Below are 72,089 nucleotides of genomic sequence, written 5' to 3' on the forward strand. Positions count from 1 at the left end.
CCGACACAGAAATGTGACATCACGCATCATATATCTCACAGTCAAACTATGGTTTCCGTAGCTTTCATTCAAAGTTTCAGTCTCATTGGGTCCTTAAAGTACTCTTACCTCTTCGCACTCTGGCCGCAAGTGGTGCTCAGAAGCCAGAAACACTGTTACCGCGACAGCCAAGCAGTCAAACGGTCAATTTACAATGGCGGGGGAATAATTGTGTAGCATAAACACTTATCATATTGAATCTTCTCAAATTTCCACATAAAAATCGGAGAATACTCGCAATAAATGCGATCATGAATGTTGCCTGACACATACTGAGTATTAGTTCGCATTCATCTGCCAGAGGGCGAATGGTTGGGCAACTGTACTCTCGTATCTCGCCTGTCATTTTCTGGAGGCTCAGCGATGGCTCGCAGCCTAAGCCAGAAATGTCCATTCATTCTGGCCACCAGAAATCTCCGCCATATTCCTGGACGCCAAGCAGCGTTGTCTTAGGAAACCAGTCACATATTCATGAATGTAATTACAATTATATTACGATCGCAGATCCACTCTGGTGACATTTGACAATGAGCGAACTATTGGAAACACCTCTTCCTGACGTCTTTGGTTCTGCAAATACTAAGTTCCCCTGTAAACCTATATACTCCTTATGACTGGACACAATTTTCCACGTAAAATCTTTCATACTCCTTACCGCTATGCGCTGAAATCACAGTATTCCACATCAAATCTATACCTCCCATATGACGATGTAGTCGCACCCACATTATTTTCTTTTCACATGTCGAAACAATGAACACAGTAACTGTACAAACGAACACATACATTTTTCCGACAAGTAGGGCTGCTATCGTTTATATGTTTACAGTGTCCGAAAAAAATTATAGTATATCCTCACTCATATGGTTGCTTGTCTCAGTTCTCCCCAGCTCTAAGACGTTATTAACCATTTACGTCTTCCAGCCAATCACATTTGAGAATAGACCGCAGGTACTTTCAGTCAGTACTTCTGGAAGGTGCTGCATCCTGCCTATACTCTCTCAGACACGGGCTGTAAATCACAGGCGTTCAGCAGTATGTGATAATCAACAACGCCCCTGCGGACTAAAGGGTTCGAAAGATATCACTTACTTGAGTTGGTTTTCTGTAATAAACATCGCTGTCGACAGCGCGACAAAGAACATGTGAGGATCTTCTTTGGGGAGCCAGTGATAGGACGTTCTGTGCACCCATGAAGTTACAGCTGTATTGGCTACCCTGTTTGTGCACTGTAGCACTGTTTGTTGATCCCTTGCGTTGCTGTATTATGCAGCTATCTACAAAATCAATCTCTCGCCCCTTAAAGTCGAACATACTCGTCAATGCATTGAAATCACAATTCTGCACGTCAAATCTATTCTTTTCTTATGGTTAGACATACATGAATTTTTACAGGCACAGTAGTTTGTAAGTGTACCACACACGTTTGTTGATATGTCGTACCACTAACCACCGTAACTTTATGTTCCAGCAGCGTAAGTTTCACGACAACTAGCGTAATTATCATTTATAGGGGGCTAGCGTCTGAAAAATTACGATATGTCTACACTCATACCAGCTGGTTGTCGAAACCACACTATCTATCAAATCTTCCCCTCACATGGTCGTTATCACACATTCGTCAAAGAATAAAGGACATAATTAAAATTAAAAACCTCTCATGTCTCATTTATGTTACGTACGTTCTTGCACGATAGTCGGCGTTTACCAGAAGAACTGGTACCCCCAGCCAGGTCACAGACTCCTGCTAATTCTCTCGAAATCCTATCACGTTCCGGTAGCACTTTTACTAGCTGCCTAGTTGTCCACCCGTCGCTGACTAGGTAAAGAGCTATCATAACGAGAAAAATAGCACACTAACTTACAGGAGGAAACTCACAACTATGGAGAGTATACGCAGACTACACAAAGATATTCAGAAGTATAACACTCGAAATTTATCAATATGGAATGACTGTCTATAAATATCCGACTTACATGTCCTAATCTCCTGTATCACGTTCCTTGCTAGAAATCCGACAGTGTAACGGTCACAGAGTTTTCATTGACAGCTCAGTCTCTCTCTCTCTCTCTCTCTCTCTCTCTCTCTCTCCCCCCTCATTATTATTGTAACATCCAATGGAGCAAAACTACAAACTATGGAAACTTAGTTAACGTCATCTGATATAGAGCTCCACAAGATTTTATCGCATCTCTCTCTTCCGACGTATGTGAAACAAATGCTGTCTGCATGTTGACATCGACCATATCTGGTGATCCCATTAAATGCACTTGTATTGTTCCATTGGAGCAGGCGCCCATTGACCATGGACCTACGTAAAGTCTTATCACCCTTACTGGAGGAAGGCCATATCCCACGACTATCAATCACAGGACAGGCTTCTTGTATTGTTGTTTCTCAAGCAGTTTGATAGATTGTTTTTTGCTGTAACATCTACATCTACATTTATACTCCGCAAGCAACCCAACGGTGTGTGGCGGAGGGCACTTTACGTGCCACTGTCATTACCTTCCTTTCCTGTTCCAGTCGCGTATGGTTCGCGGAAAGAACAACTGCCGGAAAGCCTCCGTGCGCGCTCGAATCTCTCTAATTTTACATTCGTGATCTCCTCTGGAGATATAAGTTGGGGGAAGCAGTGTGACTACAGTTAGGTACATAGATATACATTTTGTTTTCCTACCATGACTTTGAAGTCTGTGTCATGTGCTAAACCGACATCAAGACATTTAGATCCAGTGGTTCTTACAGGAATTTGTACTTAGCATGGTGTAAATTAAGCTGCTGCCACAACACACAGGATGGACGAAAGAAAAGGCAGAGGCGGTGTTTCTCATTGAGAAAAACGTGGAAGACTTCACAGGAGCAAGGTCATCAGCCTCATCAGATTAGGGAAGGATGGGGAAGGAAGTCAGCTGTACCCTTTCAAAGGAACCATAGTGGCATTTGTCTGGAGCGATTTAGGGAAATCACCAAAAATCTACATCAGGATGGACGGAGGCAGCTTCGAACTGTCGTCCTCCCGAATGCGAGTCCAGTATGCTAACTACTGCGCCACCTCACTCGGTCCAAACAGCTGTCCAAAGGATGATAACTTCTACATTTACTTTCATCTTCCACAGTGACAGTGTAGCAGATGTCTTGTTTTTATAAGAGACCTAGAGCATTGATTCCTCACATTGGTGACGCTTATTGCACCCAGGTAATATGATCTCACTTTCGGTGTCATAGGCGGCAGTCATCCCGGCCTCCAAATCTTTTGACACAACATTTTTCATTCTTATGACTTAACAATGAATAACCACATGTGGAAGAAGGAGTTATTCTGCAGGACCATCAGTTGTCAATCCCAATTACTTTGACACACCCTAGTGAGCATGTAAGGAACCTCATCCCTCCAAATTTTTGTAGTATTTTCATCAATTTTTACGTATTTCCTATAAATTTTAGTAATTTTATCAGGTTTTCCGTATTTACAACGCAATTTACCCATTTACTCGACGTCGAAACTACCATTCTAGACGAGTAGTTACGTCATTAAAAACATCTCGTCGATCTTGTGATGCTATCAGCAAATGACATTGCAGCATCGTTCTCAGTTTCTGTGTCATTGCTAAACCACCCCCTCCATTAATCTGCTAGGACCATATACATGTCGACATATCGTGAACCCTGTTACATCATATAACACAGACATTGTTTCTTAGTGTAGAAATAGTCATCAGAACCAACAAACTAATCATATCCATTGCAACACTCTGCCTTGTATTTCGAAACAACCTTCCTTTTCGGTCTCCAGATTTTACCATGTGTGCTGCGTCATAAACGATCTCTCAAGGTGTATGCATGATGAAGAGATTAGTACTCCTTACTGGTGTATAGTAGATATGAGTCTGATTAATTCAGAGTGTTGTGGTGATATAACAGACGATTGAGGAGGAGAAGAAACGTATGGTTTATGCAAGATGGAGTTCCAGACGGATGGAGTTTGAAAAGTTTTACGTAAATCACTTGTGCTATCAATTATGTATTAGTGTAGTAGTTTTTGGATCCATACATGCACTAGATAGCTTTCCAGAGGTTTGTAGCGCCCACTATTCATATCCGATTACGGTCCGAAATCATGTTGTGCTCACATCAGTCCTATAAAATGATCGTCAGCATCGGAAAATACATGAGACAACGACGTCTTTTGAGGAAATAGACAAACGCATAGCAGCGGTGTTTGACATGTAAAATTACATACCGTGCTACATAACTCCATGAACCAAACGCAATTTCTTCCACACACAGCCTCTGTCAAGCAAATGTATACACAGGGATTGCAGTCTCTTACAAACCCAGTCACTAACTTAGAGTTACTGAAGTTATGAAACTGAAGACTCGACATATGTCCAAGATGTGGCAGAAAATAGAGTTCTTGTCACGCATTTTGGTCATCTAGTGGAGAGTGCCGAAACAGTTTTTACATGGGTTTGGTGGACATGATTCGTCCCACATACGTTGGTAGTTCTCTGCTGATTGTGGTATGGAGAGGATTGCTGTTAACGATCGTTGGTAGATAGCGCTCCAAGTCACACAAAACACGCAGTCGAAAGCTGGTTATACTGCACAACTGATACAGTCCGAGAGAACAATGGAAAAAGTGATTAAAACTGTAATAAACGACCTGCCACAACACCGCCCTCTGTTTAGAATGCATGATCAACCTACCATTAAATCACACCTCATTACAACCCCTCTCAATCGATTACTCCATCTACTTTCTATCATCCTTTAATGCAGATCCATCTCAATTTAGAGACAGATGTTTCTCTTTTCTAGAAAAGCATCGAATACAGCAGTCAACTTGTATGTATCTCTATTATCACAATGGACATACAGCAGAATGCTGTTAAAAATCATGCAGAAACAGTTATGTAAGGTATGTACACTCCTGGAAATTGAAATAAGAACACCGTGAATTCATTGTCCCAGGAAGGGGAACTTTATTGACACATTCCTGGGGTCAGATACATCACATGATCACACTGACAGAACCACGGGCACATAGACACAGGCAACAGAGCATGCACAATGTCGGCACTAGTACAGTGTATATCCACCTTTCGTAGCAATGCAGGCTGCTATTATCCCATGGAGACGATCGTAGAGATGCTGGATGTAGTCCTGTGGAACGGCTTGCCTTGCCATTTCCACCTGGCGCCTCAGTTGGACCAGCGTTCGTGCTGGACGTGCAGACCGCGTGAGACGACGCTTCATCCAGTCCCAAACATGCTCAATGGGGGACAGATCCGGAGATCTTGCTGGCCAGGGTAGTTGACTTACACCTTCTAGAGCACGTTGGGTGGCACGGGATACATGCGGACGTGCATTGTCCTGTTGGAACAGCAAGTTCCCTTGCCGGTCTAGGAATGGTAGAACGATGGGTTCGATGACGGTTTGGATGTACCGTGCACTATTCAGTGTCCCCTCGACGATCACCAGTGGTGTACGGCCAGTGTAGGAGATCGCTCCCCACACCATGATGCCGGGTGCTGGCATTGTGTGCCTCGGTCGTATGCAGTCCTGATTGTGGCGCTCACCTGCACGGCGCCAAACACGCATACGACCATCATTGGCACCAAGGCAGAGGCGACTCTCATCGCTGAAGACGACACGTTTCCATTCGTCCCTCCATTCACGCCTGTCGCGACACCACTGGAGGCGGGCTGCACGATGTTGGGGCGTGAGCGGAAGACGGCCTAACGGTGTGCGGGACCGTAGCCCAGCTTCATGGAGACGGTTGCGAATGGTCCTCGCCGATACCCCAGGAGCAACAGTGTCCCTAATTTGCTGGGAAGTGGCGGTGCGGTCCCCTACGGCACTGCGTAGGATCCTACGGTCTTGGCGTGCATCCGTGCGTCGCTGCGGTCCGGTCCCAGGTCGACGGACACGTGCACCTTCCGCCGACCACTGGCGACAACACCGATGTACTGTGGAGACCTCACGCCCCACGTGTTGAGCAATTCGGCGGTACGTCCACCCGGCCTCCCGCATGCCCACTATACGCCCTCGCTCAAAGTCCGTCAACTGCGCATACGGTTCACGTCCACGCTGTCGCGGCATGCTACCAGTGTTAAAGACTGCGATGGAGCTCCGTATGCCACGGCAAACTGGCTGACACTGACGGCGGCGGTGCACAAATGCTGCGCAGCTAGCGCCATTCGACGGCCAACACCGCGGTTCCTGGTGTGTCCGCTGTGCCGTGCGTGTGATCATTGCTTGTACAGCCCTCTCGCAGTGTCCGGAGCAAGTATGGTGGGTCTGACACACCGGTGTCAATGTGTTCTTTTTTCCATTTCCAGGAGTGTATGAGCAGACACTGCATGGTTGTGATTGGCGGAGGATACAGAGAAGCATACTGTAAATACAGTTTCTTACAGTTTAAAGCACATAAACAGTCTTGCACAGCGTTGTTGTATGTTGCACTCTCCAAGGTGGTAAAAAAATCCTCGTTAGCTAACGACACTTTATAAAAATTTATAAGGCGGTTGCCGGCAACTTTGGAATCACACCTGAGCTTGTGAGCAAACATATATAAATTTATTACTGTACATTTGGTCTTCATATCCGTTAAACTATCTATTCCAGCCGTCTTATCTTTGTCCAAAAAAAAATTACTGTTTCCCTGATTATCAGTGTTTCCATGTCAACTTTTCCCCGTATTCCTCTTACTATTATACGCTCAACCAGTATACAAGAATTTCGTTGCACCAAGCAGACACATAAGCACTCCCTCATTCAACCTGAAGTTCCCCATATTTTGGCGTATTTTTCCTCGACTTATACGTATCTTCCGTCAAGTTTCGTAATACTACCGATTTGATGTCACACTCATGTGTTCAAGACATTACTTCTTGCCACGTGTTCTGACATTGCTTGTAAATGTAGAACAGTTGTCAACACCTAGCACAGCTGCACTGTTTTTCTGTATGTGTGTGTTTGGGAGGGGGGGGGGAGATTGAGGGAGAGTGAGGGAGAACTTATATGTCTGTTAGATGCTGATGATCATTTTACTGGACTGATGTGAGCACAGCATAATTTCCAAACCGCAGTGGGCGTCAATCACCTCCGGAAAGCTATACAATGCATGTACACAAAGAATCTACGTTTTGGTTATTTTCCACCTTGGTGTAGAAAGTAGTAGTTTTATCATCTTAACGTTTCTCACCATAGTGAGTGGGATAGAAAACTTGCAGCGTGAATGTGTGTCAGGTTTTGCAAATATATTTCCTGCGTTGGAGTACTAACAGTGTTTCATTCCACTCGAATAATTTATCTGAAAATACAGTCCTTTAACATTATAGCATGCTTAAGTGTAAAACTGTGAAGTGTGTGTTTATGTTGTATGATCATTCCTCTCTTCCCAGTACGCTCTCGGTATGGAATCCAAACACTTCAACAATACTACAGTATTGATAGCACAAGTGATTTGTGTAAAACGTTTAAAAAGTCCAACCGTTTTGAACTCCATCCTGCATAAACCATACATTTCTTCTTCTTAATCGTCTGTTATATCACCACAACACTCTGAAATGTATGAAGCTCATATCCACTACACGCCAATAAGGAGTGGTCAGCACTAATGAATCTAGGGAGATCGTCTATGACGAAACCCTCGTGGTGAAATCTGGAGACCAAGGCACCAGTTCATTTCGAAATACATGGCAGAGTGCTGCTATGTATATGATTAATCTGTTGGTGTCGTAATCATCAAATGTGTTGGTGAGGTCTTTCAATCCCCAATTTTATCCTATGAATGCGAGAATACTTTGTGACGCCCATCCACGTAGGGGGTAGGTGGCAAATCGTAATAAAATCTTACCAAATTTATAAAGTGTTTCGGCTAACGATGGTAGTTTCTGCACCTCCTTCCTGTTAGTGGATATTTCCTACACTAAGAAACAGTATCTGTGCCATGTGATGTAGGCAGTGTAACAGGGTTCACGATATGTCCACATCTATACGACCCTCACAAAAAAATAAAAGGGAGGTTTAGCAGTGATACAGATATTGAGAATGATGCTACAATGTCATTGGCTGACCGAATAACGAGATCGACATTATGAGACTTTTGTTGACGTGACAACTCGTCGAGGATGGTGGTTTTGACGTCGGGTAACTGGGAAAAAAGCGTTGTAATTACCGAAAACCTGGTACAGTTACGAAAATTGATAGAAATTACGTAAAACTCATGAAAGTACGGTAAAAATGTAGAGGTATGGGGGTCCTCATATGCTCAACTGGGTGTATCAAACTCACTCCATTCCTCCACCGGTGGGATTGACAACTGTTGGTACATACTGTCCGTGCTCTATGGTCGTACGTCCAGCAGCATAACCCCTTGTCCACATGCGGTTATGCGTTGTAAGTCACAAAAATGAAAGGCGCAGTGTCCAAAGATTTGGAGGTCAGAATGACTACCATTTAGGACATCGACGCAGCGATCACATACCTGGGTGCAATATGCGCCAACAATATGAGGAATCAATGCTTTGGGTCTCTTATAAAACGGAACAAAAAGGCATCTGCTACACCATCACTGTGAACTATGAGATTAAATGTAAAGATCATCATCCTTTGGACAGCTATCTGGAAATGCACCACAACGCCACAAAGTCTGCCAGTTTCCATACGTTGCAAAATCTTCTACATTTTTGTCATGAAGAAACACTGCCTCTCTCTTTTATTTCAATCATTCTGTGTGTTGTGGCAACAGCTTAGTTTACATAATGGTACGTTCAGCTTTCTGTGAGAGCCAGTAGAGTGAAACATGTTATTGTCTATTTAACACCTGACACTGACTTCAAAGTCATGGTAGAAAAACAAAATGTATGGCTGTGTCCACAGCTATAGTCATACACTGCTTTGATACAATACAGCAAAAAAATCAAACTGCTTATGAAAAAATAACATGAGAAGCCTCTGCTGTGATTGATAGTCTGTGGGATATGGTCTCCTATAGTACAGGAGACAAGAGTTCACATAGGTCCATGAAAGTTTCATTGACCACTGTGCGCCTGCTCCAATCGACCAACACAAGTGCATTTAGTGGTATCAATACATATGTCAACAAGCAGACAGTATTTGTTTTTGACATGCCGGAAGAGAGAGTCCCAGAAAAATCTTATTGAGTTCTCTACCGAGTGACGTTAATGAAGTTTCCATAGTTCGTAGTTTTACTCCGTTGGATGTTACAGTAGTAATGCGGAGAGAGAGAGAGAGAGAGAGAGAGAGAGAAAGACACAAAGACACGAGCTGCCAATGAAAACTATGAGACCATTACACGGTCCTATTCCTAGCGCGGTAATCATAGGAATACGATACAGGAGATTAGCACATGTGTGGCGGTGTGTTTATAGGCAGCCTTTCGATATCGATGAATTGTAGGTGTTATGCTTGTTCGGTGCGTGTAGACTCTACATGGTTGGCCCGGACTTCACGGCAACCCGGCCGCACCGCGTGGTCCATCCATGACGGTACCTCGCGGACATCGCGACTGACGGTTTCCCAGCCACCGGTTGTAATTGCTAATTGCTATAATCGCACTATTTCACTCCCATTTACGGAGCTTGTTAGCACTTGATGTTAGGTTGGCGCCATTAAAATGCATTGTAGTAATCACTGCTGCTTGCTGGATCGCTGCTGTGTCTCGATGTTGATGCTGGCTCTAAATCTGGTTGTCTAGGGTTAAAAACATGAGGTCCCGTGTTTTTTATGTGCTTTTGATGATAAAGAATGAACGAAACCAACAAATATGTAAACTTCAAATATTTATTTCTCTGGTGGCCATCTTAATTCCACTGCCCACCAAAGACTATGACACAACACAACTTCCTTTACATGTTCTTTGCATTGTTTATCCACAATAACACACTAACATACTGTACCAAAGTGACATTCCGACTGCCTTTCGACCCTTCTTGTCAAAGAACTACTAAAAAGAGATATAGTTTACAAGTCACATGTACATCTGTTATCATAATTTGTGCAGAAAAGTTATTAATTTGCATCGAGTGACATAATTTAACATGTTATTAAAATGACAGACAGATTTGTTGACTTGACAGAATAATTCTTTGTTACAAAAAGTCCGTTTTCTAGAAGTTTGTCAATTGACTTCTCTAATTTGCATAAATAAGTAATTAACATGAATTATTAAGAAATACATTGGTTTTCGTCTAAAACAGGATTGATTTCGTGAATACTAAGTGAAACCGCTCCTAGTGAACAAATAGGTTTCACTGGGTGAATTTTATTTAAGGAGATCCAAAATACCTAAGTTGTACACTATTTTTCGTACTTCATATTAATTATTTAGGGTGAACTCAGTGTTTTTACATGATGACATTTGCTGTATCAGTGATCAAGTGATATTAACTTTTGTGTGGGTTAGTTATTCAGTATAATTTAATGGGTTGACTGTTTATGGAGACATGTTACGCAATCATTGTTAACATACACAATAACTTTTCTATAATCATAAATACTCGTTAAACTGGTTGAATTTGGAGGGTATCGCATACTTCGGTACAGTAAAGCCTTTAATATGTTCCGTTACACGGTGCAGCAGGCGTCGGCAGCTGACCTCATGGCGACGAGTTCATCTCAACCACAGGGCATCCTAGCTTCAGCGGAGCACTGGTGGCCTGAGGCTCCCGAGTGCGATCAGCGGCGCACATTGCGTGCATTGTCGGAGAATCTTCACAGCAGCAGCCAGGCGGAGGGATCCGCAGTGCTGGGCATGGACGTCGAGGGAGAAATTGTAAAGAAAGTTCAATAAATAATTGTAAAACTCGACGCCGTCTCAGTCTTTGGCGCAGCCACTGTGTCTGCTCCTAACAAGTAGCAAACGGCCGTAACAAGAGGTGCAGAAGTCGTAACAAGTGGCCATCTGTCATAATTGTGGGAATTTAAGGATTTGTTTTTTCCGCGAGGGCCGTTACTAGCAACTCCATTAGTTCAATATAGGATACCAACAGGGAACGAAGCACCTGTTTACCGTAAACCATACACGATACTGAGGTATTTGCAGCAAATTGTGGGGGATTTCATTGATCAGTAGCTTGCGGACGGTATTATAGAGCATAGTAAGATTTGCTGGGGAACAGGCATTATCGTTGTGCCTAAGAAATCTGTGGATGGAACTAAGAAATACAGGTTCTGTTGTGACTACCGATACCTCAATAATAAGATAGTAACGGATGCATACCCCATTCAAAACGTATCAGAGACTTTGGATCAATTAGAACTGTGCCAGTACTTTTCTACAATGGATTTGACAACTGGTTATCATCATTTAGAGGTGGCTCCAGAGGATCGTCCAAAAACTGCTTTTTCTAATCTGGGAGGCCATTACCATCCGGTTTGAAAAACGCTTCAGAACGTTTCGAAGATTGCTAGACAGTGTGCTGAGATGTTTGAAACCACAACAGTTCTTGTCTATTTGGATGAACATTAACATGGCTCTGAGCACTATGGGTCTTAACTTCTTAGGTCATCAGTCCCCTAGAACTTAGAACTACCTAAACCTAACTATCCTAAGGACATCACACACATCCATGCCCGAGGCAGGATTCGAACCTGTGACCAAAGCGGTCGCGCGGTTCCAGACTGTAGCGCCTAGAACCTCTCGGCCACTCCGGCCGGCCTATTTGGATGACATTATAGTATTTCCACGTGGTATGGAGCAGCATAGACAGCGGTTAAGGGAATTCTTTATGAGGTTAAGAGCAGCTCGTTTGACATTGAGCCAGGCGAAGTGTCATTTTGCATTGGAAGAAGTGAAATATTTAAGTCATATCAGCAGTAAGGACGGAGTGTGAACAGATTCGAGGTTGGTACAGGCTGTAAGGGATTTTCTGGAGCTGAAAACAGTTAAGGAAGTGCAATCATTCGTCGGAATTTGCAATTTCTATCGAAAGTTCGTGAAGGGTTTTGCAGAGTTAGCACAGCCATTGACGTGATTGTTACAGAAGGGTGTGAAATTTGAGTGGACAGGAGAGTGTCAGTAAGCGTTTGACAAACTGAAAGATGTGTTAACGTCAAGCCTGGTTCTCGTGTTTCCATATTTTGAAAAGGAATTTATTATAGCATGTGATGCATCGCATCAAGCATAAGGGTGTGTTCTTATTCAGGAAATTGATAGGGAAGAACATCCTGTAGCTCATGTGTCTAGGCAGTTGAATGCAGCAGAGAGGAATTACTGAAAAGCTGAGAGGGAGATGCTTAGAGTAATCTATGGAATCACATATTTTAAATGTTATTTATATGGGAGAAGATTTCGAGTTGTGACAGATTATGCTGCATTGAAGTGGTTGTTGGGGTTAAAGGATCCGTCCACTGACTCGCTAGGTGGGCTGTGAGGGTTAGTGAATTCGATTACAAGGTGGTGCACAAGCCTTGGAAGAAGCTCAGTAATGCAGATGCACTGAGTAGAAAGATGGCAAAAGTAGACGTCATAGGTTGTGACCTAGCAGTATGGCAAGAATTACAGGACGCTGGCAATGATTGTAAGTTGTATCAGACACAGCCACAATTTAATATGTACTACGGTCTTCTGTGCAGGGAAATGAAGTTATGGCCAAGGGTAGTAGTGCCAGCGTAGCTGAGAGATGAGGTTTTAAAAGAAGCACATGATCACGTACTATCTGGTCATGGTGGGTGTTGAGCGACGAATAGGAGAGTGGCGGACAGGTGTTGGTGGAGAGATAGGAAACTGGATGTGGACCAGTATGTCAAGAATTATATACCATGTCAGAGCAGATTTAACTCGGAAACAGATACAGCTACAACGATTGTTGGAAGCGACATGTCCATTCTCTGTGTTGGGGATTGATGTCTTAGGACCTTTCATTTGAACACCAGTGGGGAACAGATTCATTCTGACAATAAAAGACCATTTTTCGAGGTATGTTGAGATGGTGGCTATGCCAAATCAACAGGCAGCAATGGTCGCACAAGCATTAGTAAATAACTCGATTTTGAAGTTTGGTGTACCGCAGACAATAATTACTCATCAAGGGACCAACTACATGTCGGATTTAATGAAGAAACTGTGTAAATTGTGAAATGAGAAGAAGTTGAGAACGAGCACATTGCATCCACAGGCGAATGGAAGGACAGAATGGGTACACAAAACAATCGGAAGATGCTGAATTTTTATGTGGATTCTTATCACCGTCAGTGGGACGAGTATTTGAAGCATAGTGTATGCACACGCAGTGCAAATGTTCATACCGATATTGGTTTGTCTCCGTATGAGGTAGTGTACTGGCGAAAAATGCCGTCACCGTTTGATTTAGTGAAGCTACAGAAAGGAAGAACCGGTGAATCTGTATGTCAGTTCGCAAGAACAATTCAGGATGTACGGAAACGGGTACAAAAGGCGAATACAAAGGCTTTGGAAAGGCAAGAAGACACAGTGAAGTGGAAAGGAAGTTTGCTGCAGTATAGAGTAGGTCAATGGGTAATGCTATCCCGTCCCTATACGCCAAAAGGGAAAACGAAGAAGTTGGTCGCGAGGTATCAAGGGCCACACCAAGTAGTTGAAAGCACATCACTTGTTAATATTAAGCTTCAGCTGACAACTACAACAACGGTGGTACACATTGGGCAGTTGTGGCCATTTAAGGGTTGTCCGGATGTGATTCCAGGCATGTCACAGGAAGGGAAGAGGAACAGAGAGAGAGAGTAAAGACAGGTGTTTAGCGCAGAGAAGACAGAGTACAGCATGATGTAGCGTATGCTTTGCGATCAAGAAAGTAGTGGATTATTTCGAATTTTTTTTTTATTTTCTTGTTATGTATCATTGGGTTTCCATAGATTAATTAGTCATTTATTTTCATATGTTGTATGTGTTTTCGAGTACTATAAGCCTGCTAGGGACAGCATTCTTTTTGAAGAGGGGGGAAGTGTGATGGTGACCCCTGTCTACATCTACATTTATCTGTCCTTAGGTCACTGAAAAGGGGAGCGTTGAGCAAGTTGGTAGAAGTAAAAAACTGAGGAGGTGTTGCTGATCTGGGCAATTAACAGCCGGTACGGCGATGACAAGGGAGGAATTACAGAGTAGGGGGTAGGTAATGGTGTGTCCAGCCAAAGCGATAAGCAGAAATCCAGACACATGCACGGTACAGGTATTTTTACCCAGGAGGGAAGAAACAGACTGTCCAAGGGACATCATGGAACCAAAATGGAGCTTGCAACGGGTCGGGGTGCGCTGGATCTTCTCCACCTACGAAACATTAATAGTAGTAGCGAATTGTTTTGAGCAGGGTGTATTTGCTGAAGCGAAACGTATAGAGCTCAAGTCGAGCGGAATTTTAATCAATGGAACTGCGTGCAACATAATAGGACCAACCTTCCATCTGCCAGCGTCAGCTTCAGGAGTCACGCAATTTAATGTTTCATAGCCATAGCTGCACAAGCCAGAAGCAACTTTAGAGTTTGCCAAGGCAGAATCTGATCTTGTTAAATCAAAATCTGGAGTCAGATCTGTTGATACCCGCAAACCAGTGCTTTTCAGAGCAAGAGGGGCGCATATCAGCCGAACAGTTTGTGCAGCATGTCACTCAATACAGGGAAAGGCAACGACAAGTAACAATCATCTTGAGCACCTCTGTGCCAAGTGCCATCACAGCCTTAACTTTGTTGTGTGTTATTTTCATTCTGATCAGGTGGAGAGCCAATCCCAAGAGGGAACTGACAGTAGTCCAAATCCCAGTGGTTTGGATACTGAGGGCGTAAGACGGGTAGGTAAGGGGTTGATCGAGCATTAAGTGGGGTGATCATCCAGTAAGAAACATTTACGTTTTGTCTCATGTCATGTGGCTTAAGAGGACTTGACCACATCTAAGTTTTCTAATAGTAGTAGTAAATACACTCCTGGAAATTGAAATAAGAACACCGTGAATTCATTGTCACAGGAAGGGGAAACTTTATTGACACATTCCTGGGGTCAGATACATCACATGATCACACTGACAGAACCACAGGCACATAGACACAGGCAACAGAGCATGCACAATGTCGGCACTAGTACAGTGTATATCCACCTTTCGCAGCAATGCAGGCTGCTATTCTCCCATGGAGACGATCGTAGAGATGCTGGATGTAGTCCTGTGGAACGGCTTGCCATGCCATTTCCACCTGGCGCCTCAGTTGGACCAGCGTTCGTGCTGGACGTGCAGACCGCGTTAGACGACGCTTCATCCAGTCCCAAACATGCTCAATGGGGGACAGATCCGGAGATCTTGCTGGCCAGGGTAGTTGATATACACCTTCTAGAGCACGTTGGGTGGCACGGGATACATGCGGACGTGCATTGTCCTGTTGGAACAGCAAGTTCCCTTGCCGGTCTAGGAATGGTAGAACGATGGGTTCGATGACGGTTTGGATGTACCGTGCACTATTCAGTGTCCCCTCGACGATCACCAGTGGTGTACGGCCAGTGTAGGAGATCGCTCCCCACACCATGATGCCGGGTGTTGGCCCTGTGTGCCTCGGTCGTATGCAGTCCTGATTGTGGCCCTCACCTGCACGGCGCCAAACACGCATACGACCATCATTGGCACCAAGGCAGAAGCGACTCTCATCGCTGATGACGACACGTCTCCATTCGTCCCTCCATTCACGCCTGTCGCGACACCACTGGAGGCGGGCTGCACGATGTTGGGGCGTGAGCGGAAGACGGCCTAACGGTGTGCGGGACCGTAGCCCAGCTTCATGGAGACGGTTGCGAATGGTCCTCGCCGATACCCCAGGAGCAACAGTGTCCCTAATTTGCTGGGAAGTGGCGGTGCGGTCCCCTACGGCACTGCGTAGGATCCTACGGTCTTGGCGTGCATCCGTGCGTCGCTGCGGTCCGGTCCCAGGTCGACGGGCACGTGCACCTTCCGCCGACCACTGGCGACAACATCGATGTACTGTGGAGACCTCACGCCCCACGTGTTGAGCAATTCGGCGGTACGTCCACCCGGCTCCCGCATGCCCACTATACGCCCTCGCTCAAAGTCCGTCAACTGCACATACGGTTCACGTCCACGCTGTCGCGGCATGCTACCAGTGTTAAAGACTGCGATGGAGCTCCGTATGCCACGGCAAACTGGCTGACACTGACGGCGGCGGTGCACAAATGCTGCGCAGCTAGCGCCATTCGACGGCCAACACCGCGGTTCCTGGTGTGTCCGCTGTGCCGTGCGTGTGATCATTGCTTGTACAGCCCTCTCGCAGTGTCCGGAGCAAGTATGGTGGGTCTGACACACCGGTGTCAATGTGTTCTTTTTTCCATTTCCAGGAGTGTATATCCTAAGTAAGTGCCGACCCAAGAGTAGTTAAGAATCGACCTGGGGCCAGGTCTTTCCGAAGGGGGGAATAATGTAGTGGCATCACCGTTTAAAATGGGAAAAGATTAGCTTCAGTGCAATATTTCAGAGTGCACAAGCTACAGCCAGGCATGGGCCTGTTGACAGTAAGTTGCACTATCAGCGGTTGGGAAGTAGAATGGAGGCCACAGGGCCGTAGACCCGCTGTAAAGAGTAAATGCAGCGGTTTGCATGGCACGAGTTACAGGCAGTAGGGGCCCACTGGCTCAACCCAGCTTTTATGAGTGCTTTTATGAGCGGCACGTTAGCAAAACAGAGCCGCTTATAAATAGGCACCAGTTCACTAACACGGCATTCAAGTGTGACAGCTCTCCTGGACGGCAGGGCGTGACACACCACAGGCTACACGCAGCAGCAGATGGGGTGCCAGCACTCCAGTCCATGGCAGGTCGCTGGTTCAACTCTCTGAGATCAACGCGGGTTCCGCAGCCAGCCAGCGGTGGGCCACGCCACAGCTCTCTACTGCTGGCAGTCTTGTTGGCCCGCAATAAACACCAGAGGCATCCCGAGGCGAGGGCTGCAGATTCGGACGCTGGATCGCAGGTACTCTTCGTCGCCACTTTCTTAGCCATGCTGGTGAGGAAGTGCGCCACGGGTCTGCTTGCAGCGGGCGGTGCTCAGGCAACAGGGGTGAAGACTGCTGAGCCGACTATCAGCCCAGCCTGACGTCACCACAACTTCGTGGCTGTACAAGGTCGGCACACAGCAGCATGCTGCACGGGTAACTGAGGCATCCATTCCGTGCCAAGCCGTTTTGCAGACAGTGAAGTGGTGTCCTCAGCGTATCAGGACCCAGTGATGCAGACTGAGAGGTACGGGGCACTGTAGCTGGAAATAATGAATCACTTAGGAAACTCGGACGGGTTTTAATATGGCGCATCCTGACAGCCCATCCTCGTCCAACATATCTCTACATAGCTGTAGCGTCATTGAGCTCCAACTGTGGAGGAATGAACCAGCCATTTAGTTAATTGTCCTTATGAGGATTGAGATGGCAGTTTAAAATGCACACTGCTCCAGACATGCGCGTGCATATCGCCATATTCGAAGACTAGGTAGGAGTACATGTTTTCTTGCATAACGAGAAACACAGGGAGATTTTCTGCTGGAAAAATCAGCAAAGGCTTAATTAGTTTTTATGGGAATTTCAGAGGATGAGAGCAGTCATGCAGATGACAGCTCATCGCATCTAAGGTAAATACTGCGAACAGAGGTGTAAACTTGTTGGTTCACCAGCTTGCAGCCACTATAAACTCGAGCGACTTTGGGTAAACTCTTGCTCAACCTGTCACAAAACTAACCATCCTCTGTAGAAGTGATTGTCATCCTAAATAGTACCAAACTTTGAATCAGAATCGGATGATTTATTGTAGTACTAGCCAACACCATGTGGTAACCGTAAGAAGAGTTTTGTAACGAAACTTCTAGTTAAAATTTCCAATGTTGTAACATTGTCACATTGTAAATTGTGTAAATGCGTGTATTTCTGTGATTAGACTGCAACGTTAACCCAAAAATACTTACAGCTTACACAGTTGTCATCCAGTCCTAAAAACCTTACACACTGTGTAAGCACTATTCCATGAAATTTTGCAAATGCAGTAGCAAGACGAAGCATCTCTAACTGCAAAATCGTCCAGTGAAACGAAATCTGGGCGGGGTCGCCAGGTGAAACGTTGTTAATTATTTTTTAAGACTTCTGGAAGTGTGTATTAATTTCTGTCTCTGACAGTAATGGAATTCTGATTGAAAACAAAACGAAACGGAAAATTAATTACTTCTTTTACGAATTATAAAGAAATCAGTTCTCAACTATCTGACTGTAAGTTTTAAAATAATTCTCTAATGTCTCCTAGCTCTGAGATATTATTATGGCGTGTAGTAGAGAGCAAAGAGTTGTCAAGGGGAGTCGGAAGTGATCGGGCGCAGTGTGCGCTGGAGAGAAGCCACACGACATGAGTGGCTGCAGCCCACCGTGATCGTGCTAGTAGCGCCGGAGAAGACTTTGGTATTAATTGAGGATTTTTGCTAAACATAGTTGTTGGTGCTTGTGCACTGGAGGGATTCTGTCAGATTTGTGTGTGCATACATTGAGAGTAATATTCGTACCTTTCGTGTGGCTGGGAACGTGTTCATTGAGTACAGACATAGTGGACTAATCATAATTCTGTGTAAATTTGTTAATGATTAAGTAATATATTGCAAATATAATTGACTATAGACTTTATTGGTATCTTTCATTTTCTTTTTGGTGTACACCGCTTAAGGCTAGTTGATCAAACCCCTCCTGATGATTCAGTTTCTACACTCCTGGAAATTGAAATAAGAACACCGTGAATTCATTGTCCCAGGAAGGGGAAACTTTATTGACACATTCCTGGGGACAGATACATCACATGATCACACTGACAGAACCACAGGCACATAGACACAGGCAACAGAGCATGCACAATGTCGGCACTAGTACAGTGTATATCCACCTTTCGCAGCAATGCAGGCTGCTATTCTCCCATGGAGACGATCGTAGAGATGCTGGATGTAGTCCTGTGGAACGGCTTGCCATGCCATTTCCACCTGGCGCCTCAGTTGGACCAGCGTTCGTGCTGGACGTGCAGACCGCGTGAGACGACGCTTCATCCAGTCCCAAACATGCTCAATGGGGGACAGATCCGGAGATCTTGCTGGCCAGGGTAGTTGACTTACACCTTCTAGAGCACGTTGGGTGGCACGGGATACATGCGGACGTGCATTGTCCTGTTGGAACAGCAAGTTCCCTTGACGGTCTAGGAATGGTAGAACGATGGGTTCGATGACGGTTTGGATGTACCGTGCACTATTCAGTGTCCCCTCGACGATCACCAGTGGTGTACGGCCAGTGTAGGAGATCGCTCCCCACACCATGATGCCGGGTGTTGGCCCTGTGTGCCTCGGTCGTATGCAGTCCTGATTGTGGCGCTCACCTGCACGGCGCCAAACACGCATACGACCATCATTGGCACCAAGGCAGAAGCGACTCTCATCGCTGAAGACGACACGTCTCCATTCGTCCCTCCATTCACGCCTGTCGCGACACCACTGGAGGCGGGCTGCACGATGTTGGGGCGTGAGCGGAAGACGGCCTAACGGTGTGCGGGACCGTAGCCCAGCTTCATGGAGACGGTTGCGAATGGTCCTCGCCGATACCCCAGGAGCAACAGTGTCCCTAATTTGCTGGGAAGTGGCGATGCGGTCCCCTACGGCACTGCGTAGGATCCTACGGTCTTGGCGTGCATCTGTGCGTCGCTGCGGTCCGGTCCCAGGTCGACGGGCACGTGCACCTTCCGCCGACCACTGGCGACAACATCGATGTACTGTGGAGACCTCACGCCCCACGTGTTGAGCAATTCGGCGGTACGTCCACCCGGCCTCCCGCATGCCCACTATACGCCCTCGCTCAAAGTCCGTCAACCGCACATACGGTTCACGTCCACGCTGTCGCGGCATGCTACCAGTGTTAAAGACTGCGATGGAGCTCCGTATGCCACGGCAAACTGGCTGACACTGACGGCGGCGGTGCACAAATGCTGCGCAGCTAGCGCCATTCGACGGCCAACACCGCGGTTCCTGGTGTGTCCGCTGTGCCGTGCGTGTGATCATTGCTTGTACAGCCCTCTCGCAGTGTCCGGAGCAAGTATGGCGGGTCTGACACCCGGTGTCAATGTGTTCTTTTTTCCATTTCCAGGAGTGTAGATTGTTTGCGTCGGAGAGGATGAACTTCAACTTTGAAGAATCTCCACAGGAAAAGTCCGGTGGCGTGAGTTCTGGTGACCGTGAGGACCATGTCCTACGAGTACCTCTGCCAATTATCTGGTCGTCAAAGACTTCAATATTCACGCACAGCACAACTGTTACGTGCGGGCGCCCCATCATGCTGCAACTACATGTATAGCCATACGTCCAGGGGAACATCTTCCAGCAGGCCAGGTAGAGTTTCTTGCCAAAAGTGAAGTTAATGTGCCCTGGTAAGTCGTGTAGGTAGTTGGACCAGCCCAGTCAAATGATCACCCACAATGTCTGCCCAAACGTTGAGCGAAATTCGTTCCTGGTGTCCGTGGATATACGTGGCGTGAGAATTTCCCCTTGCCAACTAATGAGCATTTCGAGTGTTGTAACGTCCATCCACATGGAAGGTTCACTCGTCAGTAAACAACACAATTGCGGAGAACTTGGTATCTCGTGCGACATATCGCAGAAACCACCGGCAAAACCCTAGCCTGTGTTCATAGTCCGCCACAGGAATTAGATCTTGGACAGGATGGAAAGTAAATGGATGCTGGCCATCATCCCTCAAAACCTCCCAGACTAACTGATAAGCGACCCCCAATCCTCGAGTACTTGTCGTAGGTTCCTCCTAGAAGAGCTCCACAACAGTCTCTTCAAATGCAGCATTCCATCCTGTTCGAGGTCTTGCAGCGTCACCATGATATCCCACTAACGAGCCTGTTTCGACAAGTCCCCGGTGAACTGCTGTAAATCTTTGCGGGTGTGCGTGGCGTCTTGCTGGGTACCGTTCCTCATACAACCGTCCAGCTCCATGAGCATTACCGTCGGCTAGTCCACAAACAAAAACCATATCTCGTTGTTATTCACACAAACACTGTGCCGCTATGCTTACTGTATGACTAAATCGCAGGTGACGTTTGTGTGCACCGAAGCGAAGCTTACATGTGAATGCCTCTGACGTGAGGTGGAGACAAACAGTAAGACCTATTCGACACCTGTGCATATCACGTTGGGGCGAGGATCGTTTGTACTACTATGTGTGAGCCGACAACCTCAGCGCTGCCCGTCAACCGAAAAACGGCAACAGCGCAATCCCACCGCCAATCGCAGCAAGGGGCGCCAAGTTTTCGTAGTTTAAAAAATGGTGTGTTATCTAGGCCGACCTACACAACATTAGTAATTTTGGTTCCTGCTGGCATCAGCTATCCAGGGTTAAAATTTCGTAACACAATTTTTCTCCACGCTGTATAAAAGTATGGCTATGATTGCTGCAATTAGTCCATGCATTGCACACTGCGTGGGTCGCAGTATTGCTTTTGAAGGACTTAAGCTGACGATGCAGTTGCAGTGGCAAGACGAGATAGTTATTCGTTGCGTACAGGAGCATTGCAGAACAGTTGGTAGGAAATGTTAGAGAATTATTTTAAAACTCGCAGTCAGATAGTTGAGAATTGATTTCTTCATTATTTGTAGGAGGAATGATTGATTTTCTTACTGAAGGATGAGATCGTCAAGTTCCCAAGCTGGATGGAGGCAGTGTTGCCAGAAATGGCGACTTTTTCCTTCGTCTTAGCGACAAAAAAAACTTTTTAGCGACAAAAATTATTTAGCGACTTATCTGGCGACTTTTGGAGTACTGACGACTTTTGAAGCACAAATCAAAACTATTTTGGGCCAGTATTTTCATTAACAAAACTAAGATTTTAACTATCGAATGGGTACTACGCAGACATTGTTCTAGATTTACTAAGTTAAATTAAATTCTTAGCAGATTATGTAGCACTGTTCAGCATTCAGTAAACCTGAATGTGGGAATTGCCTACAGTGTAAGAAAACCTTGACTACAGAACAATTCATTATTCATTACCCACTAGTCTGTTATCGTCGATAGCGTATCGATCTATAATTCTTAAACTTTTGAAACCTTTATTTTTCGAATTGACAAAAAACATACGTCATATTAAGTAAAATAAAATACATTTCTGTCCAGCAACATCTAATTTTTCGAAATGTTGACTTGCAGTCAAATTATTACCACATGCACAGTGGTAACGCAAGAACAATTCGATGGGGGTATCTCAGACATTATTACGTTTTAAACAATGAACAATAGGACTGATATTGAGTTGGCCCTGAGCACTACGGGACTTAACTTCTGAGGTCATCAGTCCCCTAGAACTTAGAACACTTAAACCTAACTAACCTAAGGACATCACACACATCCATGCCCGAGGCAGGATTCGAACCTGCGACCGCAGCGGTCGCGCGGTTCCAGACTGTAGCGCCTAGAAACGCTCGGCCACACCGGCCGGCGATATTGAGTTACCGAGTAAGTAGATTGTTTCATGACCTCTAGTTCGCCTGAGTTTTAATGTATTTTCAGTGATTATAAATTGGTGAAACTTATGTTGTGGTGGCTGACATAATGGATTTACCGCAGAAGAAGAAGCAGTACGCTCAAAAATATCGGGATGCGTGGGAAGCAGAACCTGAATTTAATGAGTGGCTGAAACCAGTCGTTGGAGACTTATCGAAGGCAAGATGTCACGTATGTGTAACACAGTTTTATGCTTAATTGTGTGGTATTAGAAAGCATTCGAAAACTATTAAGCATAAACAAAATAATTGAATTAAAAAAAACACAAATCACCTTACCAGTAAAAATTGTTTCGAAAACTACAGTTAAAATAGCAAGCAGAGTGGAAGGCACCCTTTCTTTATTTATTGCTGAACATTGTTCTATTTTAGCTGTAGATCATTTAGGAATACTGTGCAAGAAGGTGTTTTCCGGTGATGAGGGCGCTAAAAACATGCAATTACAACGTACAAAGTGCACTAACATTATGACTGAAGTTTTGGCTCCATATTTTACACAATCATTGGTTGAACATATAGGTAAACAAAAAGACAGTGTACTAATAGATGAATCCACAGATGTATCAATATATAAAATGCTAGGTATCGTTATACGGTACTATAGTGTACACAACCAAACCATTATATCAGCATTTCTCAAACTCGCTGAAATAGAAACTGCAGATGCAAGAATTCTGGCTGCTGTTCTTGTGAACGCTTTGAAAGATCTCAAACTTCCAATCGCTAATATGGTAGGAATTGGCACAGATAATGCTTCTGCAATGGTTGGAATAAACAATGGGCTTTTCGAACAACTCAAGAGAGAATATGGTTTGAAGCATTTGGTATTGATCGGTTGCATTTGTTACTCTCTTCAACTTGCAGTTTCGCACGCCTCAGTGAATACCATACCTAGAAACATAGAGTTTCTTGTACGGGAAACGTACAATTGGCTCTCCATTTCACCCAAAAGACAAGAGGAATATAAAAAGGTTCATGAGACAATAAATTGTGGAAAACAGCCACTAAAATTTTTGAAGGTCTGTACAACATGTTGGCTTTCAGTTGAACCAGCAATACGAAGAATTCTGGAGCAGTGGGAAGAACTAAAGCTACATTTTTCACTTGCCATGGTTCAAGACAATTGTTACACTGCCGATCTTTTGTACAAGATGTATTGTGACGACTCAAATCATCTTTACATGTTTTACCTTAAACATGCTTTAAAAGACGTACAAATAGCAATAAAAGCTTTTGAAGGAGAAGACAATGACCCCACTAAATTACTAGATACACTTGTATTTCTCATGCAGTCACTCGGACAAAACATAGTTTTTCCAACTGTTGATTTGTTGACAACACCAGTTCCAAGCGAATGTATGTACGCAAATCCGAACCTTGGCTTTATGTTTGACGGGAAATTGTCTGAGTCAAGTTTGTCTGAAGAAAATAAAGTTTATTTGAAGAAGAGATGCATTCGGTTTAGTCTGAAACTCACAAAACAAATACAACAAAGACTGCAAAGTAACGTTACGATCCTGAAAAATATGTCAATGCTGAATGTTGAAGAAACACTAAAAGTGAATAAAAATAATGCTGTAGCGGATGTAACCAAAGAATTGGGTTTTAGTGGCGATTTCATAGACGGTATGCTGCAAGAATGGCATAATATCAACTTCATTAGGTGGAATAACACTACTAACACTGTTCGATTTTGGAGTGAGGTTTTGCAATATAAAAATGCCGCAGGGGAGAATGCTTTTTCTTTGATTTCACAGCTAGCAATGACTGTTCTATGCCTACCGCATTCAAATGATGGAGTGGAAAGAATATTCAGTTCTGTGAACACTATAAAAACTAAACAACGTAACAGATTATCGTTAAAGAATTAATGCATTGATCATATTGAGAGACCAGCTGAAGAAACAAAATAAAGATTGTGCATCTTTTGACATACCGTCAGACGTATTGGAGCTTATTGAAACGAACAAAAGTTACTCTTTTGCGACAAAACCAGTCAAACCGCAACATCATCTTTTGAGCGACGTTCAACCCTCACATCAACTACAGTTCTGTCAGAGCATGAAACAGAAGAGTTATTCGATCTTCTGAGTGACGACAATGAATAGCTCACATACCGGTATGTATATATTTTGTAACCTAATTTGAGTTCTTGCTTTCTTTTGTTACAAATATAGTTGTATATTACTAGTATATTTGACTACTGTGATCGGAACAACAATTTATGTGTTGCATCAATTATGATAACATGTTTAATTAAACGTTAGCGTATTTTATATGTATGTGTTGCAAGCGATGCGTCATTTAATTAAGACAATATAGCAATTACGTATGAAACAATTTTTATTAATATTTTATTACCCCTCCCCCCCCCCCCCCCCCCCCACCACGGGGGCTTATTGCACCATTCACAGCATGAAATTTTCAGTACACCCCTAGTAAAATCAGTTTTAGCGACTTTCTAGCGACTTTTGGTATTGAATCTAGCGACTCGGGTTTTTTAGAATTGGCAACACTGGATGGAGGGCCTCTCCAGACGTTCCCAGCTGGAGTGAGATCCGGCGGCCGTGGTGGCCAAGGCACGGTTTGACAAGCACGATGACAAGAAGTAGATAGAAATGCACACTGCGTGCTGGTGGACATTATCTTGCTGAAATGTAAGCTCAGGATGTCTTGCCTTGAAGCCGAACAAACGAGGGCATAGAATATCGCGGCGTACCGATTTGCTGTAAGGGTTTCACGGACAACGACCAAAGGGATCCTGTTGTGAGTTGAAATGTCACCCAGACCACCACTCCTGGTCGTCAGTCGGTGTCACACCGTTGTCCTAGTCGTCTCCAGGCACGTCTTAGCTGATCATCAGGACACAGTTCGTAGCAGAAAACATCACTGAAGGCAGCTCTATTCCAGTCGGTGAGACTCCAGGCCCAAGAACTGCTCAATTTGTGACACTCCTTCAATTGAATAAATCGTCCAATTTTTCTGAAATTGTGATCATTTGTTTGTCTGTATATTTACATGACACCTACTGATTTCCTTCCCACTCGGATAATTCCTTCGTGGTCTGTTGTTATTTATTTTTCTTAGAGTGTAGTTTAAGCAGCATGGAATGAAGTACCCTCGACCGTTACCCATGTTTAATTGAACTTCAAACCCAGCCAGGTTAGAGCTGTTGCTGCTCTTACAAATTTTCGCACCCTGTTACCACAAATCAACAAATTTAATCATGCGTTCTTCGTACTATAATGTAGACTCCCTGTATGTTGTTGTTGTTGTGGTCTTCAGTCCTGAGACTGGTTTGATGCAGCTCTCCATGTGCAAGTTTCTTCATCTGCAATCTACATCCTTCTGAATCTGCTTAGTGTATTCTCTTGGTCTCCCTCTACGATTTTTACCCTCCACGCTGCCCTCCAGTGCTAAATTTCTGATCCCTGCTGCCTCAGAACATGTTCTGCCAACCGGTCCCTTCTTCTTGTCAAGTTGTGCCACAAACTCCTATTGTCCCCAGTTCTATTCAATACCTCCTCATTAGTTACGTGATCTACCCATCTAATCTTTAGCATTCTTCTGTAGCACCACACTTCGAAAGATTCTATTCTCTTCTTGTCCAAACTATTTATCGTCCATGTTTCACTCCCATACATGGCTACACTCCATACAAATACTTTCAGAAACGACTTCCTGACACTTAAATCTACACTCGATGTTAACAAATTTGTCTTCTTCCGAAACGCTTTCCTTGCCATTGCCAGTCTACATTTTATATACTCTCTACTTCGACCAGCATCAGTTATTTTGCTCCCCAAATAGCAAAACTCCTTTACTACTTTAAGTGTCTTATTTACTAATCTAATTCCCTCAGCATCACCCGACTTACTTCGACTACATTCCATTATCCTCATTTTGCAACCGAGCGAGGTGGCGCAGTGGCTAGCACACTGGACTCGCATTCGGGAGGACGACGGTTCAATCCCGCGTCCGGCCATCCTGATTTAGGTTTTCCGTGATTTCCCTAAATCGCTCCAGGCAAATGCCCGGATTTTTCCTTTGAAAGGGCACGGCCGACTTCCTTCCCCGTCCTTCCCTAATCCGATGAGACCGATGACCTCGCTGTCTGGTCTTCCCCAAACAACCCCCCACCCCTCATTTTGCTTTTGTTGATGTTCATCTTATATCCTCCTTTCAAGACACTGTCCATTGCGTTCAACTGCTCTTCCAAGTCCTTTGTTGTCTCTGACAGAATTACAATGTCATCGGCGAACCTCAAAGTCTTTATTTCCTCTCCATGGATTTTAATACCTACTCCAAATTTTCCTTTTGTTTCCTTTACTGCTTTACTGCTTGCTCAATATACAATCTGTATATTGACACTTCCTGTAAGTAACATTTTATTCTTTGCTGTAGTTTTAAAGGCAAGCAAAGGAGTTTCCTCTAAATTTACTAAAGGGCCAAATTTTGTTTGAGTTGCTGTTTTTTGTATCTGGAGGCAAGCCAGATTTTGCGCGCGAGCCTGCGAGTGTGGCACATCATTTTACAGTCACAGGCTATAGCGCTTCAGCGGATCAGTACCGCGGCCTGGGTCCGGGTAAGACGATCCGGCCGATGCGGCTGCCCGCAGCGCGGCGCGGCCTGGCTTGGCTTGCGTTGCGGGGTTATTAACAGCAGGGGGCGTGCCTAATGAAGGCTCGGGCGGCCGATCTCAGCGCTGTGCCATCGACCCCTAATTAAGGTAATTAAAATGCCGCAGCACTCGCCCCTCGCGGGCCCGTCGGCGCTGCCGGCGGCCCAGCCCGGTCACCGACCACACCAGGCTATGGTGCGCGTCTCATTAGAGTGGCGAGTGGGGCAGCGAGCGCCGGAGTGCGGTGGAGTAGCGTCGAGTGCTGCTTCTTTAAAGCAAGTGCCGAGCCGAGGTGGCCGCGCTGCCTGCGCTGAAAGGCCGTCAGAGTTACTTCGTTTGTGCCTTCCCCGTTTTTATCCTTCGCCCACAATCGATGGAGAACTTTCCGCAGAGGTAGCTTGTTCCCATCTTAAAATGAGCAGTGGCGGCAGGGTTCATCAACGTCCCCGTCGTTAGTCCTTCGCATCCTGCTAAGGGTTACAGCTATTCGGTACCCTACACCCCTCCTCATCTCTCGTTTCCCTTCCAGGTTCGTCTTCAGTAAATTTCTCTTGCTCCATCTCGGAGGTTATTACTTTCTTTCGCGCGTATTATGTTCATCCCCACCCCCACCCCTCAAATATTTCAGAAACAAATTCAGGTATCAAATTTAGAATTCCACCAAGTTACAGTGTAGAAAGCGACTAGTACGTTGCTTCACGATTACATTTATAGAGGGTTTGAAATACAGTAATCTTCTCAACGGCTGAGCAATTCAGAGAAACACAGCGATGCATAGGCCAGGGCTGCTCGTGCACCGTATATCTGTCGTCAGTATGAGACGTCTGCGTGGCAAATCAAGCGACACTGCCATCTTCTGGCTGTCTTTAAAATTTAGTGCTCTCCCCACTTCTTCCTGAAAAATATTTTGCCATAAGACTAAGACCCGCTGAATGATGCATACATACCTCGAAAGACAATGTTATCCATGATCCACACAAGGTAGTTCCCATGTCCAATTCTTCTACTCGGCTGTAAATTTTGTCATTAAATTTGAAATAATTGTGGGATAATTCTGAATCTATCAAATCGGCAAGGTGAATGATTTCTTCTACACTACTGTTTGAACAAAGTGTTTTTTATCTTTCTCAACTAGAGTGTTTGTATACAAAGACTAAGCCCTCCCTCCATCAGTCGAAGTAATGGGACTCCTGTGCTATAGCACATTGTATATATTTACCTACCTTCCCACGTAACTTCAGCTCTGAGTTCAAGTTCTTATGGATTCATTCAAATGGGTATTTCTTTTTCCTTGGTTTCAGTAAATACGTATGTGGAATTTATTTCTTTAATATCTACAACAATGAGATCCTGCTGCAATTGTGGCGTAAATTTAATCATTACAACGATATATCACTAGTCTGTGTGGTACAACCAATGCATCAAAATCGATAAATTTATTCACACAAAGAGACTAAATAAAAATGAATGAACACATTGTAAGTAGGCTGCTTATGTTTTCTTTATGTAAGTAGGCTGTTTATGTTTTCTTATTGGCAACGTTACGTAGCGCTCTATATGAAAATCACTGGCTGTGCTGTGTGCAGTCTGTGGCTAGTTTGCATTGTTGTCTGCCATTGTATTGTTGGGCAGGTGGATGTTAACAGCGCATAGCGTTGGGCAGTTGGAGGTGAGCCGCCAGCAGTGGTGGATGTGGGGAGAGAGATGGCGGAGTTTTGTAATTTGTCATGAACTGCTATATATATTACGAGTATTAAGGTAAATACAGTGTTTGTTCTCTATTAAAATCTTTCATTTGCTAACTATCCCTATCAGTAGTTAGTGCCTTCCGTAGTTTGAATCTGTTATTTAGCTGGCAGTAGTGGCGCTCGCCGTATTGCAGTAGTTCGAGTAACGGAGTTTTTTGTGAGGTAAGTGATTTGTGAAAGGTATAGTTTAATGTTACTCAGGGCCATTCCTTTGCAGGGATCTTTGATAGTCAGATTGCGTTGCGCTAAAAAATATTGTGTGTCACTTTAGTGAATGTTTGAGTACGTTCAGTTTTGCTCAGCTGTTTGAAAAGCAAATAGTGTAAGAGGTTTATCAGCACAGTCGTGTATAATTGTTCAAAGGGGACGTTTCATATGTCGACCCTTAGCCTAGGATACCTCACTGGAATCTTCTGATTTTTTTTCTTGTAGTTGTGTAATTAGTGTAGATTTTGTTTACTGCTATTGCGTAATTGTAGAGAGAATCTCCTTTGTAGTTGCAGTCTTTCATTGTTGTACTGTAAAACAGTTGTGGCATGCATGTAGATTTGCACCAAGTATTTCGCAGCTACGCTTCCAATTAACTAGATATTATGTTCAGTGCTATGTTAATGTGTTTTATTTTTGCACTTCAAACTGTGCTTTTCTGTGTTATCGTGTGAAATATTGTGACAATAATGGCGTGTGAAAAACGTAACACTAGGCTCCAAAGCAAACTGAAAAATAATAGTGACGACGAGTGTAGCTTATCAGCACCACTGTGTAGTGAATTAACAGACATTCGAAGTAGTAATTTGGTAACTGTGCATAGGGAAATGGAGCGGGCGGCAAACAATGGCGTAGGCAGTGAAACAATTAGTGAACAGGGAAGCATTATCGATCGATCGGTCGGCAACAGCTCGCCTCAGGAATCCGTAATGACAGAACACAATACTGCAAATACTGTAGACTTCGGTTTTGGGACCTCACCATTTTCTCAAATGAGTCAAGACACATTTTCAGCTTGTCAAAATGTGAATGTTGCCGGTGAAAATGCACTGCCGAAAAGCGTAGAGGAACAGATTCCAGACACTAATGCATTGTTATTACAACTAATGCAACAAATGGAACAAAATCAGAGACAAACACAGCAACAGTTAGACACAATGGGACAAAATCTTCAAAAGTTAGACACAGTGGAACAAAATCTTAAAAAGTTAGACACCACACTTGAACAAACACGTGAAGATTTAACTACTGAGTTACATAACATTGAATCGAAATGCCAAAAAGTCTGTAATGACGTAAAAACACAGATTTGTGAGCATTTTCAACCTATTTTTTCGCGGCATGAAAATGCATTATAGAATTACGAAGCAGCCATAAAAGAACAGCAAACCATTGTTCATGAAAATCATGAGACCTTGTGGGCTAAAATTGACTCAGTTGCATCTACCGATTCAGTTACGCAACTTTCAAAAACTCAAAAAAACTTAAAGGACACAGTAGATTCGATTTCAACACAAATGGACACTCTGAAACTTGGTTCAGAAAAACACACTGAGGAAATGTGTTCACTATCGGAGAAAGTAGCCGAACTTTCGGATCAGGTCACTAACTTATCTACAAAGGTAGAGGATGATCTGAATGACACAAGACCCGTAGCCTTCACTGACACAGAAGAGTATGAACAAATAAGAAAATTCAAACAAAATCAAAATCAAATCAATATACAGTACAAAAGAGAAATACGGGAAGTACAAGATCAGTTGACGCAGGTGATACAAGAATTACATATTTCAGAGGACACTCGTGCTCCAACACGGAAAGAGGAACTTAGAAATACGGAAAAGCCACAAAATAATAACACAGGGCATTTCGGTAATTATGAAAGGAATTGGCAAGGTGGACCGAATTTTGAGATGGAACCGCCGACACGATGTAACAATGACCGATTTACTACACGTAAATTCAAAACATTTAAGAATTCTGCCAACGACATTCATCCACAAGCGTGGCTCCAGCAATTCTCTCATTGTTTTCCTCCCAACTGGTCATTAGAACACAGATTAGAATTTATGTGTGGCTACTTGGAGAATGAACCAGCTGTAAGAATGCGATCGGTCATTCACGATTGTCACAGTGAAGGAGAATTTTACCATGCCTTCCTCTCAGCATATTGGTCACAAGCTACACAAGACCGAGTAAAACATATCATCATGATGATGAAACACTTTGAACAATCTGAATTTTCCAGTCTTGTCAAATATTTTAAAGACATGTTGCACAAGAATCAGTACCTGTCAAACCCATACAGCCCCTCAGACCTCATCCGCATTTGTTTAATCAAATTACCTGAACATTTATGGCATATTATTTTGGCAGGACATTGCAAAGACGACATTGAAGCTTTTCAGGGACTCTTACAAGAATTAGAAATTGACACAGACAGTCGCGGGATGCGAAAACAGGAAAACAATCACTACAGGTCACATCGGTCACAATTCCGTGACGACAGAAACAATAAATGGCCACGACAAACCTATTCTTACAACGTAAATCGTGACCAAAACAGACATCACCCATATGACAACCACTGGCAGAGTAATAGTTACAGGGAAAGATCACCTTTCCGTGGTAATGACTATCACAGAGACAATCAGAGAAACAGACAATATGGGAACCAAAATAATTATTATCAATGGAGACAGAATAACTTTAGACACAAAGGTCCAGCACGCAGTTACGACTCAGGGAGGAATTCTCCACCACGTGACAGACAAGAAAGAAACTATGTAAACTACCGACAAAACGACAGACGTGAATTTCATCAGAACTGGCGGGTTTCTAACAGAGCTGGGCCCTCTGGACAACGTGAATTTGTAGAAGTTAGGTCTCCAAATCCCAATAACGACGCGCGCCAACAAAGAGAAAAGAGACAATAGGCAATGACTCACACCGCTGGCAGCCACAAGACGTACTTATGAAACTGACGACGCAGCTGCCGTAGCTAGTAATTACGTAAAAATGGAAGACATTAGGGACATCTTACTCCAGGAACACGACGTAACACGTAACAACATTGCATATCCTGTGATTCACATTACAGTAAATGACGTAAAATTTATGGCAGTACTTGACTCTGGCAGTCCAATTTCAGTAATTAGTGAAACAGCTTTTAGCAAATGCAACAAATCGAACGTTTGCCCCACACTTCCGTTACGTAAGATTAAATTACAAGGTGCAATGTTTGGAAAAAGTGTAGATGTACGCCAACAAACCAATTTAGAATTCTTTTGCCAAAGCCACAGCTTCTCTATGAACTTTCTTAATGTTCCATTATTGTCGACGGGAATTATACTGGGAATAGACTTTTTGAATGAATATAAAGCAATCTTAAGCTTTCACGATGCTGAAATAAGTTTAGAGAAAGAAGGTAAGTCAATAGCTTTGAAATTTGAAGACTGGCTCTCAAACCATGATGAGGAAATTAATCGGCTTTACGTTCTGTTAGACAACAGTTCGGAATTTTCTACGGAACTAAACACTAATAATCACTCTGCAAGTACTGACAGGGATGATATCGACGGCATATCTGAAATTAATGAGTTAATTCAGAATATAATTCAAACAATTGAGAATTGTAAGGACACTGATAGGCAGGACCTTTTTGAGATTTTACAAGCACATTACACAGTTTTTACTCACAAAACAGGAACAATCAAGGGATTTCAATACCAATTTCGTGTTCGTGAGCATACTAAATTTTGTGTTAGACCATATGTAATTCCAGCACATTATAGGGACAGTGTTAGAACAGAAATACAATCTATGCTTGACGAGGGCATTATTGAGCCTGCAGTAAGGTCATACAACAATCCGTTACATGTTGTTGAGAAGAAAAATGGATCGATCAGGCTTGTCTTAGATTCGAGACAAATCAATACTATCATTATTCCTGAAACAGACAGGCCGCAAACGATGGAAGAACTTCTTCAAAATTTTAATGGTGTAAAAGTGTTGTCTCCCATTGATCTCAGATCCAGCTTTTATCAGATCGAACTTCATCCAGAATGTAGAAAATACACAGCTTTCCTTTGTTTCGGCGTTTTTTATCAGTTTCGGAAACTTCCTTTTGGTTTGAACATTTCTTCAGCAGCATTCATTCGCGGGCTAAATTACATATTACCTGAGTTCTTAAAACGTCACATCACCTTATATGTGGACGATATTCTGATAGCAGAAGCTTCATGGGAACAACACAATCGCATCCTCAACAGTTTGTTACGTATTTTTGCAGAATCTGGAATTACAGTTAACTTGGAAAAGTCTGAATTCGGTAGGACAAAGGTGAAGTTTTTGGGACATATTATTTCTTCTGAAGGCATTCAGCCGGATCCTGAAAAGTTAGAAGCAATTAGAGCCATTCCAGTTCCATCCACAAAAAAACAAGTCCGCAGTTTTCTGTTGTTGTTGTTGTGGTCTTCAGTCCTGAGACTGGTTTGATGCAGCTCTCCATGCTACTCTATCCTGTGCAAGCTTCTTCATCTCCCAGTACCTACTGCAACCTACATCCTTCTGAATCTGCTTAGTGTATTCATCTCTTGGTCTCCCCCTACGATTTTTACCCTCCACACTGCCCTCCAATACTAAATTGGTGATCCCTTGATGCCTCAGTACATGTCCTACCAACCGATCCCTTCTTCTGGTCAAGTTGTGCCACAAACTTCTCTTCTCCCCAATCCTATTCAATACTTCCTCATTAGTTACGTGTTCTACCCATCTAATCTTCAGCATTCTTCTGTAGCACCACATTTCAAAAGCTTCTATTCTCTTCTTGTCCAAACTATTTACCGTCCATGTTTCACTTCCATACATGGCTACACTCCATACAAATACTTTCAGAAATGACTTCCTGACACTTAAATCTATACTCGATGTTAACAAATTTCTCTTCTTCAGAAACGCTTTCCTTGCCATTGCCAGTCTACATTTTATATCCTCTCTACTTCGACCATCATCAGTTATTTTGCTCCCCAAATAGCAAAACTCCTTTACTTCTTTAAGTGTCTCATTTTCTAATGTAATTCCCTCAGCATCACCCGACTTAAGTCGACTACATTCCATTATCCTTGTTTTGCTTTTGTTGATGTTCATCTTATATCCTCCCTTCAAGACACCATCCATTCCGTTCAACTGCTCTTCCAAGTCCTTTGCTGTCTCTGACAGAATTACAATGTCATCTACGAACCTCAAAGTTTTTATTTCTTCTCCATGGATTTTAATACCTACTCCAAATTTTTCTTTTGTTTCCTTTACTGCTTGCTCAATATACAGATTGAATAACATCGGGGAGAGGCTACAACCCTGTCTTACTCCCTTCCCAACCGCTGCTTCCCTTTCATGTCCCTCGACTCTTATAACTGCCATCTGGTTTCTGTACAAATTGTATATAGCCTTTCGCTCCCTGTATTTTACCCCTGCCACCTTTAGAATTTGAAATAGAGTATTCCAGTCAACATTGTCAAAAGCTTTCTCTAAGTCCACAAATGCTAGAAACGTAGGTTTGCCTTTCCTTAATCTTTCTTCTAAGATAAGTCGTAAGGTCAGTATTGCCTCACATGTTCCAGTATTTCTACGGAATCCAAACTGATCTTCCCCGAGGTCGGCTTCTACTAGTTTTTCCATTCGTCTGTAAAGAATTCGTGTTAGTACTTTGCAGCTGTGGCTTATTAAGCTGATTGTTCGGTAATTTTCACATCTGTCAACACCTGCTTTCTTTGGGATTGGAATTATTATATTCTTCTTGAAGTCTGAGGGTATTTCGCCTGTTTCATACATCTTGCTCACCAGATGGTAGAGTTTTGTCAGGACTGGCTCTCCCAAGGCCGTCAGTAGTTCCAATGGAATGTTGTCTACTCCGGGGGCCTTGTTTCGACTCAGGTCTTTCAGTGCTCTGTCAAACTCTTCACGCAGTATCGTATCTCCCATTTCATCTTCATCTACATCTTCTTCCATTTCCATAATATCGCAGTTTTCTAGGTCTCGTAAATTTTTACCGTCGTTTTCTGAATATGCAAATTCTAGTTACACCAAAACTTTGTTCTCTCACTGGAAAAAATACTATTTGGAACTGGGACGAACAAGCACAGTTGGAATTCAATTCTTTGAAAGAAGCGTTACTTCACGCGCCAATACTAGCTCATCCAGATCTGTCACAAGATTTCTGCCTTAGCACTGATTCTTCCAAAGTTGGTCTTGGTGCCCATTTATTTCAAGAAGCCATAGAAGATGACATTACTGTTCAGAAAACCATTGCTTTTGCTAGCCGATTGCTAACAAAATCTGAAAAAAATTATTCCGTTACTGAATTAGAAGCTTTTTTTTTAATTTAACAAATTCCGTTTCTTTCTTTCTGGCAAGCACGTAAAAGTATACAGTGATCATCGTGCATTACAATTTCAAATGTCTTCAAAATTAAATCATGACAGGTTAAAACGTTGGGCATTGTTTCTGCTAGAATTCCGCTTCACAATAGTCTACATTCCCGGCAAGGAGAACATTGTTGCGGACGCGCTGTCACGCGCACCGGCTGGGCTTGAGAAAAGTAACACAGAAGGCAACCTTGAGAAAAATTTCAGTATTCTTTATATTCAGGAAGTCGCCTTTGAAAACTTCATCACCACATCTTTAAAGGACATTGCTCATGAACAAGATAAAGATCCGATTTGGAAAGACATCAAAAGTAAATGGCATGAAAAGACACACACTCAGATTCGGCATTATTACCTGGTTAGAAACAACATACTCTTCAAACGCTGCACTGTTGATTTTATTTCTATTGTTTGTAAAGCTTGTACTACAAATGTTATCTGTATTGTTATGTTCTTTAATGATGTATTTTGTACCTTTGTAATTGTATTCTCATGTTATAATATTGTAATTGACACCAGTTCATCAAATTAAGTAACTTGTAAGCATTCATTTCACTGCACACATTTCTGTTGGTCATAGTAATGCACAATATGTAAGAAGTTGGGACTGTTAGTGTTTGCACGTGTGTTACAAATTCAGCAAGGGACTGGATAACAGCATTGCTGGTTCTAAGGACAGTTCCAAAAACTTCGTGAGTGTACAAGTGGTGGTTTATGGACTTGCTATATTGTCTGCAAGACTTCTAAGGACAATTCGAAAAACTTTGTGAGTGCACAAGTGGTGGTTATGGACTTGCTATCTTCTCTGCAAGACTCTTCGATGGTGATTGTGCACCCGCACAGTCGCAACAGTTGGCTGCTGACCGTCTCTACAAGGACTACAGTGGGTCTACACCTATGATGACTCACCAATACCACAATTTCTACAAGGACTGCAGTGGGTCTGCACCTCTGGTGGCCCACCAATACTATACTCTCTACCAGGACTACAGTGGGTCTGCTCTGTGATGACCTACCTACCAATCTTCTTCAAAACGTCGAATGACTCTGCTGTGGGTTTGCTCTATTGCGGCCCATTACCTGCCTGCATGTCAAGAGTCAGCACTGTCTTTCCGTTGGAAGGACAACACTACTTCTTCAAGACTGCATGGAAATCCACTACTTCTGTGTGCAATTTCTTTTACTAATGAGACTTTGTGAAAAAGTAAAACTGTAATTACTATTATGATGAATGATCAGGACTGTCTTTATGGTCTGTGAGAAAATTTTAGCTTTTGACCAGCATTGTATCGATAAGTGTGTGCATTTTATTTCTTTGTTATTGTAATTATAAAAAATTTTTCAAATCTGTATTGGCCACTGCCCAAAAAAATTTGTAAATTTTTTTGTGGGGAGCATGGGGGCTATGTAAGTAGGCTGTTTATATTTTCTTTATGTAAGTAGGCTGTTTATGTTTTCTTATTGGCAACGTTACGTAGCGCTCTATATGAAAATCACTGGCTGTGCTGTGTGCAGTCTGTGGCTAGTTTGCATTGTTGTCTGCCATTGTAGTGTTGGGCAGCGGCAGCTGGATGTGAACAGCGCGTAGCGTTGCGCAGTTGGAGGTGAGCCGCCAGCAGTGGTGGATGTGGGGAGAGAGATGGCGGAGTTTTGTAATTTGTCATGAACTGCTATATATATTATGACTATTAAGGTAAATACATTGTTTGTTCTCTAATAATATCTTTCATTTGCTAACTATCCCTATCAGTAATTAGTGCCTTCCGTAGTTTGAATCTTTTATTTAGCTGGCAGTAGTGGCGCTCGCTGTATTGCAGTAGTTCGAGTAATGAAGATTTTTGTGAGGTAAGTGATTTGTGATAGGTATAGTTTAATGTTACTCAGGGCCATTCCTTTGCAGGGACCTTTGATACTCAGATTGCGTTGCGCTAAAAAATATTGTGTGTCACTTTAGTGAATGTTTGAGTACGTTCAGTTTTGCTCAGCTGTTTTGAAAAGCAAATAGTGTAAGAGGTTTATCAGCACAGTCGTGTATAAATGTTCTAAGGGGACGTTTCAACATCATTAATCAGTGAGTAATTTACTGCTGTATAAGCTTTCGCGAAAAAGAAGCTGATACACCTCGTTATATTGATAGTGTGAATACAGAAGTTTAAGAGATAGCGGAAACTTCTCAAACTATAGATAGATGTAAATAAACAGTAAACAAACCCAAAATTGGAAAAACCTACAGTTCCGTAATTTGAAGAAAAAGATAGTTGTAGATAATACAATTAACTGCAACCATATAAGATTGAAAAAATGAAACTAAGGAATCATTAAGTAGAACATTAAGATACATCATTCCAGATAGGACATCAAACTGGGTATAACTGAGCACAACAATTAAGAGTAGTTTTTTATAATATGTGAAATTTATATTGGGAAAAATGAAATACTTATTGTATCAACATTGGTGTCAGATTTTTAGGTAACAATACAACTTAGATACATTTACAAGATTTTTATACCAATAAAATGGACCTGCCAACATCTTGTAAGAATACTAAAAGAAAATGCATTATTTTTAAATAATAACTGGTGGCTCGTGTAAACACGTTCAGAGCACACGGGGACAGGTACAAAGGTGGGCGCTTTACACTTCCATAGCAGTTAGAGGGATAAGACATGTTTTTAATAAGCCAGTCTTTAAATTACAAATATCTGATTTTAATTTCTGTGCATTAGTATGGTTTGAATAGAATTCTGTGTCTGTTGCATAAAGGTGTGAAAAAAGATTTCAGTAATAATGAATTCCATATACAAAACTGCAGGTTCTCTGTGTGAGTACATGTACTGCTTTCAGCAACCCCTTTTTTCCAATGAAACCAGAAAACTAAAAAAGAACGAAACAAGGGACAACAATTTGAACCATTTTGCCCCTAGGAATTGAAAAGACATACTTCTGTAGTGTGTCCTTCCAGTCTACAATTTATATCTGTAACTTGGCCGAATTATCAACCCATTTGTTATTTATCAGTAATAGACTAATTTTAAGTTATTGATTACCCTGATCAGACGGAAGAAAGAAGTAAATATTTTCGCATGTTGTTAAGGGGCTTATGTTGTTAAGGGGCTTATGTTGTTAAGGAGCGCCCATAAGCCCCTTAACAACATGCGAAAATATTTACTTCTTTCTTCCGTCTGATCAGGGTAATCAATAACTTAAAATTAGTCTATTACTGATAAATAACAAATGGGTTGATAATTCGGCCAAGTTACAGATATAAATTGTAGACTGGAAGGACACACTACAGAAGTATGTCTGTTCAATTCCTAGGGGCAATGTACGTTCTACATTAAATCTGTAGCCGGCCAGTGTGGCCGTGCGGTTCTAGGCGCTTCAGTCTGGAACCACGTGACCGCTATGGTCGCAGGTTCGAATTCTGCCTCGAGCATGGATGTGTGTGATATCCTTAGGTTAGTTAGATTTAAGTAGTTCTAAGTTCTAGGGGACTGAGGACCACAGATGTTAAGTCCGATAGTACTCAGAGCTATTTTTTTTAAATCTGTAAACACCAAGACATAAAAGTAACTGCCCAGTGCCACACCGGTTTTGTGTATGAGCCATTGTATGAAGGACAAATGTTCAATATATCGCAAAAATTACAAATACTGCCAAACCATATAAAACGTTGTAGACAGAGCAATAATGCAGTCCTCCAAGGCAATCCAACATAACAAAAGATGACGCTCACCAGAATTATGACAACGACTGGAATTACAAACATTAATAGTAATTCTGTGTAATGGAAACAGGAATACATAAATTAATCAGTAGCTCACTATGAAAATGATACGCAACTAAATTAGATATGGCGCCATCTAATGATAGTGGAAGACAGAACTCTACGTCGAAACACAAAGGAAATTAAAGGACAGTTTATTCTGCTGATGGTTCAAACTCCAATGTGCAATGATAAAAACACTTGAATAATACAAAACTAAAGCCAGCAAAGTATAACATCAAAATGTGAGTGAGGGTTCTTCTATGTCTACTATTGTCACTAAAGTGAAACGTAACGAATAGTATTCTTAAACTAGGGAAATCGGTACATGTACTTGACTTTAGGAGTGTAGTATGGTACATCTACATCTACATGGATAATCTGCAGATCACACTTACGTGCTTGGCAGAGGATTCATTGAGCCACCTTCGCAAAAATTATCTTGTCAGCGAGCGAAAGAAACACCTATATCTTTCCGTGCGAGCCCTGATTTCCCTTACTTTATAATTATAATCATACCTTCCTCTCTAAGTCGTCATCAACAAAATATTTTCATTTTCGGAGGGGAAACTTTGCGATTGGAATTTCGTGAAGAGATTCCGCCGCAATGAGAAACGCCTTTGTTTTAATTCTCTATTATGTCTGTGACACTCTCTCCACTGTGCCTCGATAATACAAAATGTTCTGCTCTTTTTTTGAACTTTCCCGATATAGTCCGTTAATCCTACGTGGGAAGGATCCCACATAGCGCAGCAGCGCTCCAAAAGAGGACGAACAAGCGTAGTGTAGGAAGTCTCTTTAGTGGATCTGTTGCATCTTCTAGGTGTTCTCCCAATAAAACGCAGTCTTTGGTTCGCCTTCCCCACAACATTTTTTATGCATTCTTTCCTATTTAAGTTGATCGTAATTGTAATTCCTAGGTATTTATTTGAATTTACGGCCTTTGGATGTAATTGATTTATCATCTAACCGACGTTTAACGGATTCCTTTTAGCACTCACGCAGATGACATCACCCGTTTCAATATTTAGGGTCAACTGCCGACTTTCGCACCATACACCTACTTTCTCTAAATCGTTTTGCAATTGGTTTTGATTTTCTTATGACTTTACTAAAAGATAAACGGCAGCATCGTTTATATGGCTAAGGAGCATCAGAGGTCCTATAACACTAATTGAGGAACGCCAGAAATCACTGCTATTATACTCGATGACTTCCCGTCAGTTACTATAAACTGTGACCTCTCTGACAGTAAATCACGAACCCAGTCGCATAACGGAGACGGTATTTCATAAGCACGTAATTTAATTACAACCCGATTGTGAGGTATGGCGTCAAAAGCCTTCTGGAAACGTAGAAGTATGGAATTAATTTGAAATTCATTGTCGATAGTACTCAATAGTTCGTGTGAGTAAAGAGCTAGGAGTTCTATGTTTTATAATCGGTATTGACTGCGTGTCAGCGGACCGTTCTCTTCTAGGTAATTCAGTGTTCGAACACAATATACACTCCTGGAAATTGAAATAAGAACACCGTGAATTCATTGTCCCAGGAAGGGGAAACTTTATTGACACACTCCTGGGGTCAGATACATCACATGATCACACTGACAGAACCACAGGCACATAGACACAGGCAACAGAGCATGCACAATGTCGGCACTAGTACAGTGTATATCCACCTTTCGCAGCAATGCAGGCTGCTATTCTCCCATGGAGACGATCGTAGAGATGCTGGGTGTAGTCCTGTGGAACGGCTTGCCATGCCATTTCCACCTGGCGCCTCAGTTGAACCAGCGTTCGTGCTGGACGTGCAGACCGCGTGAGACGACGCTTCATCCAGTCCCAAACATGCTCAATGGGGGACAGATCCGGAGATCTTGCTGGCCAGGGTAGTTGACCTACACCTTCTAGAGCACGTTGGGTGGCACGGGATACATGCGGACGTGCATTGTCCTGTTGGAACAGCAAGTTCCCTTGCCGGTCTAGGAATGGTAGAACGATGGGTTCGATGACGGTTTGGATGTACCGTGCACTATTCAGTGTCCCCTCGACGATCACCAGTGGTGTACGGCCAGTGTAGGAGATCGCTCCCCACACCATGATGCCGGGTGTTGGCCATGTGTGCCTCGGTCGTATGCAGTCCTGATTGTGGCGCTCACCTGCACGGCGCCAAACACGCATACGACCATCATTGGCACCAAGGCAGAAGCGACTCTCATCGCTGAAGACGACACGTCTCCATTCGTCCCTCCATTCACGCCTGTCGCGACGCCACTGGAGGCGGGCTGCACGATGTTGGGGCGTGAGCGGAAGACGGCCTAACGGTGTGCGGGACCGTAGCCCAGCTTCATGGAGACGGTTGCGAATGGTCCTCGCCGATACCCCAGGAGCAACAGTGTCCCTAATTTGCTGGGAAGTGGCGGTGCGGTCCCCTACGGCACTGCGTGGGATCCTACGGTCTTGGCGTGCATCCGTGCGTCGCTGCGGTCCGGTCCCAGGTCGACGGGCACGTGCACCTTCCGCCGACCACTGGCGACAACATCGATGTACTGTGGAGACCTCACGCCCTACGTGTTGAGCAATTCGGCGGTACGTCCACCCGGCCTCCCGCATGCCCACTATACGCCCTCGCTCAAAGTCCGTCAACTGCACATACGGTTCACGTCCACGCTGTCGCGGCATGCTACCAGTGTTAAAGACTGCGATGGAGCTCCGTATGCCACGGCAAACTGGCTGACACTGACGGCGGCGGTGCACAAATGCTGCGCAGCTAGCGCCATTCGACGGCCAACACCGCGGTTCCTGGTGTGTCCGCTGTGCCGTGCGTGTGATCATTGCTTGTACAGCCCTCTCGCAGTGTCCGGAGCAAGTATGGTGGGTCTGACACACCGGTGTCAATGTGTTCTTTTTTCCATTTCCAGGAGTGTATGTTCCAAAATCTTACTGCATATCGAAGTTAATGATATGGTCCGGTAATTCAGCGGTATTTCTACTGCCTTTCTTGAACATTTATGTGATCTATGCAACTTCTCATGGAGCCATTACAGCAGTACACTCTGAAAGTAACCTAACTGGTATACAGTCTGGACTGGGTTCTTGCTTTTATTAACTAATTTAAGTGGCTTCACTATTCCGAGAATAACTGCTTCTATGTTACTCATGTTGGGAGCTGTTCTTGATTCAAATTCTGGAATATTTACTTCGTCTTCTTTGGTGAATGAATTTCGGAAGGCTGTGCTTAGTAAATCTGCTTTAACGGCAGTGTAATCGATAGTATTTCCACTGCTATCGCGCAAAGAAGGCATCGATTGTGTCTTGCCGCTAATATACGTTAATACGACCAAAATCTCTTTGGATTTTCTCGCATTGAAATCCTAACTTAATTTACAGTTTCTGTAAAAGATAGCTTAACTTGGGGATTTGCGGTCGTTTTAATTTGGCATGCATTTTTTGTTGTTTCTGAAACAGTGTTGTGACCTATTTTTTGTAGCAAGGGGAATCAGCTCCGTCGTTTGGTAAGTTATTTGGAATAAATCTCGACACTGTTTCTTTGAATTCAAGCTACATCTGTTCTACACTTTCAGGGTTAATTTGGAAGGAGTGGAAATTGTCTCTTAGGAAAGAGTCAAGAAATTTTTTTCTGCTGTTTTGAACATATATAAATTTCGTTTATTTTTGAAAAAGTTTGGAGTTACAGTATTCAGTCTCGCTACGACAACTTTGTGTTCATTAATCCCAGTATCCGTTCTGCTGCTCGTTATTAGCATAGAGATATTTGTTGCTAATAAGTGTGTTTTCACAACCGTTTACCATTCGAGTGATCTCGTGAACTAATTGCCCGAAATAATTTTTAGAGAATGCGTTTACCACAACTTCGGATGATGTTTTACGCGTACCTCCGGATTTAAACATGTATTTTCTCCAACATACCGATGGTAAATTTAAGTCACATCCAACTACAGCTGTAAGAGTCGGGTACGTGTCTAAAGGAAGACTCATGTTTTCTTTGAACCTTTGAGCAATTGAATCGCCTGAGTTGGGAGGTCGGTAAATGGACGGTATTATTATTTTATTCCGGTTGTCAAGAATGACCTCTACCCATACTAGCTCACAGGAACTATCTACTTCAAACTTGCTATGAGATGAAGTACTTCTAACAGCAACAAACACGACACCGCCAACTTTATTTAGCCTATCCTTTCTGAAAACCGATAGGTCCTTCGCAAACATTTCGCCTGAACTTGTCTCCGGCATTAGCCAGCTTTCAGTGCCTACAACAATTTGAGCATCAGTGTTTCCTAATAGCACTTGAAGCTCTGGTACTTTCGCAGTACAGCTACGACAAGTTACTACTGTTACGCCGATGGTTCCTAGATCTACGTTCTTCCAAATGTTCGACCCGTATCCTTTATATGAGACTGAAGCCCTTTTTGTGTTTCTCCGAGACACTGTAACCTAAAAAAACACCTGGTCTACGCCACATAGCCCCCGCTACCCGTGTAGCCACCTTCTGCTTGTAATGGACTCCTGACCTATTTAGTGGAACCCGAAAACCCCACTACCTCATGGCGCACGTCGAGGAATCTGCAGCGTATACGGTCGCAGAACCATATCAGCCTCTGATTCAAACCCTCCACTAGTCTCTGTACCAAAGGTCCACAGACGCTTCTGTCAACTGTGCTGCAAATGGTGAGCTCTGCTTTCATCTCGACAGCAAGACTGGCGGCCTTTACCATTTCTGATAGCCGCTCAAAACCAGAGAATATCTCATCCGTTCCAAAGCGACACACATCACTGGCACCGTCGTGTGCCACCATATGTAGTTCGCTGCACGCCCTGGTCTTCATGCCATCCGGAAGGATTAGTTCCACGTCCGGAATGACTACACACGGTGTACACATAGAGTGCGTATTGGTATAGCTTTAATAAATGGGTAAAATTTTTCACGTAACTACATTTAAACATGCTGTTGTGGAGCTACGTCAATTTCATAGCAGCCAGTCCATATAATAGCGCCAACTATTTCCTCAGTTTTATCACTTTTCTATTCACAATGAATGTAAAGAGTACCTGCAGGCATTTTCTTTTCCTGCACTTATTAAGTAGTCCTTATGGTCTCGTTAAATTCTACCTCTTTTTTGCAGTTTCTTTAGTATTAATCTACAGTTCATAACCAATAGATTGTGGTCAGAGTCCACATCTGCCCCTGGAACTGTCTTAAAATTTAAAACCTGGTCCTAAATCTCTGTCTTACCATTATATAATCTATCTGAAACCTGTCATTATCTCCAGTCTTCTTCCATGTGTAGAATCTTCTTTAATGATTTTTGAACCAAGTGTTAGCTATGATTAAGTTATGCTCTGTGCAGAATTCTACCAGGCGGCTCCCTCTCTCATTACTTACTCCCATTCCATATTCACCTACTACATTTCCTTCCCTTCCTTTCCCTGCTATCGAATTCCAGTCACCTATGACTATTAAATTTTCGTCTCCCTTCACTATCTGAATTTCTTTTATCTCATCATACAGTTCATCAATTTTTTCGTCATCTGCGGAGCTAGTCGGCATATAAACTTGTACTACTGTGGTAGGCGTGGGCTCGTATCTATCTTGGCCACAATAATGCATTCACTATGCTGTTTGTAGTAACTTACCCACATACCCATTGTAGGGAAGCAGCCTACTCACGCCATATAAAATTCATATCAGCCTTTCCATTGTGTGCCAGCCAGTCCGCTGTAACTAGCTCTGACGTCATAAATGTTGCGCAATACTTTAAAAATCAAGTAAATAACCTGAAAGGTTTCTAGCATGTCAGGAGTAATACTAAATCAATATGTGTTGAATATCAGTTAAATAACTTTAACCATTTTCGAAATTTGGACGTTTTCTGTAAAAATCATTGGCGCAACAGAAAAGAGCTAGAAACTTAAAAATTTATATTTAGGTTCCCTTTGCATAATAATTTAGTAGAAACAGTATTCTGGATCTCACAAATTAAAATTTTAGTTGAAATTCATGATTTTCTGGATTTTTGTCTTAGAAATTAAGGAAGCAAGATAGATTAAGTAGGCGAATAAATAGGGCTAGGACGTTTAAATTTAAGTAGAAGGGAGATCCGCTATAATAATAAAGTGAGAAGTTTCAATTGAATAACTATAAAGCTATAGCAATAGCATATCTCCAAAGGGCAAGTCCACACCTCGTCTACTGCGTGTAATGTAATTAAATTAATTCTTTCGCCCAAAATATTTGACTTAGCCACGTCAGACTTTTATTATGATTACTTACCTATGTGCTGAATGCACATCTAAATTGAGAGCTTCATCGACCATCAGCAAAGGAAGCGATGATTTATTCAATAACTTAAAGTGGTGCATTACTAGCCCAGCGGCTAGTCGGGAGAGCCGATTTGATCAGGCGTTCCCTTAGCCGTCCGCATCGCGGCTTTATACACTCCTGGAAATGGAAAAAAGAACACATTGACACCAGTGTGTCAGACCCACCATACTTGCTCCGGACACTGCGAGAGGGCTGTACAAGCAATGATCACACGCACGGCACAGCGGACACACCAGGAACCGCGGTGTTGGCCGTCGAATGGCGCTAGCTGCGCAGCATTTGTGCACCGCCGCCGTCATTGTCAGCCAGTTTGCCATGGCATACGGAGCTCCATCGCAGTCTTTAACACTGGTAGCATGCCGCGACAGCGTGGACGTGAACCGTATGTGCAGTTGACGGACTTTGAGCGAGGGCGTATAGTGGGCATGCGGGAGGCCGGGTGGACGTACCGCCGAATTGCTCAACACGTGGGGCGTGAGGTCTCCACAGTACATCGATGTTGTCGCCAGTGGTCGGCGGAAGGTGCACGTGCCCGTCGACCTGGGACCGGACCGCAGCGACGCACGGATGCACGCCAAGACCGTAGGATCCCACGCAGTGCCGTAGGGGACCGCACCGCCACTTCCCAGCAAATTAGGGACACTGTTGCTCCTGGGGTATCGGCGAGGACCATTCGCAACCGTCTCCATGAAGCTGGGCTACGGTCCCGCACACCGTTAGGCCGTCTTCCGCTCACGCCCCAACATCGTGCAGCCCGCCTCCAGTGGTGTCGCGACAGGTGTGAATGGAGGGACGAATGGAGACGTGTCGTCTTCAGCGATGAGAGTCGCTTCTGCCTTGGTGCCAATGATGGTCGTATGCGTGTTTGGCGCCGTGCAGGTGAGCGCCACAATCAGGACTGCATACGACCGAGGCCCACATGGCCAACACCCGGCATCATGGTGTGGGGAGCGATCTCCTACACTGGCCGTACACCACTGGTGATCGTCGAGGGGACACTGAATAGTGCACGGTACATCCAAACCGTCATCGAACCCATCGTTCAACCATTCCTAGACCGGCAAGGGAACTTGCTGTTCCAACAGGACAATGCACGTCCGCATGTATCCCGTGCCACCCAACGTGCTCTAGAAGGTGTAAGTCAACTACCCTGGCCAGCAAGATCTCCGGATCTGTCCCCCATTGAGCATGTTTGGGACTGGATGAAGCGTCGTCTCACGCGGTCTGCACGTCCAGCACGAACGCTGGTCCAACTGAGGCGCCAGGTGGAAATGGCATGGAAAGCCGTTCCACAGGACTACATCCAGCATCTCTACGATCGTCTCCATGGGAGAATAGCAGCCTGCATTGCTGCGAAAGGTGGATATACACTGTACTAGTGCCGACATTGTGCATGCTCTGTTGCCTGTGTCTATGTGCCTGTGGTTCTGTCAGTGTGATCATGTGATGTATCTGACCCCAGGAATGTGTCAATAAAGTTTCCCCTTCCTGGGACAATGAATTCACGGTGTTCTTATTTCAATTTCCAGGAGTGTATTTAAGAACGCTGCGCGAGGAAGGAAGGCCCCAGTTCTCTCCAGACACTGAATAGCACACCACCTGTGCCGGGAGTCGCGTCACGTCGTGTATCATTGCTATAAACAGCCTCGGATGCCGTAACAAGTTACTCGGGATACGCGTAACCATGAAATCGTTCTCGACTGAAGTGTTAATTCGGGGATGACTTTAATGATCTATCTTCAGTTTGCGTATCTCGTATTTTCACGAGCCGCCGCGGGACAGACATTCTACCATTATTTAGCGAGGCATTTGATGAACATTATCATCAAATTATGGCGAGCATTCACTTAAACATTTGGTTTGAACAGTTATAGTTGCATCAGCGCATTAGACTCTGAACTGCTCTGGTAGTTGGATTGTGTGGATATTTTTTGGTCTGTTGACTTTCAGAATATAGTGAACATTTTAGAGAGAATCGTTTTTTTTTTTATTATGAATCCCAGACAATCTCCTAATTCCTCAGAGCTATAAGCTGTAGCTATAAATGTATTTCTCAGATGAAGTGGGCACTAGGAATTCTAATTACAGGCTTCACGTTTTGTTAATCACTTTCTGGTTGCCAATATTGTAGTTAGAGAGCCAGTGTTGACTGCATAAATAATAGGAACATTTAATAACAATTAATTCCACCCACCGCCCCACATATGGTTAATCGGCGGGGAAATGCATCTTTTCTACATAACATTCCATTTACATTAACAATTAAATTCCACCCGCCACCCCATATACGGTGCATCGGCCAGGAAATGCATCTTTTCTACGTAACATTCTACATATATTAACAATTAAGTTCCACCCGCCGCCCCACATATGGTGCATATCGGCTGGGAAAAACAAAACATCTTGTAACAACAATAATTCCACCAGCCGCCCCACATATCGTGCATCGGCCGGGAAAAACAAAACATCTTATAACAAAAATAATTCCACCAGCCGCCCCACATATGGTGCATCGGCCGGGAAAGAATCTGAGTAAAAGTGAAAGTGATTTTTAAATATTCGGATTCGGGAGTGAAATGCGACACGCAATTGAGTAATAGAACAGTGATAGTGTTACGTGTGCATGTGGGCGACGCAATTGGATTAACAACGCATCTGGATTGACGGAGCTGCCGGCATCGCGAGAAGCCAGTTTCGCCTCACCGAAGTTGTCCGCCGGAGCAACCGGAGCGGCGCCTGCAGTTGCGGGCCACGTAAACACACAGCAGCCGTCGAAGTGCCGTCTGCAGTTCAACGCGCCGCGTCGCATCAGTAATCCTGGTACGCCGCACCAGCAACGCCATACGTCGTGCATAAGGAACTAAGTTAAGTGCAAAACTGTTAAAAATTTTACTAACCTGCACTAAAAAAACTGTCGGCGATGGAACCGCCAGAAGTAACTGAGGTTAAACTTAAATCAGAACCTATGTCTGTTGAGGGAACTGTAAATCCAGACAACGGTTCAAGTGTAAATATGCATGAAAATAGTAATGTTAAAATAAAATATGAAGTATTGTCTCCTGACAGTAGTGTGAAAAGGGGCAATGATTCAATAATAGAGACCCCTGTAGTAAAGCAGAAATCAGAAATTGTTAATTTATTGGATGATAGTTTATCTGATGAGTTAAAAACGAAACAGTCATCAGAGGTGGTAGAGTTTAAAAAGGATAAGTTAGATATGACTGATCAATCAAAAGTTTCATTTAGTTTTGATGATTCTGGTGTTGGAGCTAGTTTTTCGTCACCTGAGTGTGATAAAAAACCAGCTAGTGAGCAACCCAAAGATACTGGGGCTATTGATTTAAATGTTATATTACAAGCAATAGCTACCAGTAATGCTAAAATGACAGCTGAATTAAAGTCTGAAATAACTGAGGGCAAAAGCAGTAATGCTGAATTAAAATATGATATTGTGGCCAGCCAAACTAATTTTAATAAACGATTGGAAGTAATGGACAATACCTTCAAGGCTGGTTGCAATAAGTTGAAAGAGGATCTGGACAGTTTGAATTATAAAATTGATTACAATCATGAGGATATTAAGAAAAAGGTTGCTCAACAATTTTCTGAAATGTATAAAACAGTAAAATCCGAAGTTGCTGAGGTTCGCAGAGACTTCCAAATGGAAGATGCGAAGCTGGAGCACAAGTTAACAGAAAAGATCGAGGTGGAATCTGAACTGTGCTCAGATAGGTTTAAGGATGTTAATATAAAAGTAAACATATGTCAAGAAGAAGCAGATGCAATCAAAACTGATACTACTCATATTGTGCAAAGAGTAGATAATGTTGAAATGAGAGTAGAAAATATTAGTACTAACATTACTAACATTGAGAGTAAAGTAGCTTCAGTAACTTCTGGTAATGGCAGTATGCAACAAATTGTAGCTGCAAACGCCGCTTTTATCGGGTGTCGGCAGTTCTTGCGGTTCGATCAAGATAAAAATATCCACCCGATAAATTTCTGGAACGATTTTGAAGATGTGATTCCACCAACTTGGTCTGAACGAGAGAAAATCTCATTTATTAGAAGCCATTTAGCAGGTGACGCTATGCGTTGGTCAGCTGATGTTATGTTGAAGTGTAAAACATTAGCGGAATTTAAAACAGCTTTCATTAATGAGTATTTGTCTAGCAATAAGCAAAATGAAATGTTGAGAGAATTTTGGAGTGGAAAACGCTTCAATGCAGGCAAGGAATCTATTAAAGAGTTTGCCAGGTCATGGATCTCACGTTTGTCACATTTGGCCGAAAAGCTAAAACCTGAAATGATAATACTAGGTCTTGAAGCCAAACTGCCATGATATTGGCAAACTAGAATTATATCTGCCCCTAGAGACAATCTGGATCGTTTCATTGAATATTTGGAACGTGTAGAGCGTGTGGTTGCCGATGAGGAGCAGGCGCAGAATAACAGAAATGCTAATAACACTAGTAGTGATTTTAAGAACGAGCAGAATGGCAATGTAAACATCAGAACAGTAGGTGTTCGCCATCCTAAGAGAGGTAGGAATTGGGGAAATAATTATCAGAACCAACAATGACATCCAAATGATAGTAATTTTTTTTCGAACAAAATTATGCAGGTAAACAACAGTGCGGAAAGCAATGCTGTGCCAGTTAACTATACTGGAAATAAAGGAAACAGTAGTAGGCCGAGGCAGGAAAACTAGTTCCCGTCTATGAGGACACTGGCGCTCACCAGGCAGTTATTTTTCCTAAGCCAGTAGTTGCAGTAATTGGTAAGACAGATCAGAATACTCAGACTGAACATGTGGATGAGGGGTCGGTAGCATCTAAGGATACAGCAGAAATATTAGATCACTCACAGTATTTGATAGATACCGAGTTAGAGACGCTTTCTAAGTGGGAAGAGAAAGAGAAGACGCAGCAGTGTAACGGTAGGGAAGAGCTACAAAATACTGAATTGTCTGGTGAAGAAGCCAAAGAAATTCATGCTTATATTTACGATGAGGATGATGTGCTCTTATCTAAAGTGCCTGTGCAGGATGTTGATACTGCACTAATAGATTTAGGACAGGAGGTAAGTGAGAATGTAGAGGATAGCCTGTTGGGGGTCGATGAACCCAGTAGCTGTGACCAGTTGTCACTTGAGAAGGAACCCGAAGATAATGGTGAAAGTGGTTTAGCTGTAACTAGTGTTATGCCCGGTCTGGAGGCGCAGAATCGCTCAGACTACAGTAATTTGGGTCATGTTCAGCAAACTAAATGTATTGAAGTCGTGCGGTGTTTCGAATTGAAATTAATAGATCGACTGGAAAAGGCAGCTGAAAATGTAATTCAGGAAACCCCTACACACTTTGACCTAATTGTAATGACGACGGATGTCGGTCACTTTAGTTGGAGACAAATCAAAAAGGAACTATTGGACGAGTTTGAGGAACTACCTGTACAAACTGGAATAATTGGTGCTACTGGCAAGGTGTCAAAAACGGTAAAGCAAGAAGCTTTGCTGCCCTTTAACATTAATGGTAATTTAATTGATCATCCATGCTTAATTGTAAATAATCTCAGTATTGAGGTTTTAATTGGCATAGATTTCTTGTCAAAATATCAGAGTGTTGTTGACTTTGAAAGAAGCCAGTTAAAAATGGTCTTGCCGATAACCGGAGTAATTACAGTACCTTTTATTGATAAACATGTAGTAACTAATGATGAAACTTGGGAGCTGCCTATACGAGTTCTCAAAAATAGGAGATATTGGGACGAAGGTGTCAATCTTAGTAAAATAAAGCTAAACACAGAAGAAGAAGAAGACCAAGGACCTTTCAGGATCATAGAAAACCACATGCCAATGCATATAGGCTAGAGTACCCTAAGAGTAAAAAGCTATTAGGTCTCCGGAACGTGATCGACCTAAAGAAGTTCATAGGTAGTGAATGAATTCTGTAGGGAGGAGGTTGTTCTGTAACCTCTACACAGTGTGGCAGCTGTGCAGGCCCAGCTGTGTGAGATCTTCTTTCCCATTTCAGGTCTCACTCATTCTTCATCTTTCCTATCTACAAATATTTCGACCCCTTCTTTCCAATACGAAAATTTTCTGAAACTAATGAATTCTGTAGGGAGGAGGTTGTTCTGTAACCTCTACACAGTGTGGCAGCTGTGCAATCCCAGCTGTGTGAGTTCTTCTTTCCCATTTCAGGTCTCACTCATTCTTCATCTTTCCTATCTACAAAAATTTCGACCCCTTCTTACCAAAACGAAAATTTTCGGAAACTAATGAATTCTGTAGGGAGGAGGTTGTTATGTAACCTCTACACAGTGTGGCAGCTGTGCAGTCCCAACTGTGTGAGATCTTCTTTCCTTTTCAGGTCTCACTCATTCTTCATCTTTCCTATCCACCAAAATTTCGGCTCGTACTCTCAAATACTAAAATCTTCCAGTATGACTATCAAGCCAGCATTAAGCTAGTGAGTTCTGTAGGGAGGAGGTTGTTCTGCAACCTCTATACAGTGTGGCAGCTGTGCAGTCCCAGCTGTGTGAGATCTTCTTTCCTTTTCAGGTCTCACTCATTCTTCATCTTTTCAATCCATCTAAAATTTCGACCTCTTCTTTCCAACACATTAAATTTTCCGTTATGGTTATCAAGCCAATAATGAACTAATGAATGCTGTAGGGAGGAGGTTGTTCTGTAACCTCTACACAGTGTGGCAGCTGTGCAGTCCCAGCTGTGTGAGATCTTCTTTCCTTTTCAGGTCTCACTCATTCTTCATCTTTCCTATCTACCAAAGTTTCGACTCCTACTTTGCAATACAGAAATTTTCCGTTATGGTTATCAAGCCATGAGTTCTGTAACCATTCTATCCACCGATTAGTGAAAAAAATACCTAATGTGACAAACCTAACAGTGACATAAACAATGGAGAAGTATGACGTAATTAAGATACAAAGGTATTTGAGTAACAAGTAGGTATAGAACCCTGGTAATATTATAAGTACAAAAGTGTAGTTTTATTGGAAATGGTCCCCAACAATATTTAAATTTAAAAAGATATACAAATTCGTGTACATGCAGGATCTGAAGTGGCAGTGAAACCTACTGTATGCATTAGAGCTAACTAATTAATAGTAAAAGAGATTGCTTAGTGTTATGAAAAATATGCAGATAAGTTGTAAGAATGAACTCACCTTGTGTAGCAAGGAATGGCAGTGTAATAGAATTGAACAGTGTTTGTGGTTGAGACGTGAAGGACACGTCCCTGAAGTATTTATAAGGTTGGAGCTGGCCATTATTTTGGTGTTGGGTGTGCGGTGACACACCTACAGGTATTGAGGTTATGAGTTGGAGGCGTGAATGCGACCATAGGTACCCTTATGTTAGATGAGACAGAGCAGCTCATGGTGTCCTATAGGTTTAAGGAATTTAGCATTACGCTCGTCCATAATTACTTAATGCACTTTAGTGGTAGGTCGAGAGAGACAACCTGTGGTTTCAGCGTCCGATAGAGTGGAAATGGATTGCCACGTGAGCAAACTGATCAGCTGCAATACACTATAGATATGAAATAAATGTGCTGTCCTATGCTTTAAATTTTAATGGAGTGAGTATTACTTAAGTACATACACTAGCAACATAATTGAGTAACATAATGGCAGACGTGAAACATTATTTATAGTTCAGCATAAATACACTTCGATGAAGTAAGTACATAACTGCAAATGTGGAACTGACACAGCAGCAGATGACCAATAAGTGGATTTAGTAGTCAACTAAACGTAGTGTGTTTTGAACCCTCAGAACTGTACTATTACCACAAGTTACTCACATGTACAAAGAAGCTGAGAAGACAACTACTAATCAAATATACTCATACTATCTCTAAGAATAAGGTAATCAAAGATGAGTCAGCTAAGTAAATAAAATACAGGGTTATTACAAATGATTGAAGCGATTTCACAGCTCTACAATAACTTTATTATTTGAGACATTTTCACAATGCTTTGCACACACATACAAAAACTCAAAAAGTGTTTTTAGGCATTCACAAATGTTCGATATGTGCTCCTTTAGTGATTCGGCAGACATCAAGCCGATAATCAAGTTCCTCCCACACTCGGTGCAGCATGTCCCCATCAATGAGTTCGAAAGCATCGTTGATGCGAGCTCGCAGTTCTGGCACGTTTCTTGGTAGAGGAGGTTTAAACACTGAATCTTTCACATAACCCCACAGAAAGAAATCGCATGGGGTTAAGTCTGGAGAGCGTGGAGGCCATGACATGAATTGCTGATCATGATCTCCACCACGACCGATCCATCGGTTTTCCAATCTCCTGTTTAAGAAATGCCGAACATCATGATGGAAGTGCGGTGGAGCACCATCCTGTTGAAAGATGAAGTCGGCGCTGTCGGTCTCCAGTTGTGGCATGAGCCAATTTTCCAGCATGTCCAGATACACGTGTCCTGTAACGTTTTTTTCGCAGAAGAAAACGGGGCCGTAAACTTTAAACCGTGAGATTGCACAAAACACGTTAACTTTTGGTGAATTGCGAATTTGCTGCACGAATGCGTGAGGATTCTCTACCGCCCAGATTCGCGCATTGTGTCTGTTCACTTCACCATTAAGAAAAAATGTTGCTTCATCACTGAAAACAAGTTTCGCACTGAACGCATCCTCTTCCATGAGCTGTTGCAACCGCGCCGAAAATTCAAAGCGTTTGACTTTGTCATCGCGTGTCAGGGCTTGTAGCAATTGTAAACGGTAAGGCTTCTGCTTTAGCCTTTTCCGTAAGATTTTCCAAACCGTCGGCTGTGGTAAGTTTAGCTCCCTGCTTGCTTTATTCGTCGACTTCCGCGGGCTACGCGTGAAACTTGCCCGCACGCGTTCAACCGTTTCTTCGCTCACTGCAGGCCGACCCGTTGATTTCCCCTTACAGAGGCATCCAGAAGCTTTAAACTGCGCATACCATCGCCGAATGGAGTTAGCAGTTGGTGGTGGATCTTTGTTGAACTTCGTCCTGAAGTGTCGTTGCACTGTTATGAGTGACTGATGTGAATGCATTTCAAGCACGGCATACGCTTTCTCGGCTCCTGTCGCCATTTTGTCTCACTGCGCTCTCGAGCGCTCTGGTGGCAGAAACCTGAAGTGCGGCTTCAGCCGAACAAAACTTTATGAGTTTTTCTACGTATCTGTAGTGTGTCGTGACCATATGTCAGTGAATGGAGGTACAGTGAATTTATGAAATCGCTTCAATCATTTGTAATAGCCCTGTACAAATGTATCAAGATTGTACAGAGCATTGGTTCAGTGTTCTGGCCCAGAAATAATAAATTGAGATTAAATAGGATTTATGAGCATAAATTTTCTCTAGTACGTCACTAACGGCGTTTTGAGCCATTTGTTTACCGATTTTATGACAGTTAAGTAACTGCGAGAGTAAAATTGAAAAAGTACTGTTAACTTTGTTCCAGCAACATATTGAAAAATAAAATGTGTATATCCCCATTTCATTGTGACCCACCCTTAGATATTAAGTGAACAGAGTCTGAGGCACTCTTTTTGTTTGTTCTACAGGACAAACCAGATAATGACAGCCTGGTAGCTGCGTGAAAGCGTGGAGTGACTTGGACACAACTCACAGTGACCTCTCCCCTTTCCCCATGTAATTTAGAGTGAACATGAAGGACGCACACCATAGCAACTTCCCCCCTCCCCCTCTACCCTTGTGAATGGAAGTGTAGAACGCCAGCCAAAGCGGCTACAACCACGTGTGTAAAAATGAAATTGTTATGATTTGTGAAATTTTCTTTCAGGTTTAGAAAAGATTGCTAAGATATAATTATCTGTTTACGTATCATGAATAACTGTGTTATTTTCTTTGAATTTGTGTATGTAAAAATGTATTTAATGGATTTAAGATTTTCATAATTTTACATATTTTATGTGTTTGTCTGTCTAAGGCAATATGTATGCCAAAGTGTTTCACTGATTTTGCTTGAATAAAATATTAACAATTAAATTCCACCCGCCGCCCCACGTATGGTGCATCGGCCGGAAAATGCATCTTTTCTACATAACATTCTTCATTTATAAACCAATAAATTATACCCGGCGCCCCACACTATTTTTTTATTCACTATTAAACCTACTCCTGCATTACCCCGATTTGATTTTGTATTTATAACCCTGTATTCACCTGACCAGAAGTCTTGTTCCTCCTGCCACCGAATTTCACTAATTCCCACTATATCTGACTTAAACCTACCCATTTCCTTTTTTAAATTTTCTAACCTACCTGTCCGATTAACGTATCTGACATTCCACGCTCCGACCTGATAACATCAAATGTAATTTATTTTCTGATTATAAAAGTTCTGTATTGATAAATTATCTCTTTCTTTGCTTGACAAACAATATCACACAAAAAAATTAAAGTTCTTGAGTGGAGAAACGTAAGCAGTGTTTAACATCAAGTGACATCTTTTCAAATATTCCAACTCGTAAAAATGACGTTAAATGTTCAACAGTTATTCCTACCCCCAAATCCAAATTGAAAATTATGCATGGCTCTTTATCTTTCCCTATTCCCAGCCTATGGACGTCTGAACCAAGAATGCGTAATGACAAGCTGCAATAAAGTAAAAAATCTGAAATCAACTCTTCTTCTGGGTTAGGTTGTTTTGGGGAAGGAGACCAGACAGCGAGGTCGTCGGTCTCATCGGATTAGGGAACGACGGGTAAGGAAGTCGGCCGTGCCCATAGGGAAATCACGGAAAACCTAAATCGGGATGGCCGGAGGCGGAATTGAACCGTCGTCCTCCCGAATGCGAGTCCAGTGTGCTATCGGTGGTCTTCGTCTGTTACATATCAAAATAATCATAAAATATTCTTCTCAAAATGTTTCAGTCTCTTTCCTCATCTCAAAAAATGGTTCAAGTGGCTCTGAGCACTATGGGACTCAACTTCTGAGGTCATTAGTCCCCTAGAACTTAGAACTACTTAAACCTAACTAACCTAAGGACACCACACACATCCATGCCCGTGGCAGGATTCGAACCTGCGACCGTAGTGGTCTCGCGGTTCCAGACTGCAGCGCCTAGAACCGCACGGCCACTTCGGCCGGCTCCTCATCTCAAATAATTGATCATTAAATCCACATGTTCCACTTCCTCAGAATATAACTGCAACTGTATCACTCGGCCTATGCCGTACTACCAGTCAAGACACACCACTACCGACTACAGAGTTTCCTCATATCACGATTAACAATACGCATCATCTCACGCACATCTTGCAAAAGCAGAGATGGTCCAAGCAAGCCTCCAGGCGACACAAAATCTTTGATGGCACTGCGCGCATATAATTTCAAACAGTAAAATGGCGATTACGCGTTCATGACATCCAAAACTCGAGAAACACCCACCAATGAAATTGTCTGCAGCTCTCTATCAAGAGGCAGTACCACAACGCACACTTATGTGTAACAAATTCCCGAATAGTCACAAAATACGTAGCCCAGAAGCGAACCCAATAATATCATGTAAAAATACAAAAAGGAACAGACAAAGAAACTCCATCCAAGGTTTTGGCAGGCAAATTTACGAAACATTGCGTGTACAGAAAGACATAAAACACTGCAAAGTAAAAATATGTATGAAATAGACGACCCAAGTAATAATGAAACTAAGCAGAGGCTGAGAGTCACGTGGGTTTTGATGACATATCACTCAAAAGATTTTAATTATCAGCTTCAGTATGGACTAATACCAGTTATTAAACTTAAAGGAGATACGTAATGACCAAAGTTTAAAATTAATTCTCGTTCTCTCGCGCAAGCAAAATATTACCCCATGAACACCAGTAGCGTCGGCAACGAGATTTGTATCAAGCAGCGTCCATCACTCTGTGTCCCCCAACTGTCTCCAGCAGACTGTGTCGGCCGCTCTTTGTTCACCCGTTCCAGCTAAATTCTTTACTTAAGACAGCCCACTTGACCACTGGTCACAGATACTGCTCAGCTCTACGGTCACTTCTCCTATAAGGTCAGAATAAAGGGAGATGGTGTTAACTATGCTGAGAACACGCAATGACTGAAGCTAGGGGATGGAGCAGCCCGTCATCTTTTTGAGACAAAAACAAGGGTTTTGTAAGTTAGCTAGCGTCATGGGCACTATGTGTAAGTTGCGGAAAAAGTTGGCGTTATGTGTAAGTTGCGTGAATCTCACTTTGAATAAGAAAATGCTACCTGATTTAGAAATCAACGTAAAAGATTTGGACGCCACCAACTTCAGCCACATGACAAATAAAGGGTTCGGCTGCATCGGAAAATTAATTAATTTAATCATAAGAAAAAAGACTCATAATAGAACATTCATTGTACTATCACTCGTAGAGAATGGGATGTAATTGCTAGTTTGGTTCAGGCATTGTTCACGTGAATCAAATATTAAAATAAAGTAAATTATGCGTGAACGCTGTGCATAAGAGCAGCTTGCAGCAGCACTCCTAAAACAAAATCTACTCTAAAGAAATTGTTTTAAATAATAAGGGAACACTAATTATTGTACCTCTGCGCACGGAAACGCTATGGATGGGCTAATAGGAAACTACAAGGTAAATGGCGTAGGTAATAGAGACGTAACATCGGCACACAGGATAAGAGTGGTGGCAAAATATTTAATTCCTTAAAACGTTGATGTGATGGATCTACACAACTGCTGTTGCCTGGTAACTAAATACAATTCCTTGTCAAACAGTACACGATTCACAACACACTCGCATGCCCACGTGGTTTGCGGAGACACAATTTCTACATACCGTGGCCAAGTTCAAACCACATTAAACCACGCAGCAGCCATCAATTAACATTTTTCAGAAGGCACACTTGAGTAGACAAAGTGTGATGGCAGTGAGGCAACAAACTCTAGTATTAAGCCACGTGGATGGCTTCCAACGGACATAAGGTAAATGAGACAAAGAAAATTCACGAAGAGGCAAAATTGTTAAGGTTCAGGAAAGATTAGAACGTGTACAGACGCAGTTGCAGGCAGACAAACATTCACACAACCGGGGGCGCACTTCTTACATATGCAACACCTTGGTGTTACGTTTTTCTTACAGATCAAAGTCTGCATTGGGAATGGATCTGAAAGTCTGCAGAAGGCTTGCATTCCTCGCTGCGACAAGGTTAAACAATCTTTATAAGACGAGAGGCGAGACCAAAAGCTAAAAGTTCCCCTCTCACTACGAGACAACGCGCCACGCGGTCAGACCAACTCACCCTCCTTCGAAGAGAGCTCGGCTGCAGACCCTCGGCACGCTGGAAGCAGACTGACCGTCTCACACACTCCAACGCGATTCCGTGTGTAACGGAACATATTAAAGGCTTTACTATACCGAAGTATGCGATACCCTCCAAATTCAACCAGTTTAACGAGTATTTATGATTATAGAAAAGTTATTGTGTATGTTAACAATGATTGACAATGATTGCATAACATGTCTGCATAAACAGTCAACCCATTAAATTATACTGAGTAACTGACCCACACAAAAGTTTATATCACTTGATCACTGATACAGCAAATGTCATCATGTAAAAACACTAAGTTCATCTTAAATAATTAATATGAAGTACGAAAAAGAGTGGCCAACTTAGGTATTTTGGATCTCCTTAAATAAAAATCACCCAGTGAAACCTATTTGTTCACTAGGAGCATTTTCACTCAGTATTCACGAAATCAATCCTATTTTAGACGAAAACCTATGTAATTCTTAATAATTCATGTTATTTACTTATTTATGCAAATTAGAGAAGTCAATTGACAAGCTTCTAAAAAAACGGCCTTTTTGTAACAAAGAATTATTCTGTCGAGTCAACAAATCTGTCTGTCATTTTAATAACATGTTAAATTATGTCACTCGATGCAAATTAATAACTTTTCTGCACAAATTATGATAACAGATGTACATGTGACTTGGAAACTATATCTCTTTTTAGTAGTTCTTTGACAATGTTATAAATACAAGCAGCAAGAACGGTCGGGGGGCAGTCGGAATGTCACTTTGGTAATGTGTGTTTGTGTGTTATTGTTTGAGGTGGATAAACAATGCAAAGAACATGTAAATAAAATACTACTTTGTGTTGTGTCATGGTCTTTGGTGGACAGTGGAATTAAGATGGCCACCAGAGTAATAAATATTTGAAGTTTACATATTTGTTGGTTTCGCTCGTTCTTTATCATCAAAAGCACATAAAAAACACGGAACCTCATGTTTTTAACCCTAGACAACCAGATGTAGAGCCAGCATCAGCATCGAGAGACAGCAGCGATCCAGCAAGTAGCAGCGATTACCACAACACAATGCATTTTAATGGCGCCAACCTAACATCAAGTGCTAACAAGCTCCGTAAATGGGAGTGAAATAGTGCGATTATAGCAATTAGCAATATCTACGACCAGGCGACCATTACACGTGGACAGGAAAACCCAGAAAATGAGGCTTCCGTCACCAACCTAACACAGGTAACTTCCACACAAGGGGAGCAAACCTCTCTGCCACCTGAAAACTACAGGGGTTGGCCATTCTGTACGACTACTGCTGATTCTCTGCAGAAGACTAAACCAACGTATAGCAACATGAAACACACAGACATTCATTCACTAACGCCTGCCAGAGATATTTGTACCACTCGAAAGTAAATAAAATGATAATGAAAGGGGACTACAGGACCCTTTCAGTTTTACCCTTTAAATCCTGTGCCAAATTTGCCCTCTCCACTTCAAGTCACTGAATCGACAGGCACATTGTAATAACAACAACGCTGTACTATTGTACATATAATATTTTTTTTCCTTCTGATTTTCGATAAATTAGTGTAATCGATGTTCTGATTTCATTTCTTTCTTTTTTTTTTTGTTTCATGTCATTGTGTTAAGAAAACTGTAAACAAATTTCGATGTGAATATTAATGTTTATGTCAAATGTCAAACAATATTGTAATAGAATTGAAGTGTAACAAATGTTGAGACTGTTGTAAGATGTTAAAATTGTAACTGTGCGTCTGGTCCATACGTAGTCAATGTATTAGGATACGTAGAATGCAAAACCCCGGGTGAATACCCTGTCTGTAAGGGAGCGGTAAAAGGTGGATGGCAGGCGAGCGCGAGAAAATGCGCACGGGCGCTGCACGGCATAACGGGCTCAGCAGTAGTAGTTGGAGTCTGGCATTGGTCTGAGCCACACGTTCTGGATCGAGGAGACTCTCCTGGAAGACGTGGTTTCATTGAGCCTCGGATATGCCGTTCCAACGTCAATACAGCATGGCAAAATTCCATAGGCACGAAATGGAAAAGTATTGCGACGCTAAGAAGAAGTGAAGTGCCGATACATCAAGAGCCATAGCTGTGGTTGTAGGTGTGCTGTGTGCCACGCCATCTCGGCGCCTGCCAACCGCCGCATCGATACGAAGAGGTTGAAACTTTTAGTACTGTATTCGTGCGGACCAGTGTTACTTTTGTTCCATACTGTTCAATAACAACTTAAATTTTACCAGAACGGTCCTATCATTTAATTATCCTCACAACTAACCTAGAAAGGGTCCTTTCCAAATGTTGTGCAATCCGAGTGTCCCGAAATGAAAAATTAAAGTTTGTGTTAACAACAATTACCTGCAGACCTAGCTATGTTACAATGACGTTTAAAGAACTGTTTTGTTAACGAACTAATAGAGCAATAACGAAGGTCTGACAAAGTTGGAAGATAATTTTGATATTGGTTTAGTAATGAAGTTTAATTATTTCGAGACAGATATAATGGTATTTAAATGAGCAGGAAATAAGATGAAAAGAGTAGTAACTCATATATTGGAAATCTTGAGCATATAATGATTTCAGTAATCAAATTTTTAATACAGTGATCATAACAGTTTCAAGGTACCCCCCCCCCCCCCCTTTTTTTATTCATTTGAATTCTGAAGTGTTCTAAACTGATTTGACCAGCAAAGTTAAAGTCAATATGAAAACCAAAATTTATCAGTGTTTTACCTTTATCAAAATTGACATTGTGTGTGTGTTTCGAAAATGCTATTTCTAGGGCAACCTATGCCCGATTTTAATCAGATCAATAAACAGTACGAAGTATTATTAACAAATTGGTAGCATCTGCTGTGTTGCCTTTTGTCCGTCCTAACGTGTAGTTGCATTTCGGTCTTACTTGACGTATCATTGTTATTACAGAGTGGGCGTAAGTCTGATTTGCCTCCATTCAGGTACACGCGGTCAATATCTAGACAAAATCCTTTCTCATAAGGTGAAGCCCGTCAACTTACCATAGTACAGGCTTTAACGAGTATCGTGCGCCCGCGCGCATGTTACAACATCTGTTGTATCCAGACTACTCGTCACTTATACGGTGCTTAGGAAACCTGCTTTTTCCGATCGCTAGACAACAATTCAAGCAAATCGTGATATGTTGTTGTTGTTTTGTTGTGGTCTTCAGTCCTGAGACTGGTTTGATGCAGCTCTCCATGCTACTCTATCCTGTGCAAGCTTCTTCATCTCCCAGTACCTACTGCAACCTACATCCTTCTGAATCTGCTTAGTGTATTGATCTCTTGGTCTCCCTCTACGATTTTTACCCTCCACACTGCCCTCCAATGCTAAATTTGTGATCCCTCGATGCCTCAGAACATGTCCTACCAACCGATCCCTTCTTCTAGTCAAGTTGTGCCACAAACTTCTCTTCTCCCCAATCCTATTCAATACCTCCTCATTAGTTACGTGATCTACCCACCTTATCTTCAGCATTCTTCTGTAGCACCACATTTCGAAAGCTTCTATTCTCTTCTTGTCCAAACTAGTTATCGTCCATGTCTCACTTCCATACATGGCTACACTCCATACAAATACTTTCAGAAACGACTTCCTGACACCTAAATCTATATTCGATGTTAACAAATTTCTCTTCTTGAGAAACGCTTTCCTTGCCATTGCCAGTCTACATTTTATATCCTCTCTACTTCGACCATCATCGGTTATTTTACTCCCTAAATAGCAAAACTCCTTTACTACTTTAAGTGTCTCATTTCCTAACCTAATTCCCTCAGCATCACCCGACTTAATTTGACTACATTCCATTATCCTCGTTTTGCTTTTGTTGATGTTCATCTTATATCCTCCTTTCAAGACACTGTCCATTCCGTTCAACTGCTCTTCCAAGTCCTTTGCTGTCTCTGACAGAATTACAATGTCATCGGCGAACCTCAAAGTTTTTACTTCTTCTCCATGAATTTTAATACCTACTCCGAATTTTTCTTTTGTGTCCTTTACTGCTTGCTCAATATACAGATTGAATAACATCGGGGAGAGGCTACAACCCTGTCTCACTCCTTTCCCAACCACTGCTTCCCTTTCATGCCCCTCGACTCTTATAACTGCCATCTGGTTTCTGTACAAATTGTAAATAGCCTTTCGCTCCCTGTATTTTACCCCTGCCACCTTCAGAATTTGAAAGAGAGTATTCCAGTCAACATTGTCAAAAGCTTTCTCTAAGTCTACAAATGCTAGAAACGTAGGTTTGCCTTTTCTTAATCTTTCTTCCAAGATAAGTCGTAAGGTCAGTATTGCCTCACGTGTTCCAACATTTCTACGGAATCCAAACTGATCTTCCCGGAGGTCGGCTTCTACCAGTTTTTCCATTCGTCTGTAAAGAATTCGCGTCAGTATTTTGCAGCTGTGACTTATTAAACTGATAGTTCGGTAATTTTCACATCTGTCAACACCTGCTTTCTTTGTGATTGGAATTATTATATTCTTCTTAAAGTCTGAGGGTATTTCGCCTGTCTCATACATCTTGCTCACCAGATGGTAGAGTTTTGTCATGACTGGCTCTCCTGAGGCCATCAGTAGTTCTAATGGAATGTTGTCTACTCCCGGGGCCTTGTTTTGACTCAGGTCTTTCAGTGCTCTGTCAAACTCTTCACGCAGTATCTTATCTCCCATTTCATCTTCATCTACATCCTCTTCCATTTCCATAATATTGTCCTCAAGTACATCGCCCTTGTATAAACCCTCTATATACTCCTTCCACCTTTCTGCTTTCCCTTCTTTGCTTAGAACTGGGTTGCCATCTGAGCTCTTGATATTCATACAAGTGGTTCTCTTCTCTCCAAAGGTCTCTTTAATTTTCCTGTAGGCAGTATCTATCTTACCCCTAGTGAGACAAGCCTCTACATCCTTACATTTGTCCTCTAGCCATCCCTGCTTAGCCATTTTGCACTTCCTGTCGATTTCATTTTTGAGACGTTTATATTCCTTTTTGCCTGCTTCATTTACTGCATTTTTATATTTTCTCCTTTCATCAATTAAATTCAATATTTCTTCTGTTACCCAAGGATTTCTATTAGCCCGCGTCTTTTTACCTACTTGATCGTCTGCTGCCTTCACCACTTCATCCCTCAGAGCTATCCATTCTTCTTCTACTGTATTTCTTTCCCCCATTCCTGTCAATTGTTCCCTAATGCTCTCCCTGAAACTCTCTACAACCTCTGGTTCTTTCAGTTTATCCAGGTCCCATCTCCTTAAATTCCCACCTTTTTGCAGTTTCTTCAGTTTCAATCTGCAGTTCATAACCAATAGATTGTGGTCAGAATCTACATCTGCCCCAGGAAATGTCTTACAATTTAAAACCTGGTTCCTAAATCTCTGTCTTACCATTATATAATCTATCTGAAACCTGTCAGTATCTCCAGGCTTCTTCCATGTATACAGCCTCCTTTCATGATTCTTGAACCAAGTGTTAGCTATGATTAAGTTATGCTCTGTGCAAAATTCTACCAGGCGGCTTCCTCTTTCATTCCTTCCCCCCAATCCATATTCACCTACTATGTTTCCTTCTCTCCCTTTTCCTACTGACGAATTCCAGTCACCCATCACTATTAAATTTTCGTCTCCTTTCACTACCTGAATAATTTCTTTTATCTCGTCATACATTTCATCTATTTCTTCATTATCTGCAGAGCTAGTTGGCATATAAACTTGTACTACTGTAGTAGGCATGGGCTTTGTGTCTATCTTGGCCACAATAATGCGTTCACTATGCTGTTTGTAGTAGCTAACCCGCACTCCTATTTTTTTATTCATTATTAAACCTACTCCTGCATTACCCCTATTTGATTTTGTATTTATAACCCTGTAATCACCTGACCAAAAGTCTTGTTCCTCCTGCCACCGAACTTCACTAATTCCCACTATATCTAACTTTAACCTATCCATCTCCCTTTTTAAATTTTCTAACCTACCTGCCCGAGTAAGTGATCTGACATTCCACGCTCCGATCCGTAGAACGCCAGTTTTCTTTCTCCTGATAACGACGTCCTCTTGAGTAGTCCCCGCCCGGAGATCCGAATGGGGGACTATTTTACCTCCGGAATATTTTACCCAAGAGGACGCCATCATCATTTAATCATACAGTAGAGCTGCATGTCCTCGGGAAAAATTACGGCTGTAGTTTCCCCTTGCTTTCAGCCGTTCGCAGTACCAGCACAGCAAGGCCGTTTTGGTTAATGTTACAAGGCCAGATCAGTCAATCATCCAGACTGTTGCCCCTGCAACTACTGAAAAGGCTGCTGCCCCTCTTCAGGAACCACATGTTTGTCTGGCCTCTCAACAGATACCCCTCCGTTGTGGTTGCACCTACGGTACGGCCATCGGTATCGCTGAGGCACGCAAGCCTCCCCACCAACGGCAAGGTCCATGGTTCATCGTGATAATGAAGTTTATTACAAAAGGAAATGATTACGACTCTTAACTTTGTGTTAAACAAATGTGTCGAAAGCAAGAGGGCTCATTCAACATACGCAATCTTTTCACTATATACAACTCGTAATACAAAAGATGTAATACAGTTCCTAAGTCGCTGCTACACAAGTGCATGTTTCTGATGCCGCTGTCAAAGTCGGCGAACTGCTAGTCTCCAACTGGACTGTGGCCAGGCGGCGTGGCAGTTATGTCCTCTTCGTGTCAAGGGCGCTGCCGTCGGGTTGTGGTCCTAGAGAGGGGTCGGTCGCCGTACAATTGGTCAGTGCACAATTGGCTGACGTCTTCTTCACAGCCCTCTCTGCACTAACGTTCCCGACCGAGGTGCCGGCTCTTGACTTTGGGGCGGAACAACATCTTTTGCATGTACTTACAGGGTGTTTCAAAAATGACCGGTATATTTGAAACGGCAATAAAAACTAAACGATCAGCGATAGAAATACACCGTTTGTTGCAATATGCTTGGGACAACAGTACATTTTCAGGCAGACAAACTTTCGAAATTACAGTAGTTACAATTGTCAACACAGATGGCGCTGCGGTCTGGGAAACTCTATAGTACGATATTTTCCACATATCCACCAAGCGTAGCAATAATATGGCGTAGTCTCTGAATGAAATTACCCGAAACCTTTGACAACGTGTCTGGCGGAATGGCTTCACATGCAGATGAGATGTACTGCTTCAGCTGTTCAATTGTTTCTGGATTCTGGCGGTACACCTGGTCTTTCAAGTGTCCCCACAGAAAGAAGTCACAGGGGTTCCTGTCTGGCGAATAGGGAGGCCAATCCACGCCGCCTCCTGTACGTTTCGGATAGCCCAAAGCAATCACACGATCATCGAAATATTCATTCAGGAAATTAAAGACGTCGGCCGTGCGATGTGGCCGGGCACCATCTTGCATAAACCACGAGGTGTTCGCAGTGTCGTCTAAGGCAGTTTGTACCGCCACAAATTCACGAAGAATGTCCAGATAGCGTGATGCAGTAATCGTTTCGGATCTGAAAAATGGGCCAATGATTCCTTTGGAAGAAATGGCGGCCCAGACCAGTACTTTTTGAGAATGCAGGGACGATGGGACTGCAACATGGGGCTTTTCGGTTCCCCATATGCGCCAGTTCTGTTTATTGACGAAGCCGTCCAGGTAAAAATAAGCTTCGTCAGTAAACCAAATGCTGCCCACATGCATACCGCCGTCATCAATCCTGTGCACTATATCGTTAGCGAATGTCTCTCGTGCAGCAATGGTAGCGGCGCTGAGGGGTTGCCGCGTTTGAATTTTGTATGGATAGAGGTGTAAACTCTGGCGCATGAGACGATACGTGGACATTGGCGTCATTTGGACCGCAGCTGCAACACGGCGAACGGAAACCCGAGGCCGCTGTTGGATCACCTGCTGCACTAGCTGCGCGTTGCCCTCTGTGGTTGCCGTACGCGGTCGCCCTACCTTTCCAGCACGTTCATCCGTCACGTTCCCAGTCCGTTGAAATTTTTCAAACAGATCCTTTATTCTATCGCTTTTCGGTCCTTTGGTTACATTAAACCTCCGTTGAAAACTTCGTCTTGTTGCAACAACACTGTGTTCTAGGCGGTGGAATTCCAACACCAGAAAAATCCTCTGTCCTAAGGAATAAACCATGTTGTCCACAGCACACTTGCACGTTGTGAACAGCACACGCTTACAGCAGAAAGACGACGTACAGAATGGCGCACCCACAGACTGCGTTGTCTTCTATATCTTTCACATCACTTGCAGCGCCATCTGTTGTTGAAAATTGTAACTACTGTAATTTCGAAAGTTTGTCCGCCTGAAAATGTACTGTTGTCCCAAGCATATTGCAACAAACGGTGTATTTCTATCGCTGCTCGTTTAGTTTTTATTGCCGTTTCAAATATACCGGTCATTTTTGAAACACCCTGTAGATACGACATACATTCGTGCTGGAATACTCATAAGTTGGCGGTTGAGAATTTAATTTCTTGATGCGAATTTTCATTTGTTAAGCATTGACTACATAGCGGCAGAACAGTAATTGTTTTAAGTTGTACTCTTAGCTGTACGGGCGGCACAAGATCCTCCTGATTACTTCACTACCAAAATGTAGGATTTTCAAACTTTAACCACTCAAATAACGCTTTTTAATCAGAGGAACGACACCACCTTATAATAACCACCTTCAGTGCCGGGCGGGAGGGTTTGCGTGCTTCGTTGAAGTCGAGAGCTGCGCCGGCGGTAGCGTAGCCGGATTGGCCTCGACTGAGAAGAAAGACGAATTGTGTCCCACAACGTAGGGCAGGGAGGGCTCTAGAGGCGTAGTGAAGCCAGCTGCGTGGTAGGAGAAAAAATCGTGGTTCTCCAGGCAACTGAGTTGGTTTTCGAAAGGGAAGCTATAATTAACAAAGCGACAAGTCTCTTATCATCATCAGGGGTGGGGTTGAGGTTAGGAGGCCTCACTGGACATAATGATACAAATATTACGGAAATTCAACAAAAGCCCAAAATAGCGAATACGATGGCTAGAATACATGGAGAGAATGGCAGACGATAGAATTTTTTTTTTTTTTTTTAAGACAGATGTGATACATTCACTTAGGCGTAAAGGGAGACCTAGAAAAAAATGGACTGACGACAGAATAGCGGATCTCACTATTGTGGGAGTCCGGGGTTGGATAAAGGCAGCAAACAACCGAGAAATGTGTAGGAAAATTGTTGAAGAAGCCAAGGCTCACCAAAGGCTGCAGCGGTATCAAAGAAGAAGAAGACGAAGAAGACGACAGTCATGTGTAAAAATTGCGATTGAGCTTAGGTGCAATTAACCATTACCACTACAATCCAACGCTTACATTCAATGTCAAGTAAAGCCTATCCTCGTCTCTCTCACACACATTCTTCTAAGAATATTTAGGTCATTCTGAACACTATCAGTTTCGTTTGACAATTTTACACAATCGGGAATATGTATGTTTCAGTCCTGATTTTAAAAAAGGCCTATCTTTGTCTCTGTCTTACACATTTTGCCCTTCTAAGAGTTTCACAGAGTCAGGAACAAACATTACAGTTCGGATTTTAGGTTATCATTACAATCACCAGTGCACACGTATTGAGTTATTATGTCTATAAAAGGAAATTTCAACAGCAAACGGGCTACATATGTAAATGAAAACTTTATAAGCAACAAAATAATACTTTAGTTCTTTGCGAAATTAAGTCTTTGCTTCACTTTCACAAACAAGAAAAACTTGCATCTAATTAACCAGTGCACTTTATTACATATCTACTTCACTATTCTTTAAAGACAGTTATCTCCCTGTTTTCGCATTCACTTTTTCTCCCACTGCAAGAGCCATCCTAGACTGTAATACCTAGTGATAGCATGTAAGCACTCGACTTCAGAAATAAAATCACATGGAAACGCTTATAACTTCACTAACCTTTGAATCAGAGGAATTTCGTTCGAAACCAAGTACCCCACTTTGCTACCACTTACTGTTCTAGGATGTGGCAAGACAGTATCCAATGTAACCCTAACATAATCATATGCTCTTGCAGAATCAATGTTAAGTGTTGATGCGAATACGTCAAAGTTGAGTCACATTTTGTAAGGACGACAGCAGAAGTTGCTGTCTTGGTAAACGGACGTGAGAACTGTTCATTACGATGGACGCACTGATAAGCATTGAAATACTAATCATTGGTGTGGGTCGATTTCTGCAATGTTTTTATCACATGACTCAAATTACTATTTCTTCGACTGAGGCAACAGTTTGGCTGTAGAAAAAGCTTGATTTTAACCCTGTTTTGCGTGTTTACTTCACACATAGTTTACAGCTTCATCTTTTACACTGAAGCGCCAAAGAAAACGGTATAGGCATGCGTACCGTAATACAGAGATATGTAAACAGGAAGAATATGGCGCTGCGGTTTGCAACGCCTAATAAGACAAGAAGTGTCTGGCGCAGTTGTTAGATCGGTTGCTGCTGCTACAATGGCAGATTTTCAAGATCTAAGTGAATCTGAACATGGTGTTATAGTCGGCGCACGAGCGGTGGGACTCAACATCTCCGAGGCAGCGATGGAGTGCGGATTTACCCGTACGACCACTTCACGAGTGTACCCTGAGTATCGGGAATCCGGTAAAACATCAGATCTCCGAAATCGCTGCTGCTGGAAAAAGATCCTGCAAGAACGGGACCAACGACGACTGAAGAGAATCTTTCAACGTGACAGAAGCGCAACACTTCTACGAATTGCTGCAGATTTCAATTCTGGTCCATCAACAATCGTCAGAGTGCGAACCATTCAACAAAACATCATCGATATCGGCTTTCTGAGCCGCAGGCCCACTCGTGTCCCTTGATGACTGGACGACACAAAGCTCTACGCCTCACCTGGGCCCGTCAACACCGACATTAGACTGTTGATGGCTGGAAACTTGTTGCCTGTTCGGACGAGTCTCGTTTCAAATTGTATTGAGCGGATGGAAGTGTGCGAGTATGGAGACAACCTCATGAACCCATGGACCCTGCATGTCAACAGGGGCCTGTTCAAGCTATGGAAGCTCTGTAATTATGTGGGGCGTGTGCAGTTGGAGTGATATGGGACCCCTGATACGTCTAGGTACGACTCTGACTCGTGACACGTACGTAAGCATCCTCATGTCCATTGTGCATTCTGAGGGACTTGAGCAATTCCAACAGGACAATGTGACACCCCACACCTCCAGAACTGCTACAGAGTAGTTCCAGGAACACTCTTCTGAGTTTAAACACTTCCACTGTCCACCAAACTCCCCAGGCATGAACATTATTGAGCGTATCTTGGATGCCTTGAAGTGTGCTGTTCATAAGAGATCTTTACCCCCTCTTATTCTTACGGATTAATGGACAGTCCTGCAGGATTCACAGTGTCAGTTCCTTCCAGCACTACTTCAGACATTAGTCGAGTCCATGCCACGTCATGCTGCAGCACTTCCGAGTGCATGCGAGGCCCCTACACGATATTAGGCCCGAATACCAGATTCTTTGGCTCTTCAGTGTATAAGCAACAGTGTCATGAGATGGTGCATCTGGATTAAAGGGAACACATTACAAAAACATTACAAAATGCATAAAATTAACATTACATCTCACTGTTTTGATGCACATAGATTATTCCTATTTTCTGCCGCGACTGTCCCTAAATAACGAAATTCTCTAAAACATGGCAATTAGCACAGAGCAGAATTATGATACGTGCACAATAAAGAATTATTGATGTTGAAAATTTTTAAAAAATAGTTCGTTGCTGAGCCATGGCGGGCTGCCTCTTTGAATTCGCACCTCGCTCGCCTGGCGTATGTGACTTATGGCGGCTCGGAGTTGGTGGTGCCAGGGGGCGTGATGGAGCCGCGGTGGGTACAGCTCTGTCTGGGGAAGGTATGGCCGACTTGCTTTTTTTTTTTCGTTATTGAATTTCGATTCCCCCCGAAGGGGGCGGGCTGGCAGCAGCTTAGCATGCCGCTCTTCAGCCTACAAACTTTGTTGAAAAGATGAAGAGGCGATAAAATCGGAGACTTAAAGAGTAACATGGCGAAAAAAAAATCGTGGAACTTAAAACATGGAACAGAGGGATGGTGATGCTAATAAAATACATACATTGCAGACAGGTAAGACAATAGACAGACAATTAAAAAACACGGCGACAGTCTGGTTTCTGTTCGCAAAAGACATAAAATTCACACCTAGCGACAGCATGGTTTCTGCACTAAAAATTTGGCAAATGTGACATACCACAGCCGAGAGCAGGTGGGGGGAAACTGGACAGATGATGGGAAAATAAAAAAGGGGGGAAGGAGAGGAAAAGCGAAGGGGGGGAGGCGGGAAAGGAGCCAATGGAGGATGAGGACCCATAAGAGGGGTGGGGGGTGCTGGGCAGACGCGACAGGGAGTGGGGAAGGCAGAGGAGGGGAATATAAAAGGACTTGGGGGGGAGAAGGGAGGTAGGAAGAGGTTTGGTGGGGAGAAAACAGGATGGAAGGGGGGAAGAGGGAGCCCAGGGAAAGGACGGAGGTTAGGAGGAGGGGGATCAGAGTTGATAGGAGGGATAGATGGAGGGAGAGAGGGCATCATCTGGGAGGGGGAGTTGATGGAAGCCACCTTGGGAAAGGAAGGGTGTATAGATGGAGGGTAGGGGGGACACAATAGTGAAGGCGTGGCAGGGGGCAGGGATGGGAGAGGAGATGAGCAACCAGGGGGTGAGGGGGATAAAGGTGGTGGGAGGTGTAGAGTATACGAATCTGTTCGAGGAACAGGAGCAGATGGGGAAAAGGAATGAGGTCATAGAGGATCCGTGTGGGGGATGGGAGGCGTATACAGAAAGCGAGACGGAGTGCATGACGCTCAAGGATCTGGAGGGACTTATAGAATTTGGGGGGGGGGGGGGGCAGATATCCAGGTGGGACTAGCAGAACAGAGGATGGGATGGGTTAAGGATTTGTAGGTGTGGAGGATGGTAGAGGGGTGCAATCCCCATGTCCAGCCAGAGAGGAGTTTGAGGAGTCAGAGGCAGTTGTGGACTTTGGATTGGATGGAGCGGAGATGAGGGATCCAGGTGAGGTGACGGTCAATGGTGAGGCCGAGGTAGGTGAGGGTGGGGGTGAGGCGGACAGGACGGGCGCAGACGGTAAGGGAGAAGTCCAGGAGCCGGAAGAAGTGAGTGGTACGACCAACGATGATTGCCTGGGTCTCGAAAGGATTGATTTTCAGGAGCCACTGGTTACACCATGCAGCAAAAAGGTCA

Source organism: Schistocerca cancellata, chromosome 8 (genome assembly GCF_023864275.1).
Source record: "Schistocerca cancellata isolate TAMUIC-IGC-003103 chromosome 8, iqSchCanc2.1, whole genome shotgun sequence".
NCBI lineage: Eukaryota > Metazoa > Arthropoda > Insecta > Orthoptera > Acrididae > Schistocerca > Schistocerca cancellata.